The sequence below is a fragment of the Otolemur garnettii genome, unplaced genomic scaffold, assembly GCF_000181295.1.
Source record: "Otolemur garnettii isolate 467f Iridium unplaced genomic scaffold, OtoGar3 scaffold00022, whole genome shotgun sequence".
NCBI classification, from domain to species: Eukaryota; Metazoa; Chordata; class Mammalia; order Primates; family Galagidae; genus Otolemur; species Otolemur garnettii.
Window position 1 is genome coordinate 5095015 of NW_003852417.1, and position 55901 is coordinate 5150915.

The 55901-nt window shown below is 46.7% G+C and overlaps 1 protein-coding gene across 1 annotated transcript; it reads left to right on the plus strand.

Moving 5' to 3' along the window:
- The first annotated feature begins 2482 nt into the window (after window positions 1–2482).
- On the plus strand, window positions 2483–26495 carry TRIB2 (tribbles pseudokinase 2). The gene is made up of 3 exons (XM_003787400.1): window positions 2483–4170; window positions 9085–9377; window positions 24044–26495. The coding sequence occupies exons 1-3, from the start codon at window positions 3901–3903 to the stop codon at window positions 24510–24512; spliced, it is 1032 nt and encodes a 343-aa protein (XP_003787448.1). The 5' UTR covers window positions 2483–3900; the 3' UTR covers window positions 24513–26495.
- The last annotated feature ends 29406 nt before the right edge of the window (window positions 26496–55901 follow it).

A 55901-nucleotide genomic window follows, 5' to 3' on the forward strand; every position in this document is an offset into this window, starting at 1 on the left:
AGCAAACAGCCCTGAACCATGCATTTGGCCTTGAAGCCTGTGCAGAACAAGGGCCGCTGAATAATTTAATCAGCAGTAATAAATGCATGATTAGTCATGTGTAGTGTTATTACATAGCTCTATAAATTTACACTTTTGTTGCTCTCACCAGGCCATGGAGATCTGTCTTCCTTTGGAAGCCCAGTAAGTAGATTTACCCTATATGGCATTCAGTATAATCTTTCTAAACTCCCATGACAACTACGTCACTTCCCAATGTTGGTCTTGACTCTGTGTCTTCAGTACTAGGCAGATGGTGGTCGCTAGCTGTGTGTTTCAGCCCCTTCCCAATCTACTCCCAAGGCGCTCTGCCAGGTCCCCGCCAGGCCGCTGCTCTGGGTTGCTGAGGTTGGGGCATGGTGAGTTACTAGAAATTTCAGAACATCCTACTCCGTTGCTTTTGCACATTCTTTCCCTCTGCCTGAAATGCCAACAACAATCTCTTATTCATTTTATTTTATGACTCACAGGACTATTTTAAGAGCCACAACGACAGGAAGTGTATTTTTTAAATCATTGTATCTTCATATCCAGTGTCTGGCACATAGTAGGTTTCAATAAATATTGGCTCTGGATTAATCGATGGTAAAAAAATAATTCACATTTTCTGGGAAAACTCACTGAGATTCTGCGAAGAATTGTTCTCTGCACTCCCTTGAGGGCTTGATATTCTAATTGCCACATTGTTACACAATGAAATTATTTGTTTCCAGTCTTTCTCTGGGGTTGGACTCTGCACTCTTGGGTGGCAGAGACCAGATCTTACTCATAGTTGGATCCTTAACATTCAACACAGGACCTGGTTTAGAGCAAGTCTTCATAGATTTCCTGGAATTGAAAATATAACTCTAAGGCAACCCCGTGAGGTGAGCGGGTTGGGTATTATGCTTCTCATTTTACAGATGAAGAAACACAGAGAAAGGAAAAAAAAATATGTTTTGACTGACTCAATTTCCATGTGAAGTCAGAGGCCCAGCCAGGGCTGGGGCACAGGTCTCCCAACCCCCAGGCAGCTCTGTTGGGGGCCACTGCACAGAAGAGGCCAGGTGCCTTTCCTTCTGGCCCGTTAGCAGAGATTGACTCAGGTCTGTGCCTGGCACCGGCTAAGTGTATTTATGGCTTAAGACTGAATTAAGGGATCCTGCTCAGTCAGTGGTCAAGGCGCTAGCCTAGGGGAACACGCGTGTGTCCTTAGGATTAGGAATTGAGTCTTAAGTAGGTTTGTGGGGAGGAGAATGAAACATACCAGGAGACGCAGGCTGCTGCTTCTAGGTGAGCAGAATTATAAATAGCTATCTTTCTTACTCTCAAGCATCCTACCGTGGGCAATAAATTGCAGTCTTCTCCTCCCAGTGGAAAATACGCCACATTTACGGAAAAGACCAGAAGTCTCCAAGAGTATCCCAACCTCCCTTTCCCAGTCCTTTGTTAATTTTATTTATTTATTTATCTTTTTAAATACCGTGTCCCTCAGATTGTTTCTCATTTCCTAGGATACAAGAGTTCAAGGTCTGGCCTTTAAAACCTCCGCCTGAGTTTAAGACCCTTTTTTCCCGTGTTCCCGTCCAAGCCAGCCGACTGTGGGCTGGAACCTCCTCCGGAAGTTCAAGTTATTCAAGGAAGGCTGGGGACGAAACTGCAGCCTTTAGCAGGTCCTCAGTATTGAACATTATTTGCGGCACCGGCTGGGTTAAAAAAAGACAGCTCACTAAGCCCAGTGCCCTGGCTGGGAGCCAACAGCGCTCCCTGGAGGTCTGGGTGCGAAGGTTTGCCTCATTTGGCCTCCAAGGCCCTCTGGGTACTACCCTGGGAGGGGAAGAATTAGTCATTAAAGGTGGCCTGAGTCAAAAGGTCCCTTCAGCGGGTCTTCTGGAAATACTAGGGTGGCTGGGGGTGGACATGGTGGGGAGGGAGATGGTAACACCATCTAAAAGCAAGCAATGGATTTCTTTACAGATAGGGAAACGGGTGTTGGAGAAAGATAATGAAACTAATTCTTGAAACTCCAAGTAGCAATACTGATGCAAGCACATTCTTCTAAAAGAGGGAAGATCGGACCCTCCAGGACGCCTGGTTTTCTGGGGGAAAAGTGTCCAGAGGATGAACTAAGTACCAAGTAGACCGAGCTGCAGGAGCCGAGCCGGGGTGACCGCGTGGGAAGTTAAGGCCCCCAATTCCTACAGGACCAGGCGTGCAGCGGCTCCGGGCCAAGGGCCGCGGAAGGATATAGCACTTTGTTTACCTCGCGCGGCCGGCCAGGGAGCTGCGAGACCAGCGCCGGCGCCCCCGACCGGGAGCTGCAATGGCAGTGGCAGCCGTCCGCGCCGCCGGCTGGAGCGGGGAGCAGCCCGAGGACTGGCAGCGGCGAGGCTGATTGATGGGCGCCCGGTTCAATGAGGGGGGCCCGGGCGGGGGAGGGGCGGGGCTGGCTCCGGGCTGAGCCAGTAGCGGGGGCGGTAGGGGGGGCTTTGGGGGCCGGGAGCTCCGTGGAAATGTGTCGGTGACATTGAATGGGGAGCCCGAGCGGGAGCGAGGCGCGCGCGCGCGCACACACGCGCACACACAGCCAGCTCTCTCCGAGATCCCCGGCCACGTAAGTAACTATTAATACCGCCTAGCCGGGAGATGCGGGCGTGCTGAGCGCGGGGATTGGCCTCGGCACCGTCAGCCATCCCCTTTAATTTTTAAATACAGGGTCCTCTCTTACCTCTGGGGGGCGAGAAAAAAATAAAAGAAGACGACGACCAGCGGTCCGTATTCTCCAAAACAACCCCCTCCGGGCAATTCGGGTTCAGGGGAGACGGAGTGGTTGCAAATTATTCCGAGGCAAGATCCTGTTCTCCAGCGGGAAAAGGGGAAAGGAACGTGGCGGGTTGGCAGGGCCGGGGTCGCCACCCCTTCCAGCGCCCACAAGCTCGTGCCGGGGAAATCGGAGACTGCTGATCTGCTCTTGTCCCCGCCTGCACCTCTCGCTTCTTTCGGAAGAAGACCCGGAGCGCGAGCTAGCTGCGACAGCATGAGCCTGTGCTGACCTCGGCGCGGCGGGCCAAGCCCTAGGCTTTGTCGCGGTACCTGCGCCCGGCCCGCGCGTTGCCCGGCTTTTGCAATCTTTTGTTGGCAGCGCTGACCGCTCCAAGTTAAATGTTCCCTTGCTATTTTTCTTTTTTGTGTTTGTTTGTTTAATTTTTGGAGAGCTCTGGCGGTCTTGGAAAAGCCTCAGACGCCATCTACAGTTAAAACGTAGGTAAACTGCCCTCTCCGGCACCCCCTCCTTCCACGCCCCCCACCCTTTCCACCAAAAAAGGGGGTGCAGCGCGGATTCTGGCTGCCGCGCGTCGCGAGCCGGTAGACCCGTGCTTATTTCCTTTTGCTTTTTGTTTGGTTTCCAACGCGCTGAGACCCAGCCGCCGCCGTGCGCTCCCCGAAGACCGCACAAAGTACAGCCGGGCTCCTCCGCCCCGTCTGCGATTCGGAAGCCTGCCTGGGGATCGCTTCGGGGAACGCGGCGCTGCAGCTCCCACCTTAGCAGTCCAGTTGCTCGTCTAGGAGCCACGTTGGAGAAAAAGAGAGAAACTAAAAGCGCGGCGTTTCCGCACGTCGCCGGCTGCTTTGGGGTAACAAAAGGAGCAGAGTTGCCTCCCGACAGAGTAACCCCGCGAGCGGGAGCCAGGCTCGGCGCAGACGAGGTGCCCGGTGGCGCCCATTCAGGGGCTTCTCACTCTAGCTCCCTGCAGCCCGGTTCCCGTCTCCTCCCCTCTCGTTCCTTTTTAAACCCGTGGAACAGAGGCGCCTGCAGCCGCACTCGCCAGCGACTCATCTCTCCAGCGGGTTTTTTGTTTGTCGCGTGCAAGCCCCACACTCATGAACATACACAGGTCTACCCCCATCACAATAGCGAGATATGGGAGATCGCGGAACAAAACCCAGGATTTCGAAGAGTTGTCGTCTATAAGGTCCGCAGAGCCCAGCCAGAGTTTCAGCCCGAACCTTGGCTCCCCGAGCCCGCCTGAGACTCCGAACTTGTCGCATTGCGTTTCTTGCATCGGGAAATACTTATTGTTGGAACCTCTGGAGGGAGACCACGTTTTTCGTGCGGTACATCTGCACAGCGGAGAGGAACTGGTGTGCAAGGTAAAGAGCCGGGGGTTTGGTTTTGCTTTTTGTCTTTTAAAAAGATACCCCGGCCCTTCGGCAGGGGCTGGAGGGGGCGGGAGGAGGTCGCCGGGCCCCCGAGTCTGGGGAAGGGATATTCTCAGGATAATTCTCCGTGGCCCGATTAAATGAATTTATTTATTTGTTCGTGTTGGACTAGTTGCGAAGTTTGTAGACCGTTTCAGACAATGGGGCGGGCTGCAGCGGGGGCGTTTTGGGGAGAGCCCCGGGAGCGGAGGACGGGGAGACTGCGCGGGGGCCACGGACACGCGTGCTCCCGGAGGCTGGGCATCCCCCTCGCGCGAGGCCAGGTCCCGCTGCCCAGGGGGTTTCTTCGTGTGTGTCTATCCCCCTCCCCTTCCAACGTGGAGTAGGGAATCCCCCGTTAATTTTAAGGCACTGATGACTTGGTGTCTTTCGCAGCCATTGTTCTTAGCAGCGTGCAGGTGTTAAACCTTTGTTCCGAAGATGCCTTTTAAAGAGACACACAAAGGTGTCCCCTCAGGCTGAGCCCAGGGGCCCAGCGCAGGGAAGGAGTTTACAAAGACCTTTCTTCTGCCTGGAGCCTTGAATGGAGGGTTGGGGTGGAAATCAAAGCTGGCGCATCTTCGGGTTAATGCTGAATCCTCTGGGTCTTTCTCCCTGGTCTCGGTTTCTTCTCCTGTCTAGACTCCCCTCCTCCTCCCCCTCACACACACCTTTGCCTGTAGGGCTTAGAGACCAGCGTTGGGAGCCCCAGGGATTCACACTGAGATGCACACTGGAGTTTCCTTTTTGTCTTTGACCCTGAACACTGACTGGTTTGTGTATGTGTGAGTGTGTCTGTATCTTTGTGTGCACCCAGCCAAGGGGACGAGCAGGGAATAGTTGCAAAAACAAATGACTACAGTACAGCATACTATTACCCAGAATTTGGATATAGATCAAGAATTCACTGTCACTTAATTGTAGATTTGCTCACTATTTGGGGGGTGGGTAAAGGAGGAGTGGGGACTCATCCTTTGAAATGGGCACTGTGCACAGCTGTGCTACGAATAATGCATCACACTTTGGTCATTCACCACAGACTGCTTTGTGGATTTGGCTTATTTCATCCTGAACTGGAGTATTTCATTGCAAAATTTGGGTTTAGTGGAGATCTCCAGTTTTGCGATTGCTCAGTTCAGACCTTATGGGGGAAATTGGAGACTCTTTAAATATTGCTCTTTGCTTATAAACTGAGCATTTGGTATTTTGCATCTTCTGCAAGTTATTGAGACCCAAGCAACTGTGCCCGGTTAACCAAAATTCAGTAGGCTATTCAGAGCTGGATTGAATTCTCAGAAGTCCTGCAAGGTTGCACAATAGGATAGTCGTCCTTTGAAATGAATGAATTCCACAGAGCTGCCACTCTTGTATGAAATATGCACAGTCACCCAGCAGTGAGTGTTTTCACTCCTTTTGCTCAACTTCAGTACAGCATTTTAATATTTTTCAAAGGCTGGAGATGCTTTTAAGTAAAGGGAATGGGCAGCCAAATTCTGCAGGAACATCTGGCTGTTATTTCTTTGTTTAAAATCAGAGGTGACTCTGGCCTCTGCTCTTTCTCCCTTCAAATTCTTCAAGGCATATTTCACTTTGGGCTGACCTTACGGTGTCATTTGCAGACTTGCTCTCTGGCCTAAAACTGTACTTAATCTGTTGGCTTGCTTATTGCAAAGATTGAATCAGCCCCTCACCAATTACAGTGTGGCTGCAAGTGGATGTAAGTGCAGTGTCATTGTTCTGCTTGACAGAGGTCATCCCTTTAAGACACAGCAGCTTCTGTTTTCCTGACTTTTTACCAGATGGGATGTGGATGACTTCTTAAACAAGCATAGTTGTATAAATTCTAAGAAACTCCAAGTGAGTTTGATAAGACTGCTTCTATGAACTATCCTGAGACAGAGACAGCTATAGATATGTATATACAATGTATACTATATACTTGCATTGTATACATATAATATACAATGTATATATAATATATAGTATACATTATATTGTATATTATATATTGTATTGTATAATGTATAATTATACATTATATTGTATATTTAATATGATATATACTATATATACCATGTTTTATATATATATATCTTTTAGCTTATTTCAAAGCTCAGAGAAATCTGAACATTGAATCTAGTTCCTTTTGGTATCTTAAAATACAGGGTTTGTGTTTCCTAGTTCTGTGTTAACCAAAGAAGAAAGTCTTTGCAAAAACAGATCAAATGTAAAGATGCTATTTATCATAGGGCGCTGTAGAGTAGGATTCTATCTGGGAGAAGAGAAATTCCAGGGTCAATTTAAATAAAATGATCAAGCTTGCTTACTATTACCATGTGTCTACTTTTACCAGGCAAATGAAGTAAGGAGCTTTGGGGAGTCATTAACTGTATGTTTTCATGCAATTGCTGGTAGCTACTGTGCAGATTGACATAATTACTATCTTGGCAGAATGGGCACTTTTTTTCCTGCTAACGTTATTAATGATTGTCTAATCTTACTGCCTTATCTGAACTGTCACATTATATAACTAAGGCTCCAAATTAAACATGTAAGGAAAGCTGGCAACCAGGCTTATGACTTGATTTTGCACTTGAAGGTGATGGTTTAAATACGAATCCAAGCCCATAAATGCATGTTATAGCTACTAATAAAAGTTCGGCTCCTTCCCATTTGGGTAAACATAAGTCCTTATTTTATTTTTCATATTCTGTCCACCATCTTAGAATTTGGTCTTTTCTACAAAGGGAAGGGCTACAGTTTGAAACTGCCACTAACCTATTTTTTTTCTTTTTATATCCATTCAGTTTTTCAATTGGGGGGGGGGCAGCATAATGTGCTGAGCAAAGAAGTTAAAAAAAAAAACAAAACCTTTTTTTCCTTTTAATGCACCTGGAACAGGAAGTGTACTATGAATAATTATAACTCTGCTCACACTGGCGACAGAACCTGCAGCCTGGTGCTTGGGAACACATCATTCTCATTATATAATGCAGCGTGTTTACCTTCGCTGCTGCAAAACATTTATTACTCTGCAATTTTTGAGGCTTCCCCGGTTTCTGTTGCCTGCAGTCTGGGTGTTAAAGTTGACTCAAGCATTTCAGATTCTTAATTGAACAGGCCTGTGAGGTCACTGCTCTGAGGTCATCATTTGACAGTATCAGGGTGTGATTTGTGGTCTCTGGAGATGGTGAAGTATTCATTCTTAAATTCTAGGTTATAGTGGCAGCAGCTGTGCCGCTTTCCTGAGATGCCTCATTATGGTTCATTCACAACGTTCCTGTTAACTTGGCTTCCTTGGCAGGGTTAGCACCAGCCCTCTTGAGGTTCTTACTAACCCTGTTTGACTCACAGATTTTTCTATTTTAATTTATTTTTTGAAGCTTAGGGTGACTTAACTCAAAGATTCTTAAATGGCAGGCCGTGTCCTGGGATGGGCTGCCAGGGCCTGCAGAGCTTCTTCAAATGAATCCAGTCTTATGCGTGCATTTGAGAATGGGCATTGTCCACTAAGAGGGGACAGGGCTTTTATCAGATTTTATGTGAGATCAGGACCTTAAAAAAGGTTAACAGTGTTGTAAATCGGCATCTTTATTTTGTGAAGAGGAGGGAGGTCCAATAACCCTAAGCTCTTTATCCATCTCATCCAGATTATTGATGGCCCAGCCAGGATTACAGCCTCAAGGTTGGTGATTTCCAGTCCAGCATTTTCCTCACCACATTGCAAAATCAGGATCAGGGACAACACGTTTTAACCACTGAAAAAGCAATTGAAGATGCTAAATGATTGTGAACTGATGATACGAAGTATATTGTTTGGGTGTTGCTGCCTCCGATGCTTTCCAGCAAAGCACACCCACGCTCGCCCCTCACTGACACACACACCAAAGAGATCTGCTTCATCCGTGCTCCAGGCAGATAGGAAAACCACGTTCCAAACCCAGAGACTTAACATTTCTGATTCAGTGAAGGACTTGAATGAAAGCCTTTTTCTTTCTTTCTTTCTTTCTTTCTTTTTTTTTTAAATAACCTCAGAAATTCTCTGCAGTGTTAATTTCTGTTAGGTCTATTTCAAAAGGTATTGATGGTGCATTTTCTTTTTAAGCAAGCTTACAATGAAGTGGCATTTCACAGGCTAATTTTGATTCATAGAAAACTGTTGCATAACTGGTTCATTGAGTTAGATATCTGTGGAGAGAAGAGAGAAGGAAGTCAGCTTCTTTATTAAGAAAGACTGCATCCTATTCCTAGCCCTGCCACTGGGGGCTGGAGCTCTGGCTCATTCTCTGAGCCTCAGTTCTCTCATCTGTAAAATGAACATATTGAACCATTAGGCAAAATTTAGATATTTAATCTATTAATGGCTAATATTTTACATAGCAGCTCTTGTGCATTTTTTGTACTTGATCTTAGCCGAAAGCCAGAGAAGTGATGTTATGCATTTTGTTTGTTTGTTTTGTTTTGTTTTTCATTGGAGAACGGGCATTGTCTGTATGTCTTGGGTGGGTAACTTTCTCCCAGATTTTGTCTTAGTTCTGTGAACATGGGTGATTGGGCTAAAGGGAAAAATAAGTAAAATAAGCAAAACTTAACCAATTCTGTACCATATGACACTTTGCAAAGCACATTGGCCCTTATGTTCTCCTACAATCTTCCTAATGGCAAATCAAGGGTCACGTGGCCAATTTTACACATGACGACTTGGGAGGCTCAGAGAGGTCAGTGGCTTGTTCAGTGCCACACAGTTGATGGAAGGCAGGGCCAGTGTGATCTGGATCCGATCCACCCTGCCTATGGGAAGTGTCAGCATGGTGTGTTTTGGTTGTGCAAGAGGCACCTCTGATTATGGTCTTATCCCCGCCCTAGGTGTTTGATATCAGCTGCTACCAGGAGTCCCTGGCACCGTGCTTTTGCCTGTCTGCCCATAGCAACATCAATCAAATCACTGAAATTATCCTGGGTGAGACCAAAGCCTATGTGTTCTTTGAGCGAAGCTATGGGGACATGCACTCCTTCGTCCGTACCTGCAAGAAGCTGAGGGAAGAGGAGGCAGCCAGACTGTTCTACCAGATCGCCTCGGCGGTGGCCCACTGCCATGACGGGGGGCTGGTCCTCCGGGACCTCAAGCTGCGGAAATTCATCTTTAAGGACGAAGAGAGGTAAGCCCCGTTCCCGTCCAGACCCTGATGGGCTGCTCCTGCTGGCCCACTTGAGAGGATGGAATGAATGGAGATGTTTTGCTGCCTGTGTCCAGCTGAGGGGGAGGAAGCTTAGGAGGGCAGATGGAGGAGAACACTGAGATTATACGCGCCTTTCTAAAGCTAATAGCCACTTCTCTAAAGGTGTCATCCAGTGTGCAAATGACAGGGCCCAGGGTATTCTGTGTGCTGATACAGTAAAGAAGTGCAGTTTTGTGTCATGAACGCTGAAGGTGGCTGCAGACCCAGGTGGCGGGATTTTGAAAATTCTACCTTGAGAATACTCAGTGCCTAGAATCAGTTGTTTATCATTTATTCACTCCCTAAACGTATGTTGTGTATTAGTCACAATTCTTAGTACTATTAATATCAACATGAATTAGTTAACTGACCCATAGAGGAATGCTGCAGGCACCAAATAGCAATTTATGCTGGGTCAGGAGAGAACCAGGGTGGGAAGGGGGATATTAGGCCTAAGTTAGACTGGAGAGTCCAGGAAGGTTTTATAGCAAAGGTTATTTTAGAGCCAAGGCTTTACGGATGACCGTCTCACAGGCAGCGGGCAGCGTGGGAAAGACTGGGTTCCAGGTGGAGAAACTGCCCATGCGATTGCCCAGCACCATGAAGGTCTTGGTTATTTCAGGAGACAGCTGGACAGGATGCTGGGCATCTGGGTTCTATTCATAGTTCTGCTGTTAACTCTATTTAGCGTTTACTAAACCCCAGTAGCTTTCTCTTCAGCTGCCTTTGGTTTTAAGAATTCCTTTGAGCCACTGTTTTCTTTTTAAGAATGTGAATTTCTTAGAAGGATGGAAGCAACAAATTTGAATTCATGGCTCACTGTATTCCAGGAATTGTTCAGGGGGTTCTACCTCATGTAGGGACCAGCTCATATCTTGGTCTTAAAGAAGAGAGTGCTTTTCTCTTCTCCAGCTCAGATTCCCCTGCCCTTGGAAACCCAAGTCCTTATCCAGATTTCGCCTTTAATGCCCTCTGAGGACTTGGGCTGGTCCATGGGGACCAGGTGGAAGGGATACGCCCTGTCCACCTCTTTCATCCTCCCCACCCCCTGGCCTTGTGCTTCTTATCCTTCTGTTTTTTGGGCCCTGTTGTATCTGCTCTAAGGTCTTTGAATATTTTAGTTTGGAACAGGAATATGTACCGAATCCCAGTGGTATACTGACAGAGGGATCCCCTTTATACTTCTGTTTTCTACTTTTCTTGGAGATTTAAGAACTGTACCTGTGAAATTAAGAGGTGATACTTGTCGACCTTTTACCACAAGATTATAGTTTAACCTAATTCTCTATCCATATTGGAGATGTGGCTATTGCTGTATTGATGAGGACTCCAGTGTCCAGCCTGGTAAGTCTCAGAGTTGTACATGGGACTGACTGAGCAGAAGCAAGGCCATATTCTCTGGTAACTCAGCTCTCCAGAAGTTCATGGGCCTGCTGGCGGGTGTAAACACCACACATGTCCCCTCTCTCATGGGGTTTATGCTTTTAAGCATCATCTTTAAATGTGTTTCCTAAGAGAGGAATTTTCAAGCATCAGTGAGTAGAAGGGATAGATGGCCAAGGATCACACCCCCATGGTGAAGACCTGTTTGTGAAATGAGCAGTGTGGGAAGGATGTCCCAAATCCTGGAGCACAGGAGTGGCCTCCGGAGGTTCCACAGGGTCCATGCTTTAGCCTTGTTTTGCTGCCAGGAGGCAGAGCTCCAGGGGTGAATGCACTTTCCCTAATATGTAAGTCAGATCCTGCCATGGCTGTGACGGGGTTTTACTCTGAGGCCACGCTTCTAAATTATGGGAGGATGTGTAATCGTCCCAAAGAGTGTATTGTGATAAAGCCAAAATCCTTGATGTCCTAGGGCTCAGAGAAGAAATATCCAGATGTAAGAAACTTGCTCTGGACTGCGGGTCTCTGACTCTCAGTCTGGAGTTACATTGGACTTTTGTGAAGGAGCACGACCGTTTCCAAAGAGAACAGGAACAGAGTATCTGATGTGAATGTGAAACCAAACAGCTCCTTGGAGCAAATGCGTCCGAGCAAAATACTTTTTAATTTTCAAGAGCATTTTTCAACTTAAGGAGAAGATAAGAAGGGACTGTTAGGGAGCTGGTTGTCACTCTTCCGTGGTGTGTCTGGGGGCACTTTGGGCCACACCTTCCTGCTGTCTGATGAGCAGCCTTGGCCTATCACAGCCCCTGGGGTCCTGGGAAGAATGATTGCCCTGTGTCTGGTGGGTGAGGTCACTGGACCACGTGGAGTGTGAAGGGGGCCGGTGACCTTTCTCAAAGTCACAGGGCCAGTCTGAGGGTACAGCTAGCTTAGAAATCCTCTGATTTCACTGCGGAGCCCTTTCTCTGCCCCATGTTATGCAGAAGTCCCAGTGGTCTTGCCTGTCCAGAACATGACAAGTGTCTCTGTCTGGGCAGCTCTAAATGTACTGATAGGACATTTTTTCTTCTTGTTTCGTTTTTTAACCCCTTGATTCCTGAATGTGAAACTCCTAGGTTTTGTCACTCATGCTGTTTCTCACCAGCCTCTTGGCAGAATATAGTTGAATTCTAGCAAATTCTCTGTTATTTGGCCTATGTAGTGACCTGCATGGAGGACATCGCCTGTGTTTCCTGATGGGGATAATTGAGGCCAGGCCTGGGAGGGACCATCTGTGCTGGCCACCCTCACCTTCCTCCCTAGCCGCATCAATTTCAGTAGAAGCAAAGTTCCCTTCTCTCTCAACAACATGGAAAGCATAAGGAAGCAATGGGTTAAATTTGAAAGGCTTTTGAAAATTAAACCCTGGAGTCTGTCTGTTTCTAACCCTTAAACTGTGGGGAGTGCCACTTTGTGGATCTTGCCAGCATTACCCACCTCTTTGCATGTCAGCCCCTCTGTCCCCTCTCTCTCTCAAGGATGTCCTTCTTGTTCTCTGCTGAGCTTGAAAGTGATTGAAGGTGCAGGCCTTACGGGGTGCCTGAGTCTCACTTGACACAGAACAAGACCTGGGCCCACACCTGTGCTGAGACTTTGAGCTGTGGCCATCTGTAACTCCACATCCATAGTCCTCCCTGGAGGAGCAGTCAGCCCCTTAGATCTAGTTCCCCACGGGAGCTTTGCACACAGAGGTGCATGACCATGCCCATTCTGCATTTAGACGGGGAGCTGGTGTCCTACCTCTGGGCCCCACTTCACTTTGATTTGAGTTCCCGCTTCAGATTCTGAGTCTACCACGTTTTAGCTGCCTGGTCTGGGCTGTGTCATTTAATGTTTCTGAGCTGCAATATCCTCAAAGTAGAAATACTAACGCATTCCTGCAGGGCGGTTACGAGGCCTCAGTGAGATGATTCAGTGACGAGCAGCCAGACAGACACGTGTGAGGAGACAGCTGCCACTATGGGTCACTGATGAATAGTACCACTGTGGGTGGGCAGTTCCCAGGACACAGGGGGCCCCTGAAGAATGAAGTCACTGTCCTTGGCAACATATGTGGTAAAGAATGGTACCTGCTGATGTAGAGGTTCCGACTCTGGCCATATCCTTCCCTGTCTTCCTTTTAATCGTAATCATTACGTTAGTGCCAAGAGGGTCAGCAAGTCAAGTGCATCTGCTGTGGAATGTGATGCTCAAAAAGGCCCGAAGGCCCCTGTGCACCTGCTCTGGGCACAGGCCACAGGCTCCCTCCCCTCCAGGCCTGGCCCTGCCTCCCTGTTGCTGCTGTTGTGGCTGCATCTCAGAGATGCGTTCGTGCAGGGCAGAGCCTCCGCCGCTGCAAGGGAAAAGCCTCAGGACCCACAGGCCCTGAGCAGCATTTTGAGGAAGTTACTCCCCACCCTGACTGAACCCGTCTGGACACACCCTTTCATCGCAGTTGCTGTGGTAAAATCTGAAATGCCTTGTGTGAATAGGAGGGCCCCACCTGTGGGCCAGGCCCTGAATCTGATAGAAGGCGGTGCCCGCGTCCTCAGAAAGCTGGCTCTCTGCAGCCTCACACTCCCTCTCTTGCTGTCAGGGCGATCTGCTTGGTCACCTGTTCTCCGAGGCTCCATGTTTCAGGGGGAGGCGGGAGCCTGGAGATGGTCTGCTGCTTCCAGGTGGAGGCTGAGGTGCCCTCTGCATGACAGTGCACTTATTAGGAAACTTAACCTTGACCAGTGACCTCACCACTGTGCCCAGATTGCCTCATCAATAAAGTGGAAATGACAAGACTTTCCTCACAGAAGCAAGTGCATTGGCTCAGGTGGACCTGTGCCTGGTGTGTCCATCAGCTGTTGGCAGGTGGCAGCTCCTGTCTGTTGTAGCCACCTCTGCACTTGGTGGCCCTTTGTGGGCACATGGGGCCAGTTCTCTGACTCCCTCAGTGGGTGAAGAGCACTTTCAACCTGGTGCACCCTGGAGTCCAGCGGATGTGGGGGTGTCGCTCCTGCAGCAACCCCTGCTTGCCTTCTCCAGGCTGGATTTATCCCCTGGGTCCACACTTCTTGCCACCCCCACTTTCCTTCTCCCTCCTCGCCCCCCCACCCCTGGCCTCAGTTCAGTGCTGGCCTTTCTCTGAGCAGAAATGCCCCGTGTGAACTGAGAAAGCTGCCTCTTGACGTGTTCCTTCCTTGGTTTGAAGATGTTTATCTCTTGACGTGGCAAGTTTCATTTCCTCTGCTCTGTGGAAGCCCATCAGAGCCTGCCTCTGCAGGGTGGCAGCCTGGACCCTTTGCGGAAACTCAGCAGCCCTGGAGCTTCTGGTATGCTGAGGGCCACCTGCCCAGATGTGCAGACCCCACCTCCCCGTGTGTGGAGGTCTCTGTCCTTCCCTGACTGACAGAGGTCAAGGCTCTGTTTCCCAGGTGTTGGTCCCCAGCTCTGCTCTCCCTTTATGCCTTCACATTGCTCCCACTTCCCTTGAGGTTTCAATATCCAGCAAAGTACAAGACGGCAGACAGCCCTGCAGCTCCAGAGACCACACTCAGCTTCTTTCATTAATAGTTGTGCACAGTTTTTCAAGTTGTAGTCTCTTTGCGTTTGAGAAAACTGCCTTACCTTAGTGCTTCCCACCTTTGTGTACATAAGGCACCGCTCAACCTCGGGGAGGCTGGGCTCCCCCTCTCGGCCCCTACAGTGGTAAGTGACTTCCTTCCCGTGACACTCCTCTCATCTGTCATGGCTCCTCTCCTGCTCTGCCCTGATGGCACCTGTGCCCTCTCTGGCCTCATCCCCTGCTGGAGGGCAAGCTACCTGGGGGAAGGGACTGTTCACGCTCCTGCAGTGTGGTGGGCCTTGTTGTTTGTTGAAGAAATGAAAATCTTTTGGGTAGGAGCATCTCTGATTGGCGTCCGATGACAACGAGACAGGCAGGGACAGGTAGAGGTCATCAGCACCTAGGTGATGGCCTGGGGCCCAGAAAACTTATAAACTCCCCATGGAGACACCTTTTCAAAGAGAGCTATTTTCAAAGTACCCCATTAAGTGAGAAATTAACCCATCATTTCCATTTTGATTTAATGATTTATTCAAAAGTGACATTTATTTAATGCAGTGTTTTCGGTGTCTGTGGCAGGCTGTAATTTTATTCAGAGGGCTTTTCTAATCACAGGGAGGAGAGCGCTTCGGGCTTCTCCGCAGAGGCTCATCAGGGGCTAAACAGTGGCGCTTCTTCAGCAGGATCTCTGGCCGTTTACTGATGATTCCTACTAATTTAACTGATGGGCTAGTCGGAAGCCCCTTACGAACAAAGCAGAGGTGCAGTGGTAAGACGTTTGATCCTCCACTTAGCCTGTGATCTTGGCCTACCTCCCTGAAATTGGCTGGAGACAGTATACGTACAGCACCCAGCACAGATTGCAGCTACTTAAAAGCATGCTTGTCATTACTGCCATCAGCCATCATCTCGTGGCTTTGAGCCTTATGACCCGACAACCTGATGACTCATGTATTTGTTCAACAAATATCTGTTGAGCACTTTTTATGTGCCAGGCACTATTCTACGTGCTGGAGAACTGCAGTACCCAGGGAAAGAGAACCCAGCTCTCAGCAGACTTAGATTTCATTGAAATAATACTTAGGGCCCACTGTGTGCCAGGTTCTGTCCTTTCTAACTATAATGTGTAATTAACTAATTTAGTTTTATTTAGCTGATAATATTTAAAATAATCAATATAAACCCAGTGAGTAAAGTGCCTTATTATCACCATTTTACAGGTGAGGAAATTGAAGCCCAGGGTCTTGTAGCTAATAATAAGTAGTAGACCCTGGTCTGTACCTGGGATACTGGCTCCAGAGCCCACCTTCTCAAGTACTAGTTTGGCTCCAGGAAATGGCCACCAGGTAAAATGCTACCTCTTGGCTTAACACTCTGGAAGAGTTTCTAATGCAGTTAGGTAGCCAGCATCCTCGGGAGGATCCAGCCAGCCAGAGTCTGAATAAAATCTAGTCCTCAGGTTTTCTGAGCAGTCATGGCAGTTGTTGATTGGGTCATCAATTAGCTGACCCATGGGAAGTCCTGATAAGCTTTATGGTTCCATTTTGTGGGATTGGACAGAGCCCCCTGAAATAGAACTGTAATATGGGGTTCATGGACATTTTTTCTCTTGCACCTAGCCCAGGACTTAGCATGGTAACTACTTACTGGATGTATGACAATTGACATAGCCTCTTGTGCCCAGAGGCATGAATGTGATAAGAAAAATCTCCTAGCCATATTGAAAGTGGGAGACAGTGGAGACAAACACCTTTTAGATGATTTTTATTCATCACTCTTGGGAGTTTCTCTGAGTCATTCAACAGAGTCTAATGTCTTAGAAATGTCTTTGGACGCCAGACATTGTAGTTCATAAGTAGAGTCATGTCCAGGTGCCCTGAATGCCAGACAGAATGTTGGAGCTGGGGGGAATCTTAGGCATGGGAGTCTCACTATCTTGCAAACATTTACTGAGCACCTACTGTCTCCTTATAGTACAAGATTGAATACAAGAGAATTCTTGCATGATGGAGAAGACCTCGTATTAGTTATTTAAAGCTGCACCAGTGGGGTAAGGAGTGGACAGTGCTTGCTTTGGGAGGTAGTAGTCCCCTGCGGGGGACGGTGTGAGTGAGTGCCAGAGTAGGGAAGGGAAAGGTCCTAAGAGCCTGTGGGGGGTCTGTGTCAGGGGTTAGAGCCTGGGACACAGGCTCCTGACCTCCAATTTGACCTGATGTCTGGGAGGAGAGATTGAGGGCTTTTTCTAGATGGCAGGGATAGGGACAGATTTGTGATTGTGGATGTGCCACAAGGATAAAGGATAGACTCAAGGGATGAGCCCAGTGGCTGGACATTGATTTCAAGGTTATGTGACTCTATCCGGGACTGTGGCAGTGGGATTGAAGAGGAAGATGGGTAGGTAGGGGTTAAGCCCTTTCATGTTCACAGAGAAGGAAGCAGAGAGGGGCAGGTTTGTATCTAAGGCTCCAAACCAGTTAGTGACATGACCACGAGCAGGGCCCAGGTTTTCTGGCTCTCTGGCCTGGCTGGGTCTGCACCTAGACGTGTCTCTGCAGGTCTGCCTGGGGCTCCCTGCCAAGGGGGCAGCCCTGTGTGGCCCAGTGTGCGCAGGCCAGGCACCCAGGGGCTGCCTGAGTCCTGTTCCCACCCTAGCTATGGGGAAGGATAGAAATGCCCTGAAACCTTCATCAGCACCCTGGGTGTTCCTGGCCAGCACTGAGCCTGCACAAGCTTTTCTGAGATGCACATTGATTGATTTGGAGGGGAGGCATCCCTCAGGAGCACGTCTGGATGCTGGAGGCCAGTGGTGAATGGAGCATTGATGAGGAATTCCTGTCAGTTTGGCCCTTCTGTCTGGGGTTTCCTTGTCTGTCCCTATGGTGACAGGACGTGCTTCCTCCTGAAGCCCCAGTCGCCCACAGGCTGCACTTGTGTGGTGTCCTCCATGGGGAGTGGGCAGGCATGGAGTGGGGTGGTTGGGCGCACGTGTGCCCCTGCATCTGGGCCAGCCGGTGCTCCCTCCTGGCTGGGCAGATGGCGCTGAGGAGCACAGCTGAGTGGCAGAGTCAGACTGAGTTTCTCGTCCCAGGTGTGCTACACGCGTGTCCCAGCAGTTCCTTGTCTTTCTAAGCTGCAGTGGTCTCATTCAGCAGATTAGTGCAGCGACACTCACTCTCCAGGGTGTGGGGTGCTGTGAGGTGATGAGAGCCTCTTGCCCCTGCCCTTTCCCCGTGTCCCCCTTCCTGTGGACTCCTTTCCCTCTGCCCCAAAGCCCTAGATGTTTCCCTGGCATCCTGTTGCTGCTCTCCTGCTACTTGTGAGACCCTGGTGACCAGACCTGGACCTGGAGCAGACCACTGAAGCCCCAGGCCTGGTACAGAGGGGCTTTCAGAGGTAGCTGCTGTGTGTGTATGTAACAGAGAATTAAATGAGTGACAGTTTATTTGGCACAGATTAGTGGCCTGTCCAGTTCCAGTGGAGGTTGCCAGGTCTGCATAATGCCACTGGTGGTGCCAGGACGTCCTTCCCTGGCCTCCATGAACAGTCACCCCAGGTGGGACCATTGCCTGCACAAATGGACTGGCTGCCATGGGTACTTTCTCAGTACTGGCCAGACCTGGGCACACTGATTTTTCTCTCTTGACCCTTAGCCTGCTTGGACCCCTTGACAGGATGGCCTTCAGTGACTTCCCCGGATTTCACTGACCTCAGGCCACCGGACTTCCCAGCCCTGCCAGGCCCACTTTGTCTGGCTGAACTCCCAGCTCAGCTCAGCCGCACCCTGGCCCACCCTGTCCTGATCTCTTCCTGCCCAGAGCCCAGGGAGATGCTTAGAGGTTTAAAAAGCAAAACACAATTTGCTTGTGGAGGCCATTTCTGGCATTGTGGACAGAACACTGAACCTGGAGATTAAAACCTTGATTTGAATCCCAGCTCTGTCATCCACTTGCTAGGTGGCCTCATCCACTTTCTGTCCCCTCAGTCCCCCCCAGCAAATGGACATGTCCCTCCACCCCCGTCTACCTCCTGTGCCGTGGCAGTTAGGTAACCCAGGGATGGTTTTGAACCTGAGGTAGTGCTGAATAAACCTTCAGGCATATTTGTCTTCATCAATTCAGCTCTCCCTTTAAAAGGTCCTCTTTCTTTGACACGTAGTAAATCCGTGGTTTTGATGTCACTGGCATTAGAATCCTCCTGACGTAGACCGAGAACTCAGCTTTTTCCCTTAGCCGTCTGTGCATTAAACCTAGACGTTTCATGTACTGGTTGGAGAGGATGCATAATCCTAATACTTGTCTTTTTATTTTGTTGGGAGAAATGAAGATGTAGGCTGCAAAAATGGGCAGCTTCCAATGGCTGGGTACTACACAGTTGTTACTGTTGTTAGTGTAACTATCATCATTATTATTAGGACGTCATGTGGGGTGTGTTGTGATCACTATAGCTTAAGAGCCACAGGAAACTTTAAGATCAGGACTATGAGGACAGAGCAACCCTTGCAGGCTGTGTAGCTATTTGTTTTTATTTAACAGGAGGGAATTGAGGCTGAAAGATAGTGGCTCATGGGGGCACGCAAGCCTTTGCTGAGAGTGAATGGGGCCTGGAATGTCCCAGGCCCATCCACGCTGCTGCTTAGATGCCAGGAGAGGAACCCTGTTTGCTAGTTCTGCCTTCCTCTCTGGCACTAGGACCCTGTGACACAAATCCTGGCCCTGGGCTGGGCTGTCATTGACTGCGCAGACTGTTCTCTTCCTACGCCAAGCACAGTTTGTAAAAAACATGCAAAAATCTAGCCAAATCAACCCTACCCTCATCTTGTGGCTCTCAAAGAGTTGTATTTTCCCCTGAGAAGTTGCAGGAGATAACCGCTGCCATTTACAGCTTTTTGGTCACAAAAATTGTCACCTGCACCTTCCCCCCCTTGGTCACTTTCTAGAATTATTCTTCTTGGACTCTCTCTAGTACCACCACCTCCACCATCCTGATGGCCCTGCCCAAAACTAAATAAAATGAGGGGAATGAGCCTTTGAGGAAGTAGGAGGCGTGAGTGCAGAGGCTCAGAAAGAAACCTGGTCACGGAATCCGCATGTGCTCCCCTGTGCCTGGGCCTTGCTGGGTCCTCCATGCTGGGCTCTCCTAGCTGCTGTGCTGGCGTTACATGTATTACATTTAATTCTCACATAAATCAGGAAGGTGGGTGTTGCTTGTCTGGGTGCCCAGTGCCTAGTTGGAGTAGCCCAGGCAGAGTAAATGCTCAATAAATGTTTTTATAGTGCCTGAGTGATAAGTGGGACATTGGCATTACAAGGTCCGTGGATGCTCCTATTTATTTTTAGGGAAATTGACTCCTTGGCCTAGAAAATCCCCATTTCCAAGACTGTTTGGGGACCATGGACAGTTGCAAGAGCCTGCATTGATTTCTGCTCCTGTTCCTGGCCTGAGCTCGTGCACTCACCAAGTGCAGTCTGAGAGTAGCAGGTGGCAGCCCTGTTTCCCAGAGAGGGGAGCCTCGAGGCCCAGGGACCTTCAGCATCTCCCCCCGCGGGTCTACAGCGAGTCCACAGGTTCTCACCTGGCCTGTGTGACTGACCTCTGCTCCCCTGATGTGTGAAGTGCATCCTGAGAGGTCCCTGTTGAAAGATGCAATCCAGAGCGGTAGCCTGCTTCTCAACTTTGTAAACAAGTCCAGAAAGTTCCCGGAAGGAAGCCATGTCAGTAACGTGCCTGCAGCTGTTGCATTTCCTGCCCTTTTCCCCAGGCTTTTCTTTCCCTTCTCCCCTCTGCTCCTGGAGAAGAGATACTCCCATGAAGAAGGAGCAGGCTCCTGCCCTGGGGGCCTGTTCTCCCCCACCCCACCCCACGGCGCACAGGTGCTTACCTCTGGGACGGTGTGGTTTCCTCTGTCAGCTTCTGGGGTAGGTGAGGTCCGGCCCAGCGAAGGTGAGGGCCAGCCCTGCCTGCCTCCCCTGGTCGGCCGTATGAGATTCCTCAGTCCCTCATGAGTGCTGGGTTCACCCACCAAAAGAAATCAATAGCGCCTACCTTGGGTGTTTGTCTCAGAGACGTTAAAGAAAATATGTAGGTAAGGGCCTCTCCCGCATCAGACACATCCGTGGCATTTGACGCTTGGTTCTGAGTGATCTTCCAGGCCAGAAGAAGACTTGAACTTATTACTTCAGGTCACTGCTTTGCTCTCTGACTGGCCTGGGTTTTGTGGTTGCACCACTGCAATGTGTGCTGTACCACATGTGACAAGCAGACCCAGACCCTCCCCACTGAAACCCCAGCCATAGGAAAGGAGGGTGAAGAGCTGGATGGGTCAGCTTAGGGGGAGCTGAAATTCAGCAGCATGTCAAATGGGCTTTTAACATCATTCCCAATTTTATTTAGTATCTGCATAGCTTCTGAGCCTTCCTTCTGAGGTAGAGGGCCAGAAAAGGGAACTCCAGTTTGTGGGGCTAATGACACTGTGGGGGCCGTAGCCATTTTCTGAGGCCCTAATCTATAATGTGGAGAAGGCTTCCAGGGACTGGGGTAAGGATCCCTTGAATGTGGGACACTGCTCTCTGGGGAAAGAAGCAGTGGGAAAGAGAGAGTCTAAAGTCGTGACCTAGAAGGAGATACAAAGGAAAAAGCTTCCGATCTGGCCTGGCAGAAGGAGCTAGGGTGGTAAGGGCTGGCCCCTGGCAAGGCTGGGCCGTCCAGGTCCCTGAAATCCTACCCACCTCTCCCCCTTACTCTAGCCCGAGCCTGGCTCTTGTAATTGACAAAGCGCATCCTCCATGATCTCTCACTTGACCACCACGTAGCCCTGGCCAGGTGGGCAGAGTAGGATCCTCCTTCCCTTCCCGGTGAGCACAGTGAAGCCCCTTGGGTCAGCAGTGTGACCGTCCCCAACCTCATGTGGCAGGTCTGCTCTTTGCCAGGTACTTGCCTGGGTGCTCAAGGTACAGCAGCAAACATAGGTACTGTTTTCTACGTGTAAGGTGACTTCAGCCTGTGCCCACAGGCTCCTGGAGGTGGGGAAGAAGGTGATCGCCTGGAAATAACCACCACAGTGAAGCTTAGAGCATCGCTGCAGAACCGTATGGATATGAACGTGCCGTGGCTCTGACAGCTGTAAGGGGGCGGGGCCTTGTTTTTGGCCGGAGCTGGATTTGAACCCGCCACCTCTGGCATATGGGGCCAGCGCCCTACTCACTGAGCCACAGGTGCTGCCTTAGGGGACTTTTAATAAAGTTCAATTCAACAGAGGCCTGGCAACAGGGAGCTTGTCTCTTAACTAGGGAAAAGTCTGTGATCAACAGGTGATCAACATGGCCAACGTCCCCAGCAGGGCCAAGCACTGCATTTCAGGAGCAGCAAAGAGGCTGGTACGGCAAGCGGGGGGGTGGGGTGGTGGAGAGGTCATGGGGTCACCTGCAGCATGGGCAGGACGCTGGCCACCAGCTGGAGCAGCCAAGACACCATCAGCCTCAGATCTGGATCCTCTGACTCGCACTTGTTCCCCTGGACCATCTTCTGTCACGCCCACGGAAGACCTTAATATTTTTAATTATCACTTTCATGTTTGCCTTTATTCTCACAGTTACTCTGCAGCCAAGACAGTGAAATTGGGGGTCCGGTGTTTGGCTCAAGTTAGGAGAGACCTGTAGGGGTGAGGGGGGAGTGGCAGGAGCCGTGAGACTTCACTCATGCCCCACCCTGTGCTCTGGGTTTGGGTTTCCCCGATTCACCTGGAGCTGATCTCAGAGCCCCTAGTGAGGCTGGAGGGCCAGCTCTGCCTGCTAACCTTCCATTAGAGAAAGCAAAGCAGGAAACAGATTGGTTTTTACTCAGCTCCATTCCAGAATAGCACATCTAGATCTTTCCTGGTTTTATAGAGCGTTAACCATAGGCTCATGAGAAGAACGTGCGTTCTGTAGATTGTGATAGACTTTGGTGAGCCAGTACAAGAGGAAAAGCTGCGTCTCTGTGTGTTGTGGAATCCCAGGATGTCAAACTGGCAGCGACGCGACTGCTCCTCCCAGGTGGTCGTGTGACAGTGTGCAGCGTGCCGGTGAATTGTACCCTTAAAAATGCCTAAGATGGTAAATTTGTGCTAGGTATATTTTAACCAAATAATTTTTTTTTTAAATAAAAAGGAATGCCTTGTTCAATGCTCTTTAAGGCTGAGGAACGCAGTCAGTGGCTCAGCCATAGGCTCACAACGGGTGAGCAGTGGAGCCTGGCCTGGAAACTGACTTTCCCCGTGACCACGCCGCTTTTTGCTCAGAGGTAGAATTGAGTACAGGGAAGTAGTCTCTCCTGGGTTTTGGAACTCCTATCATCCAAGTATGAGATCTTTTTCACCAAACTTATTGCTATAGCTCCCAGCAGCTCTCTTTTGGTTAACTTGAACCTCACCTCCTTTGGGTGACTTTTGGTGGCTATGGCAGTCAACTTGCCAGGCTGAGACCTGCAGGCCGACAAGCAGCAGGAGATGGGCTCAGGTTGCTGGCTCTGCCTTCCGCCCCATGGTGGCTTTCCCAGGCAGCTTTCTTATCCCCTGCTCATGGGGGCTTCCTAACCCTTTGGGGCAAACTGGTAGGTGCTGGGATGTGCACTTGAGACAGAGGAGCAAGGGATGCGAATGACACTGGCCTGTGGGTGCTCAGATGGCCTAACTCCAGCCGCTTCTGCTGCTCCACTCCTTCCCAGCACGTCCACAGGGGTGTGAAGATGGAATGGGCTCAACCCAGTCAGCTCATGCTGCTGTTCACATGGCCGTGCCGTGCACACAACACGTGAGAAGTCAGGGTTGCAGGTGTGTGGCACAAGCCAAAGATATAGGCAACCTAGGTCAAATGTTAAGTAGCAGGTCAAGGACCAGAACCCAGGAGTGTGACGGGCTGGACAGGGACAAGGGCAGCAGGCAATCTGGGAAAGAAGATGGATGTGACAGGAGAATGTGGGCCTCAGAAGGACCAGGTGGTAGGAGTCCACTGCTGCTGGAATGTCCCTCCTTCCTGCCTGTGTCCTAACAACAGGATGCTGGACAGCAGGACAGCAGCAGCCATGTCAACTTAGGAAACTGTAGTGTCGAGTCTTCTGCTCTTCCCAGCTAAAAGGTTTGGGCGGGATACTCAAACTCTGAATCCTCGTTTGCGGAATGGTCAAATCTTACCGTACATGTTTAACAAAAAGCAGTTAAGTAATGTGCACAGTCTGAGTTTGCTGCAAGCTGTGGGCAGAGCTTCCCTGGGTTTCCCGGTTGGTTCTGTCTAAGTTTGAATCCTATGTTTCCTTATATGAACGTGACTTTGAGAAAATGACTTAATCTCTTGTTTCCTTATCCTCAAGACAGGCATGTGATAGTAATGTTACTTATGGTTGGTTACGTTGCTAAAGGTTCGAGTTCCCCTGTAGATTGTAAGCCTCATGAAAAGACCTTGTCAGTTGTGTTCACAGTGTGTCCCAAGCCCTGGAAGAGTGTCTGGCACCCCAGGTGCTCAGGAGGAAAAGTTTGGCTGGTCAGATGCATGAGTGGACGAATATAGCTGAGGGGTCTTTGGACACATAGCAGCGGCTGCACGATGATTCTGTCATTGATGTATCTCAGGGCAGGGCTCCCTCAGAAGCTTATTTTTTTCTCCCTTTCTTTCAGGACTCGGGTCAAGCTAGAAAGCCTGGAAGATGCCTACATTCTGCAGGGAGATGACGATTCTCTCTCTGACAAGCACGGCTGCCCGGCTTACGTCAGCCCGGAGATCTTGAACACCAGCGGCAGCTACTCGGGCAAAGCAGCCGACGTGTGGAGCCTGGGGGTGATGCTGTACACCATGTTGGTGGGGCGGTACCCTTTCCATGACATTGAGCCCAGCTCTCTCTTCAGCAAGATCCGGCGTGGCCAGTTTAACATTCCAGAGACTCTGTCACCCAAGGCCAAGTGCCTCATCCGCAGCATTCTGCGGCGGGAGCCCTCGGAGAGGCTGACCTCGCAGGAAATTCTGGACCATCCTTGGTTTTCTACAGATTTTAGCGTCTCGAATTCAGGATATGGTGCTAAGGAAGTGTCTGACCAGCTGGTGCCGGACGTCAACATGGAAGAGAACTTGGACCCTTTCTTTAACTGAGCTCACGCCCTACAGGGACTTAGCAGGTACCAGGAGGGCAGCGGAAAGAAGTTCTTCCAGGGGACACATCTCGCCTGCCTTGGTAGCAGAAAGGACACTGACATCATAAGTTTCTTGGTTCAGAGAAGGAGCGCCTGCAAGGAGCTGACTCAATATGTAGCAGGGGGCAGAGACGTGGGTGGGGGTGGGGGTCAGACGGAGGGAGCCCCCTGGAGCTTGTCTTCTCCGACGTAGCCTGGGAGACCACCCCTGGCCAGTTGGGCTGCTTCCACCTCCCCCACTTTTCGTTTTGTTCCCAAATAGTTGCAGATCCTGACAGAATTGAAACTCTCTGCCTCAAAACACACATCTTGGCATGGCACTGTTAGCATTTAACTTCTTGTTATGATTCAGGGAAGGAACAATTGGCGGAGGCATTTTGTTTTGTTTTGTTTTGTTTTTTAAACAAGCCAACCACCTAGCTGACAATTAATGGGATTCACTTAAAAAGAAAAAAAAAATTCGGTGCACACAGACTGGCATGTAACCTGGGTGCTAAACTCAAAAGAAAACACAAAAGTCCAGTTCGTGTCTCTTAATCGCTCTCTTCAACTCATTTCTTCTAAATAAACTATTTAATATCCTGGTCAGGAAATGACATGTTAATGCTTTGCTCCCTGAAGGGGGAAAAAAAAAATCTGTCCTTTAACAAGCTTATTTCGTTTGGTGTAGATTGGTTTGTGGCAGGAAGCTATTTGAAGTCAGACTTCCAGATGCATTACTGCCATCGTCGTTTAAAGGGGGGAAGGGAAAGGAAGAAGAAAGGGAGAAAGAAGTCCAGCTCCTCTCTAATTTTTTTCCTTTTGAAGATTGAGGGTTGGTGGTGCGGCCATTCCTCTTTGCTGAGATGGCAGCAGTGGCCTGAGATACCACGAAGCCGCTGGAGGCCGATGCTTTTGCAAACTCCAATCTCAACTAAACATTTGTCTTTGTTTTGATAGAAACTAGTGAAACAAAGCAGGTTGTCCCACGTGTATAAAATACAGGGCAGCTATTTCGTTTTCTTTAAGAAGAATAATCCTTTTGGCTTGGAAGGCCCTCTGGTTTGGATAAAAACCCTCAGTAGAGACAAGCAAGAAGGATGATAAGCTGAAAGCTAGGATGATATAAATAAAAACAGCTCTCTATCCCAATATGCACCTTTGTCTTTTCAAGAACTCTTCTATTTATTAAGGAAAATGTCACGTTGTGATGTATTAAGCCAGTACTTCAATTACGGGTTGACTTGGGATGACGTGTTACATGCTGTAGTTAACATTTATAATTTTTTTCCCCTCGTTTTGAGTATTTCTGTCCCTGAAATAACCTTTATTTGGCTTTTCTAGATAGCTTTATTTGATTTCGAGTGGCAAAATGTTTTTTTATTATGGCTTTTCTATTGCTGTATGATACAGAACTCTTTTGGCATAAATATTTGTGTTCCCAGTACCTCAGTTGTTTGGATTTTGCTGCCTGTATATGTTTTGTGAAATGGTCATGTTCTTGGGTAGGTAACACATGGACTCTAGTATGTAAATGTTACTTGAATCTGTGCTTCATTATAGTATGTGGCATGTATGTGCAGACTCTTGGACGCTTCACGCCAGCCCAGCGGGAGCCCATCCTTCAGCTCCCAGGAGGGCGGCTGCACCAGTCATAATCAGGAGACAAGGCGGCCATGGATTTGCCCTTGATTCTATTTTGCTAATGGAAGATATAAAGGAGAGAAGTTGTTTTTTGTTTTTGTTTTCGTTTCGTTTTGTTTTGTTTTACATTCTGAAGATGGTGCTGTGTCAAGAAGGACCTTTTTTTCTTCCCTCTCCCCTATTTTTAAGTCCCTGGTAGGAGGAGAGATTGCTGATGTGCATGGCGGGATCTGTGGCCTCTGGTGCTTTGTCCTGTATTTGGTTTAATGTTTTTGTCCTAATCTCTTCAATCAATAAAATTGTGCGTATTTAACTAAAATCTTTGGGGTCTGGAAAAATGATAATTTTTCTCTTGCTTCTTGTTGGCGGCCACCATGGAACTCCCACCTTCTAATAGCTGTTCATTTATTTAGCACGCACCCTGCTGCTGCTGATTCAAAGTGAAGTGTCCTTGTCATTGTATTGAAGTGGACGCTAGCCAATCTACATACAGTAGCTCACTGCACTGCATTAACCGTCACAACTGTAGGAGATGTGAACCACGTTCTTTTTTTTTTTTTTTTGAACCACGTTCTTGGTATACATTAAACAATGAGCCCAGAAAGCTGCCTGGCTTGTCCAAGGTTAAACAATCTGCAAGAGATAGACCCAAGACTGACCCAAGCTGGTCTAGCCCTGAAGCTTATTTACTCTTTCTACAATATTGGAGTCCAGAGGTTGCTGGGGGAGAATTCTTTGGAGTAACCAGGCTTATTTGGGATGCACCTACTCCAGCTTTCATGTGGATTCCCTAGCAAAAGGAGCGTGGGCTGCAAACCTACTGCCTCCCCTGCAGCCCTCCATTCAGACTCTGCCCGTAGCAGAGCCAAGTGGGCTGTGCAGGTGCTCAGACAACAGTGTCCTTCCCTCCTCTACGTAACTGTGGCCCAGTGAGCTTCCACTTCAGCTCTATCCTGAAATGTTCAGTGTCTCTTGTTTCTGTGCGGGCTGGGGAACCAAACGGAGACAGACAAAGGCAGTGAATGAAATTAAGAGGCAAAATAAGCACACACGAGTCCCAGAAGCTCATGGGATGGGTGCCCCTCCTGTCTGGGTCAGTCAGCAGGTGCTCTGGAAGGGGTGGCATCTGAATCATGTCCAGAAAGAAAAGGACCGAGGTAAGAGAAATAGCAGTAGCACCCCGTGCACAGGGAACTGCGTGTGGAAAATTCTTAGGAATTTGCCCGAGTTAACACCATCACGCCAAGCTGCAGCAGGAGCTCATCATGGTTCTTGCAAGGATGAGTTTGAGGAGCATGGAGGTGTGTAGTTGAGGCAGAGGCTTGTGGTCCAGTTGGGCCAGGTTTCTGTATTCACAAAGTGCTTATTATTCAGAGATAGCACTGCACCCTCACTCCTGATCCAGTGCTGGGCACATGGGAGGCGTTCAGTATATAACTGGTCACTGATGTGTGGTTTGTGCCAGGGGACCCTACATGCCGCAGAATTTCCTTCCAACCTCGGGTTCCTCAGGTTTCTAATATGAACATCATTATAGAGAACAGGCTTTCCAGCCGTGGAAGCTACCAGTGGCCTCTGCTCGGGCACATATAGGCTGATCCAGTTTCACTGCTCTTTCCCTGCCTCTGATTCAGCAGAAATGGGCTTGCTGCCTAATGACGGCCCATTTGAATTGTGTCCTATCAAACCTTCTCCTGGGTGGCTGCCGGGGGTGGAGGTGTTGACACATGGGTTCAAGGCTCTGTGTAACGAGCGTCCCCTTTGTTGGGAACCCAGACCCTGCGAGCTCCCTCCCTCTGCCCCCCTTGATGTCTGAAGACTTAGCCAGTAGAGCACTTTTATTTCCTAATCCCTTTGAGGATAGATGCCTTATCCTTTTCCTACAAATCTCGACCCGGAGCGGGGCAGGGGCCTGATCCACACGGAATGGGGGCAGAGGTGAGGGGAGGTAGCAGTCTCGGGCCCTGAGTCCCTGCTGTCCTGTTAGCTGTGACCGGCCAAGTCAGTTAATTTTACAAGGACCAAGAGTGTTCCAGGGTTGATTGAGTTAAGCTGTGTGACAGGCAGTGAGAGGGCCCCTCTCCTGCTGCAACCAAAGCAGCCCTGCCGCTGACAGTTTCACACGTGCAGGTCTAACCTAGACTTGCGGGGAGAAAAGTAAAAGATGCTGCCTGACGTATGTGCTGCGGTCTGAAGGGTCGCGTCCCTCCAAAATCCCTACTGCGTGCGCTGGAACCTAATACCCAACGGGACAGTGTTAAAAGGTGGGGCCTTGTAAGAAGTGATTAAGTCGGGAAGGCTCCACTGGAATGCATGGAATTCATGCCTTCCTGAAGAAGTGGAAGGGAGCTGCCTTGTCTCTCCCACCCTGTGGGGACACAGTAAGAGGTGCCATCTCCAAGCGGAGAGCAAGCCCTCGCCAGACACCGGCTCTGCAAGGGACTTCCCAGATCCTGGGAGAAATAAATTTCTATTATTTATACGTTACACAGTTTAAGGTACTTTCTTACTGTAGCAGGAAACCGACGCAGACAGAAGACTCCAGGCACCAGTTGATCAGAGGAAGCGGGTTTATTCGGCTGGGGGTACTCGGAACACCAGTGTGTTTCCCCAAACTGAGCCCCTTGACTCAATCTCTTGCCTCTCTTTTATCCCCCTTTCAGGGTGGGAGTGCACGTGAGGGTCATAAAACAGAGGGAGACATGACATCATTCTCAAAGTCCCAGGCTCAAGGGGGAAGGTCAGATTCGCCCGCGTCCTTGAGACCCGTCAGACCACCTTTCCTCAAAGGCAACAGAAACCCACGGAAGTTACTAGGTTACCATCTAGGCCCTGCGTCTGTCAGGGAGAAACATACAGACAACAGAAAGGCCTGCGGCTTGGCTGGGGCTGCACAGGGCGGCTAGGACAGATTCTTTTAGTTCTGCTTTTACTTTCTTGCCTCATTACAACAGCCTGAACACATTTAGATAGGTTTGAAAACCCATGCTCAGGTCCGATTCTTGTATCCTCTTGGTGCAGAAACTGAGGTCTGGAGAAGGGAAGGCTGGAAAGGACCAGAGTCATCCTGAGAGTAGGTAATGGAGGGTGAACCAGGGAATCGAAGTGGGCCAAAGTCGGTCCTGCACAGACTCCAGGGGTTCTTGCTGCTAACCCAGCTCTGCCCATTACCCGTAATGGGTTTCAGTTAATAATCTGCAGTGATTACGAATTATCAGTCATTCATTACGTGTTTTAAGCAAAGTATACCCACCTGTGGTTTGGAGACGCTCCCCTTTACCTAGCGGGTAATTATCTAGCGTCCCAAAACGAACAAGGGCCAGGAAATTGAAGTTTGGAGGCTGAGTCCCTCACCGCGTCCATGAATGTCCCTTTCAGTTCTGTGTCGTTCCGTGCCCTTACTTCCCAGGCTTATGCATGGCCTGACAGCAGGAAGCCAAATCCTGAAATGAAGACCTGTCCTAAGAGATAAAAAGAAGGATGAACTGGGAACCAACCTCTCTTTAATCCATAGGCCAGCATTTCAAGGTAAGTAGCAGTGTTACAACTGGGTACAGTGAGCCTCAGAAAGATTAACGGAATCAAAGGAGGCCATCCCGCCACTATGGTGAATCCTAGTCTATTTGAATGGAGGAACCAAAGCTATTCCTCAATGACGTTTCTAGACACAGAGACCTAAACCCGTGAGCTACTCACAGGGCTCTCCTCTCCCCTCTCACACCCATCCTGAGAAGGTTTCCTGTAGCTCCCACACTCAAGGGATAGAGGGGAATTGAGAATATTACTGAGGTTAAATGAACTTTTCAACTTTCTTTGAACTTAATCACAGTTTAACCAGATTTGGACAGAAGCATTTCAACACTTGAATCTTCTTCCTTCCCCAAATAAAAGCTTCTCTTCCCCCAGACTGTTAAAGTTTTTGCAGTATGAGTACTATCCTGGTTTGCTTGGGCTGCTGTAAATACTATAGGCTGCATGGTTTAAACAATAGATGTTTATTTCTCACAGTTCTGGAGGCTGGCAAGTCTAAGGTCAGGATGCAGGCAGATTCAGCGTCTGGTGAGGGCCTGATTCCTGGTTTGCTGACAGCTGTCTTACATGCAGCAGAGAGATAGAAATCTCTGTGTGTGTCTTGTTCTCTCTCTCTTTATTTCTGTATTTATGTTTTGAGATAGGATCTTCCTCTAGACCCCTTATTGCTGTGGACTGGAGTACAGCGGCATCATCCTGGCTCACAACAACCTCAAACACCTGACCTTAAGCGATCCTGTCTCAGCCTTCTGAGTAGCTTGAACTATGGGTACACACCCACAGACATGGCTAATTTTTCTTTTTTTTTTTTTTAATTTTTGATTTTTTTATAGTGTTGGGGTCTTGCTGTGTTTCTCAGGCACACCTCAAACTCCTGGCCTCAAGTGATCTTCCTGCCTCTACCTCCCAGAATCACAGGTATCAACCACGACACCCAGCCTTCTCCTGTGTCTTCTTCTATTAGGGCATTAATCTCATTAATGAGGGCTTGAATTTCTTGTCCTAATGACCTCTCAAGGCCCCACTTCCAGATTTCATCCCCTGAGGGATTAGGGTGAGGACCTATGAATTTTGAGGGGACATGTTTATTCACTCTACAGCAAGCTTCCAGTTTGGAATTGGAAGACCTTGCTTCCCTTCCTGTTCTGCCACTTACTTCATACGTGATCTGTGACAAGTCACTTCATTTACTGAGTCTCCATTTTCTCATCTATAAAACAGAAACAAAGGGTTATTGCACAGATAACTAATTTCTGGGTAAGTTACCATGCTGCCCAAACTGTAAAGTGGTCTGCAAATGTTTTAACTAGGACAGATGGCCTCAGCAATGCTGAGGCATTTAGGTACTAAAATTAAAATTCTAAGTTGGAGGCAAAGCTGAAGACAAAATAGGACTCAACTAGCAGTGAGTCAGCAGCAGGGGGGGATTACCCCCTGGGGTTCCCTGTCTCTCTAAGGCACAATGCTGCACCTCTGAGCATGGGATCACCCAGAGCTCCTGATCCTGGAGTCCAGGCTCTCAGGTCCTGCAAGAGGCCAAGAAGCAGAGATGGGTCAGAGGTCCCCAAGGAAAGGAGCTGGCCCACCAGGCTACGCCTCCCAGCTGTGCTGTCTCTGACTTTAACCTCCCAGACTAACAGTCTGGAGAGCACGCCTACAAGAACCTCCAGGAAGTTGTCCCAGCCCTTCTCGGTTCAGCGTGTGTTCTAGGCAGCCATACCTGTGTATACACAGAGGAAGAGCAGAGTGCCTTTACCTTTTGTCTTTAATTTATTCTTCTATTAAGTCTTAGCAGTTCCTGGTGCTATTGGTTGAATTGTGTCCACCAAGAAGATAAGCTGATGCCCTAACCCTGGTGCTTATGAACGTGACCTTATTTGGAAGGAGACTCTTGACAGATGTAATCAGTAATACTTAATTAGGATGTGCTCTAACCCAACACATGGGAAGAGGGGAAGAAACATAGGTAGACCCAGAAGGAGGACATCCACGTAAAGATAGAAGCCGAGACTGGACTGATGTTTCCAGAACTCCAGAAAGGTCTAGGGCCACCACCAGCTGGAAGATGCAGGAAAAGTAACTCTCCTAGAGGCTTTGGAGGGAATGAAGCCCTGCCACTGGCTTGATTTCAAACTTCCATTCTCCACAACTATGAGTGGATAAATTTCTATTGTTTTAGCTGCTTACTTTGAGCTACCCTAGAAAGTTATACACCTGGTATTCTATGATTATGGGTTATTGCTGGACTCGAGGGTTACCACGAAAAATAAAACATGGTCCTGCCTCTCAAAAATTGCATTTTATATTTATAACATTCATGAGTAGTTTAGCCTTGGGTGTTCTAGTGCTCCCATGGGAGTTGGAAAAGCCATCTAAATGTCAGGCTGCCACCGTCACTTGGGGATCAGTGCAGAAGACAAAGGCCATGAGGAAAGTAAGTGTCTTCACTTTCCAATGAGGTAGTATTTACAGGAAGTGATCCTGACAGGTGAAGCCGAAGACCCCACAGGGCTATCAGCTGTGCGTACGTGTCAGCGTTCCAGGTATCTATCACATCCCAAAGTGTGTTGAACACAAGTTGCCTCGTTTATGAACATGCAGATTCTCCTCACCTGATTCAGCAGATTCTCCTGACCTCACTCCCTGCTTCTGGTGTAAAACCTTCCTGAGCTCTTTCTCTTACCCTCTCCCCAGAGCATGTGTGGCTCCACTTCAGTGTTTATTCACGAGGTTTTTCTCATAATATGTTCCTGTAAAGGTCCCATCACATAGGCAATCACTAGTGTTGTATGCGTACTTGAACTTCAATTATTGCAAACAAAGTTTGACAATTAAGTTCATAAACACATCCTAGAAACCGTGCGACATACCTCCTTGCTGAATATCACTATAGCCGCCAGCTGGCCAAGGGGAATCCTCTGAAGGTGACCATGGGACTATTTAGCAATGAGGTATGTAGCACTTTTTCTAGGGTGCACTCTTGAACTTAATTGTCTGACCTCATCCTCTGTTACATTTGTTCAATCTTCAACTGAGTTCTTGGTACTACAAACTCACTTTTGTAGTTTTCAGGGTCTGAAACGCTCGATAGTTACGTCAGCTTTCCTTCCCTTTTTGTTTCTTCTTAAGATCCTTATAAAACAGATTTATTGAGGTACACCCTACACACGATAAACTGCCCATACTGAAAAGTATACAATGTGCCAGCTTTAGTGTATGAATACACCCATAAGACTGACAATTTTGTATTTGATTTTGTATTCGGCAGCTTTACTAAACTTACTTGATCTAGGAGCTTTTCAGGTATTGCACTGTATGGGTTTCTGCACACATGATCGTGCTGTCTATAAACACAGTTTTACTTCTTTTTGATTTTTAATTTTTATTATTTTTTAGCACCTATTACACTGGCTCAAACATCCAGAAGAATGTTGAATAGACATGGTGAACGCAGATTTACCCCTGTGTTTGCGAAATTTCAGTCTACTTGTTTTTATCAATTATGGAGAAATGAAGTATTAAAACCTCTGACCCTAATTATCAGTTTTTCTGTTTCCCTTTGCAGTTTTATCAGTTTTTGCTTCATGTAATTTGCAACTTAGTTATTAGACAAATAAAAGCATAGGATTATTAAGTTCTTTTAATGAATTGACTCCTTTGTAATTATAAGTTGATGTCTTTATTTCTTGAGGATAATTTTTTTTTTGAGACAATCTCATTTTGTCACTCTCCGTAGAGCACTGTTGTGTCACAGCTCACAGCAACCTCAAACTCTTGGGCTTAAGGGATTCTCTTGCCTCAGCCTCTCCCCGAATAGCTGGGTCTATAGGTGCTTGCCACGATGCCCGGCCATTTTTTGGTCGCAGTTGTCATTGTTGCTTAGTAGGCCTGGGCTGGGCTCGAACCCGCCAGCCTCAGTGTATTTGACTGGCACCCTACTCACTGAGCTACGGGCGCTGAACCTTGAGAATAATTTTTGCTCTGAAAATCACATTGGTTGATATCAATATAGTCACTTAGGTTTTCTTTTGGTTAGTGTCATCACAACGTATCTTTTTTCTACCCACTTACCTTATAATTTTTTTATTTTTAAATTTTAGTTTATTGTGGTAAAACCACTTAACTTGAGATTAACCCCATTAAGAATCTTTAGGGGTGCAGTAATAGTGCAGTATTATTAATATACATACAATGTTGTCCAGCAGACTTCTAGAACTCACCAGTCCTGCATATAACTAAAACAACATCCATTGATTAGCAGCTCCCTAATTCTGCCTCCCTTCTTCCAGCCTGCCACAAATACCGTTTCACTTCTTGGTTTTATGAATTTGAATTTTTTAAAACTTTATTTCTTTCAAATATACAATTGCCTCACAGGAAAAGAACATCAGGAATTAGGCTGAATGACACCAATAGGCCCCAAGGCAAAGCTCTCGAAAGCATAGAATTCTGAGGTCTTAGATACTAACTTCATATCTCAGAATTCCATTCTTGCATCCCTTCCTTGCCAGCAGTGTATATTTACTCTATCTTGGTACTGTGTGACTGTGATTGTTCTTTTTTAACAAAACACAAATTTCTTCAGTAAATAGAAAATTATCTTAAATGACATAAACATTTTTAAATGTTTTAAAATAGCAAAAACATTACAAAATTGTTCATAACAGAGGGAGGTCCAGCTCCTGGCCTTTCACGGTCAGTGGACTCCATGTTATTAAGGACCACTGAGGATGTGTTCTCCTCAGCATCACATGAGTGCCGCAGGCATAGACGTCACAGCCAGAATTCTCCTCTGGTGTGTCTGTCTTTTTGGGAGTTAGAAAAACTTTCCCAGACACTGTGCTTAACCCGATGTATCAGTCAGATATTGGCTCTACAATGCTGAGTAACAAAATATCCCAGAATTTGTGTCTTAGAGAAAATGCATCTGTTCTCAGGCACATAGGTCTGGGTTGACTGTGGTTTGTTGAGAAGCTCTGCTTTAATCTGCAGGCTCTGCTGGGAATGACTCCAGACAATGGGCTGGGTTCAAGTTTGCTTTCCATGTATCTATTTACTGTTAAACTATTTATATATCCATGTTTACAGTGGCCTCCTTATAGGCAGTTTATAGTTTTTTCTTGCTTTTTAATCCAATCTGATAATCTCTGCCGTTTAGTAACATTTAATGTCATTATTGATATGATTGGCTTTGAATCAACTGATCTGATCCTGGTTAGCAATTTGGCCTGTTTTTTGTTTTCCCTTTCCATCTTTTCTACGTTCCTTTGGATTGAGTTTATTATTTTATAATCCCATTTTCTCTCTTACATTGTCTTATTAGCTGTAATTGTGTTTTCTTGTGTCAGTGGTTGCTTAAGGATGTACAGTATGGATCTGTAACTGAGAACAGTGTACATTCATGTGACATAATGCTCCTTTACATACTGTATAAGACTTGGTGACCGTGAACTTCTAAATGTCTCCTCACATCTTGTGTGTTCCTTTTGTTATGAATTTTATATCTACCTATAATATATTATTATTGTTTTTACTTAAAACTACTATTTTTAATTCATTAAAAATAATATAATCAAATATCTTTATATTTACTTTTTAAAAATTCCTTTGTGACCCCAAAGAATCCTAGTAGACATTTGTTTCCTTATTCAAAGCAGGCAATGAAAGACCCAGCTATTTCTATATTACTTTGAAGACAATGTCCCTAACCCTTGCATTGTTAAATCTCTGGTGATGTGGCAGGGCCCTGCATCTTCCCAAGGTTTGTTTCCCACTCTCTGAATTGTAGGCATCTTAATAAGGTTAGCCAACCCTTGGTCATCCTTCTTGATCAGCACAGTGTTATCAATGTAAAGGAACAACTTGATGTTCTATGGGATATTTAGATGGTCCATATCTCTTAGACCTGATTATTAAAGAAAGCAATAGCGTTTATACAGTCCTGGGAAAACTGGTGAATATATATTGGTGTGCATTCCGTGTCAGAGCAAACCACTTTTGATCTGTGATTTGGCTAGAAAAAAATACATTTACCAAATCAATGGCTTCATACCATGTGCCTCAGCCCATTTTAATCTGCTCCAGCAGTGATACTGGCAAAGCATCTTTGATTGAGGTTAATGGTTGGTTGAGCTTATGGTAGTCTGCAGGCATTCTCCAAGATCATCTGGTTTCCGCAGGAAGCAAACTGTTGTTCTAAATAGAAATGTGACAGGGACCATCATTCTTTCATCCATTGGACTCTTTTGGGTGGCACTAATTACCACCATCTGCCAGAGGAATCAATGTTGTTTTTTATTTACTTTCTGGACTGGGGTGTGGGTAGCTAACCAATGTCATAGCCTTTACTTTGACCTTCTCTCCTATGCCGGCTCTTACTCCACAGGTCATGGACTCATTGTAGGAATTATTATAACTGGTAAGTATGTAGAATTCAATTAAACATTTTAAGAATCGAAAAATGACCATAAAGTATCTGCAGATCCTATGGACCCACTTGGAGCTGGGTTTTTGTAAGACTCATTCATTGGCTGCCCTATGTCTCCACTTTAATAAGAGAGCTATGATAGCACATTGGGTTTCTGAGTGTTAGGCTCAATCCTACCCTGTGTCCAGAGGTCCTTGAAATGTTGATATTCTTATTTCCTCAGTGATAGTCACCCAATAAATGGCTGTAGTTCCATTAGGCTGAATAATCATTATGGTATATACTCGTGGTATTCAGGGTCTGTTTGCCTGAGGATCCAGCTACCTTTATTGTCAATGGGTCTGGGTCTAATAATTTCCTTATATCTAGAAACTGAGAAAAATATTATGAAAAATATTATTTTATCAAGGTAATTTTATTCCCCTCCTCTTTCTTTCTCATAATTCTTTCTTTCTAATTTCTTGCAGACGTCATGGTAACTGTGGCCTGTTAGGCTTTGAAAATTAGTTGTCAATGTCTGTTGACAATGGGTGCCATCATCACAGAGATGATGAGTGGTATCTCTTTTCTAGAGGTCATGACTGAGGCCAAGAGGCTGTAATGGGGTGAGCCTGCAGGATAGTAAGAGAATGACAGCACCTCATCAATGTCATAACATTTTGCACATTCTGGTACCAAGTATCTCTATTGCCAGTATATCCTTGATGGAGACTTTGAGCTATTGTGAATCATAGTCTTCTGATGGATCTCCTGGCATCACAAAATATATCTACACTTGCATACCCTCTTCCCTGAGGCTCTAATCCCTTTATACACTGTTTTTTCCATAATCATTCAGGCATTATAACTTGGCTTGGTGTTGGCCATTTCTTTCTTCAGGTTTGTAGAGCAAACCTGACATGTTTTCACACCTCCTAGAATCCTTGTTGGGTGTATAACAGTTTTCTGTTGCTGCTGTAAGAAATAATCACAGGCTTAGTGAGGTTAAAAGCCAAATACAAATGTTACTGGGTTAAAATCAAGGTGTCAGTAAGGATGTTTTCTTTTGGGGGGGCTGTAGGGAAGAATCCGTTTTCTTGGGGTTTTGTTTGTTTGTTTGTTTTGTTTTGTTTTGCTTTTCTCCAGCTTTTTTTTTTTTTTTAATAAGCCAACTGGATTCATTGGTTGCCCCCCTCCAGCAGTACAGTCTCCCTCTGATCCACTTCTATCATTATATCTTCTCTGGCCCTTCTTTGGCCTTCCTCTTCTGTTTTTAAAGACCCTTCTGATTACATTGGGCCCACACAGATAATCCAGAATAATCCTCTATATTTTAAGGGTCACACAGATAATCTTCTGTATTTCAGGGTCCTGGCATAGTAGTATTCATCAAAACTGTGTTACATGAATGAGGATAAGTCATACACAACCTTTAGGATCAAACCAGAGAAACAGATCTGCCATGTTATTCAGAGCACAGAAGTCATCAAAATCTCACAGTGAAGGTGGTTATAAGGGGAAAAAGACAATTATGAAAGAAGAAAGCAAGGAACATCTAGCTGGTCAATTGGAAAAAGTATCCTTTCTGATGATTGCAAACAACTTTGTCCATTACATAGGAGACTTTGTCATTTTTAGTATATTGAATCCAGCTGGGAGGTAGATTAGTATACAAATCTTTAAATACTAAAGCACTGGCATGATGTGATTAATTATCTAGGTGATTTATACCAGTTAAAAGACTAAAATCTAGCATACTTCAGTTTCTTGAGCAGGCACAGCTGTTCTTGAACTTTCACATAGGACCTGGTCACTGCTTGGGCATTCACAAGTATCTGTGGAAAGAATAGCATTAGGTTTCACACACTATTGCATCTTCATGAAGCTCAAGCTGGTATGGCTTTACCAGGGATGTTATTCAGGAGAATAATTTAGATGTAGTCTTAATGTGACTGAGATACTTTTGTGTGCTTTTTCCAGTGTTCATCAGGGTCTGTTGGAAATCTCTAGGCATAGTTAAAAATCTCTAGGCATAGTTAAGAGTCCTGGCCTTGGGATGTTTAGCCAAGTATATGGAGGAGACTGCTCCTAGTAGCCAAAATTCTCTTGGAATCGTACTCCTTTGGGTGAACTTAACAATCTCTGAGCTTCACCCATCTAGCTAGATTTTTTGACATTTTCACCGAGAGTTTATTTTCGGTTTATTGTCATTATGAGGAGAAGTTTGTGTAACTTTATTTTCTGTAGTTTGCATTTTTTATGCTACATAGCTCTTCTTTTCCAAATATAAACTTGCCATGCTATTTAACATGTTTTTAAAGCTATACACATATCATCCATCTCAAATGAGATTCTGACATGACTTCTTAAGAAATGCCTCGATGAGTTGTAACCTACCAGATTGCCAGAGCAGACCCCTGGACTCAAAAACCTATATAATTGGGTCCTGCAAAGAATTATGTGGTCCTTGGCAATTAAAAGGACAAGTATGTTGTAGAAAAATCATGGATTTTAGAACGAGAAAAACCATGGCTCAACTTGCAACATTGCAACTCTCTCAATATGTGAATTTGGCTGTCACTTAAACTCTCAGAGCCCAACTGTCGTTTATAAAATTGGAATCTTGGTAAGTTTCTTATTGACTTCTAAAATAGCCTGTGGATAGAAATAGCTTTGGTGGTGGTAAGAACTGCAGACATGAAGGACTGGCGAAGGGTCATGCTGTCAACCGGCCCTGTCTTGTCCTTTAGTTTGAGCTGTTTATGGCAGACTGTGCCAAGGGACAGTCTCAAAGCGTTCAACATTCCTGCCGGCTTGCAAACACCTTTTCCAGGGAGAAGGGCCTGAAAGTTGTGTGTTTGATATTAGACACAGCTTTGCATTTCTTATCCATGATGGCTATTGACTCAGTTTCCCCATGGCCCATTTGCTAACAGTAGCTTAACTCCCATGGCGTGGATGCATAAGCAATTCACTTCTGTGAATGGTAATTCTCAATCATACAAAGTAAGATGATTAAGTTCCTAAACTCATCCTAGAAAAAGTGATATACATCTCATTGCTGAACGTCATTATGGTCACCTTCAAAGTACATCTGGGGACTGTAATGATATTCAGCAATGAAGTATGTAGCACTTTTTCTAGGATGAGTTTGCAAATTAATTGCCTGATTTTCATATTTACTATTATAGACAAGTCATCCCACAAAGATCTTATCTTTACAAGTTTACTTGTTACTCCCTTCTTGAAAAATAATCATATATAACTTTAAGAAGAATAGCAATCTGGGTGGTCCTGTGGCTCAAAGAGTAAGGCGTAGGCCCCTTATGTTGGACGTGGTGAGTTCAAACCCAGTCCAGACCAAAAACTGCAACCAAAAAAAAAAAAAAAGAAGAAGAAGAAGAATAGCAATCAAAGATCAAGAGACCAGAGGAGGAAATAGCTAAAAAATCTAAGGTGATTATATTTTAGGATTGGACATAGATTTAGTTCTCTCCTTCCTCCTTTCTCTCCCTCTCTTCCCCTCCTACCCTCCCGCTGTCCTCCCTTCCTTTCTCTATGTATTTATTCACTCACAGAATCAATCAGCCAAGTAATTTTGAGAAATTTTTCTGCATCTCATATTATTCAGGAAATAAAGACTAGGTTATCGAGAAAATGCCTGTGCATCAGGAACTTGGGATATAATGGGAGAAGCTGTCCCGAAATGAGCTAATCACAGCACCTCATGAGAACTGCTATGATATAGGTGAGCTTGAGAATCCAGCAGGCTGGGAGATAAAGAAGGACTTTTTAGAATAGATTGCAGCCAAATTGCATCCAGGAGGATTAGAGTTTGTGAGGCACAAAGAAATATTTTGAGGTAGAGGTATCAAAAGGCCCACAGGTACAAGAGGATGATACAAGCAGCTACTATTTAAAGTTAAACACAATTGGCTGTAATACGTACTATGTCTGAGTCTACAAAAATTCTTAAATAATCAAAAAATATGTTTTTCCTGTCATTAAATTCTAAAAAATGTTTTTCCCTTAGGAATTACAGAGCCTACAGTGACATGATAAACAGTGTTCTCAGGATCAGTTCTGTCACAGACACTGATGCAGGCTTTGCCTGGTTACACTACATCTTATAGTCTCCTACAGAGCATGTACTCAGCATGGAAGTGTGTGGTACAAGACGCCAGAGAACAGATAAGCTTAAGGAAGGGAGATAGTTTCATGGGGGGTTGGGATTATCTAGGAAGCCTCCCAGGAATGATGCTTCCAGATTCCAGCCTTGATTAATTTTCTAAAATTAAAATATATCCCAAAGGAGATTTATATGCCTCTTGCTGCTGAGTTTGCTGATAGCTGTGCCTCAGCCTCAAGTTTTGGGGAGTTCATGCTGTAAAGCTACCCATGAGAGGTTAGTCTGGACTGGCCAGAGTCCGTGCAGGGGCCTTTAGAGTGAATTCCTTTTCTTATTATCAGCTCATGGAGTTAAACAGAACTTTGTTCTCTTGGGCCCTTTTTCCTTCTAAATGCCAAGTCTAACACACTGACCTGCTTTCACTAAGACTCACAGTTCACCTTGTCAGTATAATACCACTTGGAGAACATAGTCTCTTCCTTTTGAAGCATATTTTCTGACCCATGCTAAAGAAAAACAAACCTTCATATACTTATAGACTAAGAGTCACAAAGGACCAACTGTTTGAATCCCCCTAACATTTATATATTAAAATTCTAACCTCTAGGTGATAGTTTTAGGAGGTGGGGTACCTTCAAAAGGTGATTAGGTCATATGAGCAGAGGCCTCATAAACGGGATTAGTACCCTTATGAAAGGGACCCTGGCTCCCTAAGCCACATGAGGGTACAATGATGATGTACGAGGAATCAGACCCTCAGCAGATATGGAATCTGCTACTGCCTTGCTCTAGGACTTCGCAACCTCCAGAACTGTGAACAATAAATTTCTATTGCTTCATTGTTCTAATTTCAGATGAATATATGGGTAAAAATGATTAGGTTGCATTGTTTTCATTTGTTACAAGTTGTAGTTTGTCCTTTCATCCAGGAGGTGTGCCAAATACCACTATATTACACCTGTTAGGTGAGAGCTTACCAGGCCCCCTTACCCCTCCCATTTCTGTTGCTTGATAAGCCATCCAATTTGTTAGCTGAATAGACTAAGACAAGGGTTGAAAACATAGGAATGAAGTAAAATGCTCTTGGTCTGAAGCATCTCTTTGAAGTTGAATGATGGTAGGCAAGTTACTCAGCTTCTCTGTGTTCTAGTCTTTCAATTTGGGGGTAATATTCTTATGCCTCTTGTGATGCTTACATGGGATGGTAAACACAAGAGCTTCAAAAACAGTTTCTTCTTATTACAAGATGGCTGGTTTTAGTCTATCCTATTTTGTTTCCTACAAACCCTAGGACACTCTGGGATAGACAGTTGCTTTGAGTATTAGAAAAGTATTAGTTGCTAAGAGGATAGAAAAAGAAAGAGTGACAATGAACTTTCTGCACAGAATCCACAATCTCCCTGGGAGGCCTTTGTAAGGGTGTCCTTATGTTCCACATACCCAGCAGGCCCCATGAGCAGAAGTGGCAAAGTGCAAAAGGTATGCTGGCCTGGCTGGGGCCAGGGCCAGGGCTGGAAGTGACCTCAGGTGTCCTCATGCATAGAAGTTGAATCACTCAGGAGAGATCCTATGGAAACTAGGATGAGATGCCAGGAGGTGTTGCAATATTATTTTAGAGGATTCATCTGCTTAGTATTACGCTTCCCCTTATTTAACCCTCAGAGGTTTTGGATTCTGTCTGGTGTGAAATTTTTTTTCTGTTTAGAAGGAGTTCCGCTCATTACTTTAGCAGACTGCACATGGGGAGAAGTTGTTTATCCTGCTAAGTGAGTCATCAATATCCTGCTGTATACTAAGCCCTGGAATGGCAGACTTGGAAGGGATCTCAGGACTCATCCTGCTCAGCCCCCTCATTTTACTGATGGGCAAATGGAGGCCCAAAGAAAAAAAGGGCTCACACACCATCACATCACAGTGGAGTTGGCCCCAAAATACAAGTCTCCTGATTCCAAGTCTTGTGTATATTCTAGAAAATGCAGCAGATGCCTACAAAATTTTGGAGGGAAGAGGGACAAAGGGAAAAATACTAGACACCATACACATTGTGTTCCAAGTTAACCTCTCAGCAGCTCTGAAAGTAGTTCATATTTAAGAAGGTAAAAGAAGCATTTAAAGAGACTCTCATAGAAAGTAGCCCCACTGTTCATTCTTCATACAAAAGATTTGCACACTTACACTCAACTGCTGCTGAATATGAAAGAGAAGAAAACAGGTACTAGATATGATCCTTTCCCTCACTGAGTTTGCAATCGACTGAACTTTAGAATCAATACTGAACAGGTGGTTTTAAAATTGGTTAATTGAAGTACCAGATTACCACAGAGAAACCCCAAGGTCTACTGTGGGACTGCAAAGGTGATTAAGGTGGTCTCTGTATTTCTCTTCCCACTGGTTCCCCATCTACTGTGGAAGTGCCATCCTGTCTCTTTCTGTGCTGGGACTTCATGTAAGGTTTTATTTGAAGACAGCATTCCATTGGTAATCCACTAAGGTGATTCATGGTGCTTCTTGGGTATTGCTCAGAAAATCTTTGCTGTAGGCACAAAATGTCAACTCAAAGTATCTCTACAACAACAACAGAACAAATCGAATTTATTGGAAATCTGTGGATACAAGTTTTAGGCGCAGCCAGGTTGGGAAGCTCCAACTTTGACAGAACTGTCTCCCTCTGTTTGGCTTCAAATGAGTCTAGGTGCAAGAACTGAAAGGAGAATGTCAGGATTTGCTCTCTTCCTTTCTCTTTCCCTTGCCACTCTGCTTATTTCTGCTTGGCTCCATCAGAGTTTACCCCGAATAGCAGATGATATGGCTGCTGCAGCCCAACTTATAACCTTCCAGCAGGAAGAAGCATTCTTCTATGCTGTATCTATACCACAGTCCCAGGGAAGAATGTGATTGGTTCTGCCTGGGTCCCTTAATTACCTCTGTATCTATACCGCAGTCCCAGGGAAGAACGTGATTGGTTCTGCCTGGGTCCCTTATTTACCTCTGTATCTATACAGCAATCCCAGGGAAGAATGTGATTGGTTCTGCCTGGGTCCCTTACTTACCTCTGAATAATTCACTGGAGGCAAGGGTAGAGGGACACTCTTATTGGACAGCCTGTGCTCAGGTGCCAGGCCTTGTGGTAGGGACAGGGACTGTGAATGACAGTCCCACCCACCCCCCGATCAGAGAGAGTGGTAGAATAGCCTTACAGAAAGACAGGATGAAAACGTGTATGCAGGTGGGAAGACCAAGAAGCCTATTATATTTTTCTTTGTCTTTAAGATTATATAGATATATTTCCTGATAACCTTTGATTGATCTTATTCTACTTATTGTGGGCTTTCATTAATATTAGCATATTGAAAAGATGAATTTAGGCAGGTTTGATTATGGGAAAGATGAAATCTCAAACCCCTGATCTCCACGTGCGTATAAAAGTTAGAAATGGGGCAACCGTTGCACTGCCCTAAATGTCCCCTCTGGAAGAGACATGAACACTGAGAACACAACCTTAGCCTTGGGTTTCTGGTACTCTGGGCAAAAAAAACCTAGTTGCCAAGGGGTAACAAGCATTTTTCTAATACTGAAATCTGCTTTGGTTTGTCACTTTTGTTTATGAGGCATTCATATATTTTCTTTTTCTGAACTAGTAGGTATCCAATCTCTGCTAATATAGGTGACTATATTAGTGCTTTCATCAGCCTTTTGTAAAAAATATAAACATCCATAATCTATTTTTTTTTTTTTTTTACACAGAGTCTCACTTTGCAGCCCTCTGCACAGTGCTCAGCTCATGGCAACCTCAAACTCTTGGCCTCAAGTGATCCCTTTGCCTCAGCCTCCCAAGTAGCTGTGACTACAGGCACCTGCCACAATGCCTGGCTATTTTTAGAGATAAGGTCTTGCTCTGGCTCAGGCTGGTCTTGAACCTGTGAGCTCAGGCAATCCACCTGACTCGGCCTCCTAGAGTGCTAGGATTATAGGCATGAGCCACCTCACCTGGCCTACCTTGCCTGATCTTATCTCTCATCATACCCTCAATAAGAAGATAAGAACAGTGGAACTCCTTGTCAGAAAGGTCAATTTAATTGAGGAAGTCACTGCAAAGCCGTCACCTCTAGAAAATTTCGAATCTCAGTGCGTTACTACCGCACTGCCCGTCAATGGACAGAAAGTGTGAATACAGCACAATCTCTCTGCCTTCCATGTAAGGGGATGCATGAAAATTCTTTGAAAAGGCAAAAAGAGCCTGATACACCTAAAAATTAATGATCCTGGGACCCAGGCCTTGTTTTCTGTGGCTCTGTCAAAAATACAACCTTATCTGGGCTTTGCCTTCAAAGTCAGTAAAATACAAGTCCTGGTTTTCATGATACGAGGATTCCCTCTGTTTTTTAAATGTCCACATGTAGATCATATTCTAATAATATAGATTCTGGAAAACTGTGTCTATTTTACTAAGTTACGGTATTGGTTTCCACATGTAGATTTTGGAAATCAGTTTGAATCTCTAATACAATCTCCTATTTCCAAAAAATACTCTCTTTTTTCTGTTTTTCTTAGTAAAACTTACCCTTTGCTGAGGAACATTTTGTATATCCCTCACTTCTAAGTTTCCTCTTTATGAATAACCACCTTTGTCTATATACAAAAAATAAGGAAACATTGGAAGTTTCCTGAAAGCTCTTTTCCTCTGTAGCTTTCCTTTATGACATACGCTTGTCTGTCTGTCTCACTCACCTTGTAAGAGTGCACCCCAAAGTCAAAGTTCACTTTCCCGGCCTCCAGAGAAGGGGCCAAGGCCCTACATAAAAAGACAACGATCTTCCAACCGTGTGAGGGTGCGTGTTGTTAGTGGGGAATCAAGGCTTTATCTAAGAAAGCTGAGATTCTTCTCCTGGTTCTGCTAATAAGCTAGCCAAATATCTAAGAATTGATATCAGTAGACCATCTCGGAGCATACAACGCCCTTCCATGCTGATTATTTCATATGACCTTCATGATTCGTCCTGCAAATAAGCAGTATTTGTCATGTTTCTCAGATGAGACCCAGATGGGTCAACCGAAGTGCCAAGACAGCTCGTGAGGAATGGGGAGCGTTGCTAGAGTCCTGCTCTCACCAACCTGATGCAGGAGCAGCCCTGGACAGCCCCGGGACCCAGTAGCCCCATAGGTAAAGCAGGGACCCTAACCCTAGCCTACCTCATTCACAGGTATTATCACAGAACAGTGTGTTCTGAGAAAACACAAATGCCACTCATTTATTATTGACGACAATCCAAGCCTCTTTCAATAGCTCAGAAACACGGTCAAATATCAAAGAGCTGAATTTAGCAGCTCCCAAAGTCAAAACAAACCAAGCGCCACATAATCTCTGCCTTCTCCTGGGAACAAGGTAGCAGTATTCAGCCTGGAGCCTTCCTAGGACTCTCTCCAGTGGGACCCGAGACGGGAGAAATGAACTTTACATTTGCAATTTTGGTGTGGGTTGAGATTCCATTTGCAGAAAGAAGTTACTTTCATGGAGGAGAAACATTTTTGTGGACACAGAGCTGGAGACACAACAGGGGGAAAAAATCATAGATTTGAAACACTTACAAAAATAACAAATGAATAATTTACACTTTTCCTGGGTTTACTGAAAAACATTGGAACATGTTCTTACTCAATGCAACTCTTGAGTTCTCTTCCTGCAGCTATTCCTCACTTAGTCATCTCCATTTTTTTAAGACATTTATTTGGAGTCTGCTGCTCCTGCCTTTGTAGAGAAAGCCAGCAGGCAATGTGTGCGTCCCAGCACCGCCTCCAGGCTCCTGCCAGCCCAGGCTGCAGCCTGCAGAGGCTGTGTCTTCTTGTCTCTCCTGCCCTCTGTCCCTGGCCCACCAAGGGAAGTTTTTGACGCTCTAGAGCCTCAGATCACCATTCATTCACCTTGAATCCTCCCCGCCCTTAAACAATTCCCAGGTCTCCTTCCTAGGACCCAGACTGCCCCTCACCTTGCATTTGTTGATTCTTTTAGTTCATACAGAGTTGCCAGATTGAGCAAATAAAAATAGGAGATTCCCAGTTAAATGTGAATTTCAGGTAAATGAGTACATCCCACGTATACTTACGGTCCTGCCCTTGGAAGAGAAGCAGGGCAGGAAGGAGGCTTTTCATTTTGCAGAGCAAAGAACTGAGAAGCACGAGAATGGAAGAAACGGCCCGGGATCACACAGCCAGGAAGGGAAATCTGAACCCCGCGTGGCTGACCTCAAAGCCCGTGCTTTTCCGTGGCAATGCGCTTCCTTTAGTAAAATATAACAGCGTATCCACAGTCCTCGACAGTTTTCAAAACACTTTCAGATGCATGATGTTAATTAAGCTTCTCGGAGGTAGGTGCCGGGATGCCTTTGTGCTGACTTTCCCCCCTTTTCTGACACTTAGCAGCTCGGATTTTAGGATGCGTTTTATTGTCAATAGTGTCTCAGTCTACCCGGCAGCATTCTTTTTTCCGTTTTTGGTACTGCAAAAAATAATAGCATCTTGGATTCAATTAAATGCAACATTATTATGTACTTTCTACAGCTGAGGAAACAAGCTCAGAGGAGGCTGGTCTGTAGCCTGAGGTGACAGACACTGTAATTAAACCTGCGTCTTTCTGACCTTCTGGGATCCTTATGTTGGAAGAAAATTATGTAGACTTCCTCCCCTAGGCAGTGAGTAGGGCTAGTTAGTGGGTTTGGTGAACTGTGTCAGTTGTCAAACTCTGCTTCTAGCAGAAGGGTGGCCGTGCGTCCCCCACCCCACCTAACCTTTCCTAAGTTTGTACAGGAGCTTAAAAAATGTGGAGACCGGGCAGATGAAAAGAAGAGTGTGGCAAGGGAGGGCTTCCCCACATCCTCTCTGTCTTCAGGGAACCAGACAGAGAAACCCTACAGCTGGGTGCAGCGTCATACGAATGAGAGAGTTGCAGAAATGGGAGGTAGAAGCCCACCTCGGTCACGTCCCCTGAGGCCTGTCCTTGCCAGCTGGAGAGCACTCCTGCCAAGATGCTTGCTGCCTGCTCTAAGCCTGGGCCCGCCTGGCTGCCTAGTGACTCGGGAAGTGCTGCCACCTCCACCGCCCCTCAGAGGCTGGGTCTACAATCCAGACCGCGCAGGAGGCCATCAGTTTTGCTGTGGAGCCCACATTTCCCAGCATGTATTCACAGAAGCGCATTCCAAGTGCTGGATTCTTGGGCTCCAAACAACCATCAAGAGAGAATCTTCATTAGAAAAAAAGAAACAGATTTTGCACGACAAAGAAAAATGAGGCGCTGATCACAAGCAGTCAGGTCTGAGACTGAATTGATTTCCACTTCCAGAACCTAAGGGCAAGGGGTACCTGACAGAAGGATGATCATTTGAAAGAGGTGATTTGCAGGTTTAGAATTCAAGGCCTTCAACACGATCTTTCCTTTAAAGAGAAAGAGATGCCCTCGGATCCAGAGCACATGTGCCTGTCGCCATCTACATGGGTAACAGTTGGATGCCTTAGACTTCACTAAGTTCTCAGTAATAAATCATGTCATTGAGCTGCGCATCATGCCTGTGGGGTCACAGTTAATGTTCTCAGTTTAGAGAGAAAGAAATGGAGACTCAAAGACCTCAGTAACCTTGTCCAAGTTGACAGCCTATTAATGGGTGGTTTGGGAGCCGCCTCTGACTCTGCGGGCTGTTCCTTTCACCCCTCTTACCAGCAGCCCCCGGCATCTCAGGAAATAGGAGCAGAGATCAAGTTTGGCTGAATGAATTTGGGAGAGAGTTGGGGGTGTGTTAGGTAGAACAAAGTGAGACGGGTAGTTTCTAGAAAGGGTTTAAGAGTTTGTAGTATGTACTGAAGGTACTGATCTGATGCGGTCTTCAGCATGAATGTAAACAGGAAGGAGGGCAGCTGCCATCAGGAAAACACAAGAACTCTAAGAAGATAAAGGCGTAGACTGGGGAGGAGGTCTCGTAATCAAAGGCCGAGAATTCTGATGCAGGTTTTTGTTTTTTAAATAATTTCGTACTCCTCCCATCAAGCCAACTTTGCTCAAAAGGGTGTGATGGAAAGGAAAGAATCTTTTGAACCAGACACAGTTGGGTCCAAGCTACGTGTTTGTTGCTGGTTGGCCGTAGGCAAGTCATACAAACTTCCTGAGTCTCAGTGTCCTCACCTGTGAAACACCGGTCCTACTGCCCCTCTAACAAGGTTCCCTATGATGCTTTGCATAAAACTGATAAGTTTACACTTTCCTTGGGCTTCCTGGATCTCACATTGGCTTGGGGATAGCCTCATGCACCATAGTGGATTTTCATTTTTGCTTCTGTCTCCTCTGGAGACTCCTGGCTCCTTGAAGATCTCACGTCACCGCATCTCCAGCCCCGGCATCAATATCTGGCAAAGATGGGACACCTAGAGTCTCTCTCCAAAGAGGGATGCTAGGAGAGGAGGAAGCAGGGAAGATGGGCCAGGAGGAATTTGGTTTAGCAAACTGCAGAAATCCAGAGTCTATTTCTCTTTACTCTGAAACCTGCAGCTTCTCCTTCCAATTCTGAAGGTCCTCATCATAACCCCCGCCTCTAATGCACATCCAGGTGGCATCTCAAGGAAGTAGTTTTAGGATAAAAAAAGAAACATCTGTTCACAGGGCTTAATAAGCTATCGCAATTAAACAGTTGGCATTGTTGACAAAGGTCTCTCACATCCAGTGTCCTCTATTTTGAGTCTAGGAAGGAGACAGATAGTACTCTCTTCATTGTACCGATGAGGAAACTGAGTCTCAGAGAGGTAACCGCACACATCACACAGTTACTAGGGACCAAGCCGGAACCTGGGGCCAATCTGTCTGACTCCTTCTCTCTTTGCCTCCCTTAGTCTCATCGCTCAGAGATAATGCAAAGTCAATCAGGCTAAAAATAATGACAGGAGGAAAGTTCCATCATATCTCAGATGGGAGCCAGCGCTCCTGGAGTCTGAGTCGGGAGGACTCACAGCCTACACTTCCTGCTCACTCATTGCACAGGCCTTCCAGTCCATTGCAGGAGAGTGGGTCCTGCAGAACTGAAATGGGAGCTGAATCATGGCAAGCCTGACGGTTTGATCAGAGGAGAATGGTGTGGGTGGTCACGTCCCAGACAGAAGATGCTGGGCCAGATGGAGACGCGCCTGTGCGCTTGGATCTGTATCCCCCGGAGCTGCTCTCTTTGGACCGGATAGACTGCTGAGCTGGCTGCAGCCACAGAGCCACGTGCAGGTCATGGAGTCCCCAAGGAGGGTCAAGTCTGAGAGTACCCACAGGCCATAGCCAGACAGGACGAGAGGCTGGGGCACTCCAAAGTGCAGATACAACCTAGTTTTCAGGAAGGAAATTTGGGCAGTAACAACAGTGTGGCAAAGATGCTATTTATACAACACCCATCTGGTGCGTGTTCTGGGTGCTTCCCTTCAGACACAAAACTCAAAGACAGCAGGTTTGCAAGCTGAAGTGAAGGACTCTCTCTGCCAGTGCTGAATGGCCCGTGAAAGTGTCCTGTCCAAAATCATCCTACTTAAATGGAGCACAAAGTGAGGGTGGCTGTCCTTTCCTGCTCTGTAATGATCATTATAATCGCCGGGACAGCTGCAGTTAACTATTCTGCACTCTGTGTGAGCATCTCGAATCTTTATGCCCTCATGCTAAGTAGGTGTCTTCATCTCATGGTGTATGCAGGGAGATGGGGCTTCACAAAGATTAATGAACTTACCCAAAGTCCACTGACTTGGGTGACCCCAGGGCCATAAGACCAGCGAGCCTACCGCCTGTGTCTCTGCTGGGGTTGCAGCTAGACTTGGCATGAGGTCTGTGACTGCAAAGCCCAGCTGTACACCATCTTGCTTCTCCCTTCTCTTCCCTCCCCTGAAATTCATCTCCAGAGGGAGGCCAGGTGACTGCTGCTCCCACCGGCCCTGCACTGAGATTTTATGCAGCTTCAGTCCACTGGAATTTGTAGGCAAATGTTACCCTTTTGTCTTTGGCAACCCCAACTGCACATTGCACATTCACAGAGCCTGGCTGAGACACAGAGAATCGGGAACTTCTCCTGCCACCTCCAGCTTCCTCCGCTCTTTCCCTGCCTGCCCTGTTCTGCCTGGTGAGCACAGCACCCGGTGCCAGCAGTGTCTGCAGGACGCACGCCTGGCTCCTGTGTGCTCCTTCTGGAGCCCTGTGGGAGCCTCATCAGTGTCTGAGGATGATCTGGGAAGCCGCTTGTCTAAGTTAGCCCTCCATGCTGCGTAGAGGGGAAGGAAAGAGACAGGAAAACGCCCCGGAAGCCCTTCCAGTGCACTTACCAACATGAATAAACAGGGAAACTTACAGATTCATAAATCAAGGTTAGAAAAAGTCTCAGGAGAGCAGCATTAAGTGCTTACAGGTGACTTCAGTTGGATAAGAAAGAAAGGAGCCCGTCCGGGTGGGAGGCGGGAGGGAGCGAAGGAGCCGGCGTTCCCTGAGTTGTCTGCGTCTCCTGCAATGGTGGGCGCTCGAAGAGCAGAATGAGAGACAGACTTTGTTTGCAGTTTAGATTTGTCACTAAATGATGTGTGACTTTTGGCAAGTTATTTCCCTCTCTGGGCTTTGTTTTACTTTCTAAAAAGCGTTGGGGTAGATAATCTCTAAACTCCCATCCGGGCTGATGCTTCCCGAGATCCAGTCTTTATAGAGCGGGGCTTCCCTCTGCAGCAGCTCGGGGGAACCACGGCAGACCCAACACCTCGGGATCTGAATGCAGAGGCAGCTGGAGCTCCAGCCTGAGTGTTTGCTCTGAGCTCAGTGCTGCTGCTGGGGGGGGGGGGGACACACGCCTCTTGTCTTTTCAAGGGAGGTGCCCTTCTTTCTTCTTATGGAGGACAAGGAGCGAGGGAAGTGTTGATGGCCACCAAACTGAGAAGGCCACCACAGGTCACTGGCAGATCTGAGCCATCAGCAAGGACAAAGGGGTCTGAGCCCGTGAGTGAAGATTAGGCAGAAGACGAGGCAGAAAGCAAGAAAGAGGAGACACGAGGTGTGGGCCAGCAGAGGCCAGCGGCCAAGCTGTGTCTGCAGGGAAGGTCTTCAGCCAATTCTCAGTAAGAGCAGCATGTTCCATTTAGGGTGACAGATATCATTTAGCACAGGAAAGTGGACTGGGATAGTAATTCCTGTGCAGAGACCTGAATTCTAGACTTGGTTTTGCCCTGACACGTGCCTCCCCTCTCCCTGCTGCTCCCCACACCGAGGGGGAAGCTCAGCTTTTTCAATGATGCTCGGCCACAGTAGCCTTGTATCTTGCTTATTTGCTGTGGTGCCCTACAAAAAACCCAGAACCATGCAACGTGCCCGGCTCCCTGTGCCGCGACGATGTGCGTGCCTCTCGGCTTTCTCTGACTGCAGAGGGTGTTCGCTTAGTGCTGGCCACTCTCCCTAGGGCCTCCACTGTCATGGGGACCCAGGTGCTCTGCCGAGCCAGCTGGGCCCTCCTGGACACTCCTTGACCCTTGCCTGCCACATCTGAGTTTACATGACCACGATCTGGGGGATTCCTCTTGAGGGTGTTGCCAGGGTGGTTTCTACCTCAGCTGGGAACCGAGATAGGTGTTCTCTGAGGTTCCTTAATTCTGAGATGGAAAGACTCAAATCATTTCCAGACTCAGAAGGAAGAGACAGAAGAAAGAGAGCAGGTCATGGCTTCCAGGATACTTTTAAAACATGCTCTTTCCTCCCCTCTCCTCTTTTCCCTTCCCTTCTCTTTCCTTCCTTTCCTTTTTTGTAAAACTGGGCAATGTTTTGTGCAGAACATTCTAGTTGTGAAGCTTCAGAAAGCAAGCAAGAAGATACCCAAGGGAAAGAAGGGAAGAAGGAAGGAAGAAGAGGGGGGGGATAAGAAGTTTAAAGGAAGAAGGAAACCAAAGACAGAAAGCAGGAACCAAAAGGAAGGCAGCAGGGACAGGACCTTACAGCAAAGGGGAAAGGGAGGCTGGAAAGAACAGAAGGAAAGAGGAGATGAAGAGAAAAGGAAGGAAGAAGAAAAGAGAGTGAAGAAAGGAAATGAGATAAATGTGCCACTTGAGGACGGGTTTCCAGGCAGCCGCAGCCCTGCCGCCCCCAGCAATGCGATGACTTCCTCTGAGGAGGAACTTCTGCAGCCGTGGGGCTGATCAGGCTGTCCTGGCTGGCTTTCAGCACAGTCACTGCTGCTTCTAAAGGATGCTGGAAGTGGAATAATTAACACTTGTTCCCTTGCCAGGGCTGTACCAGGAAAAACAGGCAGTGGGAGTTCACTGTCTGATGGCTCACTGAACTCTTGTGCTGCCGGGGGCTTGTCTGTGCGGTTGAACTTCTGAGCAGAGTGGGGACAGCTTGGAAGGAGGGTGCTGGGAGTGGGCACTCTGAGCCCAGACTTCACATCTCCGTGAGAAGCCCAAAGAGATGAAGCAAAGCAATGAAGTGACAAAGAGAGACAGTTTTTAGAAGGAAGAGAGCAAAGCTCTCTGCAATTTTTTTCAGAACCATCTTGATCAGTTTTGTTGAAATTACTTTGGTGAACCTCTTTTTAAAATATAAGTTTATTTTGGCATCACACGAACCTGGATGCAAATTTCACTTGGTCACTTTATCCTGAGCAAGGCCCTGAACGTTTCAGAGCCTGGGTCTTCTTACCTGCGTGACAGAGAACATGACTAGTTCTACAGAAGTGTCAGGATGAGGGACTCCGGTTTTCTAGGCTAAACCTTTTTTGTTTCCAGAGAGGCCAGTTGCTTCTTTGTGTGCTACTTGGCACCCAATCCGCAGAAGCCCAGCAAAGGTGGAGTCTTAAGCCCGTTAAGCATCTGATTCCACATCTTTCTCCATATTGCCATTCAGTGGGGTGCACCAACACACACACAAGACTAAAAAGTGATCGCTTATTTTGAAAAGGAAACACAAAAAGGCTTTATGCAGAGACTCCATGATGTTTGTCCCTTTGCCAAGAAGTCAGTATCATCTCTGTATCATTTATTTTCTGCTGTCCCCTGATGTGAAGCTCTGATGTTAGCCTGGCTCAGCTCACTCTTCCCATGTGGCTGGAAGCTTCTCTCTCACCTGACACTTTAGGCTCCGCCACTTCCAGCTTTCTGTGAGTACTTTCCCCGCCAGGTTGAACCCCTAGGAATGGTTTTCTTCATCTGTAGGTTTTATACTCTTCTAGTGCAATTTTTGTTCTCTCTCCTGAAACTTGGAAAAGTATTTTTGAATTCTTCTATTTTCTGCCTTTTCTTACTAATTTTTCTAAGGAGAATCAGCTGTTCATGCCATCTGGTCATAGAACTCTCAAGAATTAGAGAAGAGTTTTTAGTGATAAGACATTTCATCATTATTTTCTGCAGTGGGCAGGACATCAGGAGATTTACAGAACTCTCATGCTTCATCCCGCTGGGGTAAGCCGTGGTTTAACATCAGGCAGTTGTTTAAAGGTAGTTTCGTATGACCATCCACACATGTGTAGACACAATCACACACGTACATGTGGGCAAAGAATATACAATAGATTAGGAACAAGAAAGGTGAGGCCTCTAAGTCCACTTCTGTCACTAACTTGCAATGTGACTTTAGAATAACTGTGTGATCCTATAAAGCACGTCATATATTCCAATTTTGTAGATGAGAACACCAAGGAGCGGAATTGTTACCTTTTGCTCTCCATACTGCATTTTTATAGTGTAGACCAGAAAGTATTCAAATTTGGCTTTCCTAGTTTCCAAACCAGGTGTTCAGGCCTAGATTTGAAGGAAGGAATATTCCCACGGCAGTGCCTTTAACTCGATCCCTACACTGTTTCACCTCCTCTGGGCTGCATTCCCCAGTCCCTGTGGTGAATACTTGCTCCTAAACAGAGAGAGGTCTGGTGTGGGGAGCGTGTTCACGCTGCAAGGGCCGCTCACCTCCAAGTGTACTTCTACTTCCGTACATGTTACTTAATCCAGTCCATTTAGGGCCAGCCCTGTGTTACACTATTTAAACTCTTGAATAAAAAAGTAAAAAGACAACATTTCTTCACATGATGATATCCACTATAGTGGGAGTTTGGGTGAAAACAAAACATAAACAAATCACCAACAAAGTAAATTCAAGAAAATAAACGGGCAGATGTGATTCACAATAATACTGGGGGGAGGGAAATGATCTGAGACAGCCTGTCCACGAAAAATCTCACTAACAGATAGCAACTAAGCTGGGAGTTGGAGGGTGTGAAGCTGCAGCCATGAGAAGAGTCTGGAAAGGCTGGTCCAGGAGGTGGGGATGGAGAGAGCAGAGGCCCTGAGATGCAATGAACTTCATCCATCTCTTCAGAACGAAAGTGTCCAGTGTCGCCTGACCTTCACGAACATGGGAGAGAGAGGTGCGAGTGAAGCTTGTAGAGGTCATGGGACCTTGTAGGCAGAGAGAATAGGGAAGGGTTTGGGCTTTATTTTGAGTGTTAAGGGATAATAGAAGGTTGTTAAGCCTGGGAAGTGAATGACCTGAGTTTTGCTTTTGAGATAGCACTTTAAAGTGGAAGGATAGTTTGGGAGGTCACTGTGGCAGAACAGGTGAGAGAGGCTGATAGCTCAGCTGGGGGAGTGGCAGTGAGACTGGAGATTTAGAAGGCTGCAGGGTGTCACTCAGACACATCTGATGAAGCTTTCAGGTGGACTGGATGTGGGGCATGGCCTGTCTTTCTTCTAACAATTGCAATGAACAAGTTTACAAAAATCAAGTTAGATGGAAGGAGTAAGTTCTAGTATTTGATAGGAAAACGAACTGCAAGAGAAGGATTGTAAAGTTCCCAACAGAAAGAAATGATAAATGTTTGAGGAGTTGGATGTCTTAATTACCTTGATTAAGTCACATATAAATAAGTAAATTTAAAAAGACAAAATGCAAAATAAAATCACCAGAGAACAAATAAATAACGAAAAGGTGGGAGAAGAAGGAGAACGGTAGAAGTCTGCAGAGGAGACCACCAGGGAGCAGACCTGCGGGTGCTACAGAGGAACTGAGCTCGCTCCTGATTCTGCCCTGCACAGAAGCCCATGCTCCAGCGCTGGCTTTTGAGAAATGAAAGGCTTTATTGCAAAGCAGGCTGGCAAGAAGACAGGAGTTGGGCTCAAATCCGTCTCTTTATTTGGGGCTTGGGGAAACCTTGAAAAGGTGGCTGGGAAGAGGAAGTGGGCAATATGTGATAATGAGAAGAGAATGCAAAGCTTGGGAAGAAAGAATTGATCTTCCAGTGAGATTTTAGAGCAAATTTCTGGAGGAGGGGCCAAGGGGAAAACTGTAGCCCAGAGCAAAGCTTTTCTTTCTGTCCTTCCTCCCTTCCCTTCCTTTCCCTTTCTTTCTTTCTTCCTTTCTTTTTTTCCTTTCCTTAACTCCCTTCCTTTCTTCCTTCCTTCCTTCCTTCCTCCCTCCCTCCTTCCCTCCCTGCCTTCCTCCCTTCCTCTTTTCCTTTCTTCCTTTCCCTCCCTCCCTTTCTTCCTTCCTTTCTTTTTCTCCTTCCTTCCTTCCTTCCTTCCTTCCTTCCTTCCTTCCTTCCTTCCTTCCTCCCTCCCTCCCTCCCTCCTTCCCTCCCTGCCTTCCTCCCTTCCTCTTTTCCTTTCTTCCTTTCCCTCCCTCCCTCCCTCCCTTTCTT

Bases quoted from the DNA above. Each gene is read 5' to 3' on its own strand.
- TRIB2 (XM_003787400.1), top strand. From the start codon at position 3,901: ATGAACATACACAGGTCTACCCCCATCACAATAGCGAGATATGGGAGA. The intron at 4,171-9,084 runs GTAAAGAGCCGG...TCCCCGCCCTAG, and splicing joins GAGAGGAACTGGTGTGCAAG to GTGTTTGATATCAGCTGCTA. The intron at 9,378-24,043 runs GTAAGCCCCGTT...CCTTTCTTTCAG, and splicing joins ATCTTTAAGGACGAAGAGAG to GACTCGGGTCAAGCTAGAAA.